The sequence below is a fragment of the Phacochoerus africanus genome, chromosome 9, assembly GCF_016906955.1.
Source record: "Phacochoerus africanus isolate WHEZ1 chromosome 9, ROS_Pafr_v1, whole genome shotgun sequence".
In the NCBI taxonomy this organism is placed as follows: Eukaryota; Metazoa; Chordata; class Mammalia; order Artiodactyla; family Suidae; genus Phacochoerus; species Phacochoerus africanus.
This window is the reverse complement of record NC_062552.1, coordinates 36,934,610-37,005,394: the sequence shown is the minus strand read 5'-3', so window position 1 is coordinate 37,005,394 and position 70,785 is coordinate 36,934,610. Positions and strand designations below refer to the sequence as shown.

The following is a 70,785-nucleotide window of genomic DNA, read 5'->3' as shown; positions in this document are numbered from 1 at the left end:
CCACAGCCTAACCCAGGAATCAGAGCAGCCAGGTTGGAGGAAGATTCAGTTATTACTCCGGGATCCCAGCTTTAGCTGCCTAATTCCTGGAACCTAAAACAGAATTTCTTAAACTAATGGCTAAGGTCCCCTGGGGGTGCTGAATTCTATGAATATGTTCATTTTAGCTTTTGATTTTAGTGGCAGTCTAAGAGAATACCCAATTGCCACGTCAAGACAGTCCCCAAAAGAATTAGAGTGGGTGACACAGGTTTGGGTTTTCACTCTGCACCCTGCTGAAGTGTTTTACATGGAGACACCCATGCGTGATCATCTGGTTTTACAGAGGAGCACAGCGAGGCAGTGGGAAGTCAAGCCACTGGCCCCAAACCACATGGCTAGTGAGTGGTAGAGGCAGGGTTCAAGCGCTGGGTAACCCTTCGCCCATGAGGTGGCTGGACTCCAGAATCCACCTATCTCCAAGTCAAGCTTCTTAGCACAGTGCTTCTCAAACTGGGGCCTTCAGAAGGGTCTTCCTTTGAAAGGTTTCTGTAATTACCCTACTATGTTAGCTCCTCCTCAGTCTACCACAGCACCTTGAATCTTTGTTCTTCCAGAATGTTCTTGGTAAGATAACCAGCCTTAGATGCTGAAATCCTACCACCCATCCTTCAAGACCACAGTTCACGACCCCTCCTCCAAGAAGTAGTCCATAACTCTAGTTAGGAGAGATGTCTTCTGAAGGATTCCTGTAGAATTCTGTCACTTTCTTTTCTCTCTATTGCGACGACATGGTCATCCGTGGTGGGGAAGATCACACTTGGGCTGGGATTCCCACTTTGCCGTTTTGTCTTCAGTCATTGAGCAAGTTACATAAGCTTCCCGAGCCTCAGTTTTTCCACCTGTAAAATGGGCAGATAGCATTGCCTTAGCAAACAGTGTAAATGAGGTGACATTTGCAAAATGCCAGATGCTCTGTAGACACCCGCTCCTCTGCTGGCTCACAGTTATCCAAGTATAAGAGAGAAGAGAGGAGATGTGCCATCCAGCTCTGTCCACCCTCATGCCCACATCCTGCTGCCACATGGAGCAGGTGCTCCACAGAAGCCTGACTGAATGATTGAGCCCTTGCTGCAGAGCCAGGTGCATCCCCGTATCTGTGGAGGAAAGAGGGAGGGTTGTAGGGGGGAGGGATTGAGCGCACTGTTCCAGATCTCGACTCCAGACAGAGTCTCCAGAGCAGAGACCAGAGGAGAAAGGGAGGAGAGGGTGAATCGGCCAGACAGAGGCAGAGAGAACTGGGGAGGATGGAAGATGATGAGGGAGAGGAGAGAGGAAGAAAAGGCAGGAGATGCAGGGGAAGGAAAGATGAGTCTGCAAACAGGGAAAAAAAGCAAAAAAGCAAAAGGAGAAACTATGCAGTTTTCACACTTGGGGACAGAGATAGAGGCAGCTGAGGTCTCCCATTTCCCGCACCAGAGAGCCTGGGATCAGAGTGGGCTGGGTGCTAGGCTGGTCTGAATCCTCATTGCTCCCCACCCACATCTTTCCAGACTGGGCTGGAAATGGATTTGAATAGATGAAGCGCTCTCTCTCTCTCTCTCTCTCTCTCTCTCTCTCTCTCTCTCTCTCACACACACACACACACACACACACACACACAACACTCACTCACTCATCTGGCCAAATTGCCCGGATGAGGAAACTGAGGCCCACAGAGGAGGAGTGGCTTGCTGAGGGCTGAAGACCTCCTCTACCAGGCTCTGCTGTGTTCGTCTGTCCCCGGGAGCCAGGGTGCTCCCATTCCGACATGAGGAAAGACAACATTAGGAATGCAGAGAGCAAATCTGGGGGTAATGGAGCCTAGTGTTTGCAATAAAAATTTAAATGTGCCGTCCTGGTGGCAATAGCGACTTTTATCTGATCAGCCTGTCAGCGCTTAGGAAGGCTGGGCTGTGTAAATGGCAAAAGCAAATTGAATTCATATTTACTGCCCTTAAGTCTGTGGGTTTATTGTTTCCAATGAATTCCTCTCTCTCTTCTCTTTCTCCTCTTCCTACTTTTTCCTCCCCCGCCCCCTCCTTTTCCTCCCTGTTCTTCCTACACTTCCAAGTGGTTTTACTGCCCAGCAACTCATTGGGAAAGTTGACAAGAGAGAAGGCTGTTTCCTGTGTGTGTGGAGTATTTTCCACCTGCTCCTCCCAAGTCAACTTTTCACCTCTCTCCACCCTGCCCAGGGCCCTGCCCTGGGCCCTGCATGGACAGCTTTGTGCAGCCTCCTTTGTCCTCTGGCTTCCAGGGTTTAGCCTCTGAGAGGCCCAGTGGGAGGTGAGAGGGAGGTGGGGAGAGAGGGAGCTTCCCTGGCCAGCTCCCTCCCAGTCTGTAGTTGGTCTATGGGTTGTAACCAGCCCTATTCTGCTCCCAGGACTGTAACCCAGGCCTCAGGGTGGTAGGGTTTGAAAGGCTCCCTCTGTTGCCCGCCCCTGGGGGTCACACCACCCTTCCTGGGTTCCCCTAACACTGCGCATGCCTCTATCAATAGTCTCATCACTAAACTTCCGGTCAGGTACCCCTTCAGTTCTTTTTTTTTTTTTTTTTCGGTCTTTTTGCTTTTTCTAGGACCGCATCCGCGGTATATGGAAGTTCCCAGGCTAGGGATTGAATCAGAGGTGTAGCCACTGGCCTACGCCAGAGCCACAGGATCCGAGCCGCGTCTGCGACCTACACCACAGCTCACAGCAATGCTGGATCCTTGACCCACTGAGCGAGGTCAGGGATCAAACCCTCAACTTCATGGTTCCTAGTTGGATTCATTAACCACTGAGCCACGACGGGAACTCCATTTTCTTTGCTTTTCTTTTTTTTTTCTTTTGTCTTTTGCCCCTTCAGTTCTGTGGTCTGTTTCTCCCTGACTGATTATGGCTCTCTGTCCCTCTCTCCAGAATTGGGAGGACACAGGAGGACAATTTTTACAAAGTGGGAGGAAGGCTCAGAGGCTGGAGCTAGACCTGGTCTGTGAGGAGGAGTTTCCAGTGTGCTTGGGATAGAGAGGGCACGCAGGCCTGGCAGCCCATGGCCACAGCCCCAAAGGGCTGGGCAGCCCTGCCTCACCACACCTCCTGCCCCTTTAATGCAGCTTGGCTGGGGCATGTGACATGGGACAGCCTGTCAGAGGACCCCACACCTAGACCTTTTCCCTAGTGTGACTTTTTTCCATGACTTATGTCTGCTGAGGGGATTTGGGGTGGGGGGGCTATAAAACAGCCAAGGGAGCCCCAACTGAAAACTCCTCTTGCTTTTGTGTGTCCCCTTGTGAGTCCATGCCAGCCAACAGGTGACAAGGATTCTATCTCAAGGCCAAGGAAAGACCTGACCTTGGAGGTACAGCGCAGGAGTCTTTATCTGTAACTGTGTTGCATTAGGCCACTCCTTGCCACCGACAAACAGGCAAATAAACTCCCATCCAGCCAATTTGATTGTCTAAATTCTTTTTGTTTTAATAATCAGAGGTGTTATTAGGAGTCCAGGATTAAATATGCTATGCTTGATGTTGTACCAAATGCATAATAACAGGGAAGGGTAATAACCACAGGCCTGTGCAGTGAGACATCATCCTTCTCAGAATGGCCTTGAGCTTTAATAATGTTAGACGGAGGCAGCCCCTGCTGCGGCCCCGCTGTGGGTGTACAGTGAAGCGCTCCTTAAGGAGGGTCTGGGCCTCACCTGGGCTTCCCAGGGTGGAGTGGGGAGAGGGGGCTGTGAGGAGCAGGAGGAGGATTCCCAGAGGCAGACTTGTGGGGAGATGCTAGATAGAGCCTTTCTTCAGGGAGCCCCAGTCTGAGGGGAGACACAGTCCTGCCTCAGGAATCCCCAGGTTTTTTTGGGTGTTTTTTTTGGTCTTTTTAGGGCCTCGCCCACGGCATATGGAAGTTCCCAGGCTAGGGGTATAATCAGAGCTATAGCTGCCAGCCTACGCCACAGCCACAGCAATGCCAGATCTGAACCGTGTCTGAGACCTACACCGCAGCTCATGGCAACACCAGATCCTTAACCCACTGAGCTAGTCCAGGGGTTGAACCCGCAACCTCATGGTACCTAGTCGGATTGGTTTCCGCTGCGCCACGATGGGAACTCCATGGGAGCCCCAGTTTGAGGGGAGACACAGCTCTGCCCTCAGGGAGCCTCACTTTGCTGAGGGAGCTCCAACCCTTTCTCTACAGACCTTCTAGTCTGATGTCCTATCAGATCTTGACCCATAATTAAGTTCTCTAGCTGGAGTGAACTTCAGTGCTATCCAGCCATTGCCTCTGTAGCCTGGGTGGCTTGAGGAAGAAAAGCCAATTTTAATTTTAGCCTGAGCCAAACATAATGAGGAGAGTAAATCACGGAGTGAACATTCCCTAGCCAAATGGAAATGAGTTTTGGATTATCTGCTGCTTTGAATTATCCATCCCACTGCTCCCTTCATCGCCAGGGTCCTAGAGGAGGGGACCACACACTCTGCTCGCTCCCTTGACTGCGGGGACTACAGAGGGGCTGGGGTGCTTGGGGGTGGCCTTGGTGAATCAGTGAACTGAGGGTGTTCCATCGTTTAGAGAAGGGAAGGATTAAGAGGTTTAAGTGGCAAAGTCTGAGTCCTTGCAATCTGCTGGGGAAGACCTTGGGGGAGGAAGAAAGGACCAGAAAGGCCACCGCATTGACGAGAAATGCTTTCCTGTGTATCCACTTTCTCCACATTCCACTCAGAAGTACGAAGGAAGTGGGCCACCCCGTTTCCTGGAGCTGGAATCTTATTTGAGACTTCAGGTGGCGGAATCTAGAAGATGCTTGACATGGGGGCCGGGGATATTTCCGAGAAAGAGTCTTGAAAGTCACGACTGAATCAAAGCAGAAATCTCCATGTGAAACCCGCGTCTCCACAGCCTCACACCTGAGGGCTGGAGTGGAGGCTGACAGGCAGAAACGGGGAGGAAGGCCGAGGCCTAAACTGATGCTGAGAGCTGCCAGCCCCGTGGGCTGCCTGTGTCCCCTAAGCAGGGACAGATCACAGGCATCCAGAGCGATGAATGCATGTGTCATTGACAACATGGCAGCAAAACAGCATTTGTTCCCAACAAAGCTGAACAAACAAGCTTGCTCCCTCTCCCTTCTTCACACCCCCCCAATACTTGCAGGCCCTCCTTCACCCACACAGCCCTCCATTCATACACACACACACACACACACACACACACACACACACATACGTTGCCTCAGTCATCACCTCCATTCACACAACGCCCCCTCGCTCCCACACGTAGCTGTCTCTGGCACATTCAGTCAGACAGGCCCGCTTCCTCACACACACCTCTCCACATGCACGCCACACTCATCCGTACATGGGCCTCCCTCGTTGACACCCAACACTCACCCAGACCCTGGCTCACACATACGCCCCAAGGCAAAGGAGGGCTAGTGGTGCTCAGCCCCGGTCAGGAGGTCCAGGGTTGAGACATTTTCCATTCAGCTGTCAATTCCAGTCATGTGTGTGGGAACCAAGGTCTTCTTCCTTCAACACGCTGCCAGTTTGTGTGAGTCATTGAGAAGAATGTACATGGTTTGCATGGGGTTTTTTTGTGTTTTGTGTTTTAGAACTGTACCCGGGGCACATGGAAGTTCCCAGGCTTGGGGTCAACATGGAGCTACAGGTGCCGGCCTACACACCACAAAAACATGGGATCTGAGCCGCGTCTGCAATCTACACCACAGCTCACGGCAACACCAGATCTCCGACCCACACTGAACAAGGCCAGGGATCGAACCCACATCCTCCCGGATACTAGTCGGATTCATTTCCGCTGCGCCACAAGGGGAACTCCCTCATGTGGTTTTTTATTTTCATGTATCTGACATTTACCCAGTTGCCCAGGCTCTTAGGTCATGAGAGTTATAATAAGAAGTGTGGGGGAGTTCCCTGGTGGTCTACTGGTTAGGATTCAGCACTTTCACCACCGTGGCGTGGGTTCAGTCCCCGGTCTGCATCAAGCACTGTGTGCTGTAGGGAAGGGAAAAAAAAAAAGTGTGTCCTGGGCTGGATTCCCCAGAAATGGACAGGAAACAAAGATTCGAGTGTCAGTGGTTTATTTGGCTGGTGACCAGGAAGAGGAAGAGGAAGCGGAGGTGCGAGGAGAGGAGAAGGCAGCAGTACAGGTGTGTTCGGAACAGGTGACGGGGAAGGGCCTCTGGGGCTCCGTCGTCTCACTGGGGACCTTGGGGAGACGGTGCAGAACACACTTCAGCGTTGTCCCACCCAGCCCGGGAGGGAGCTGAAGTCTTTTCCTCCATCCACCTCACTAGCCTTGGCCCCTGGGGGCTGCTCTCCAGGGCGTGAATTCTCCAGCCCGCCTGGTCTGCCCCAGACAGGAGCACGTGCCCTTGTGCAGTAAGTCAGCACGTACAGAGCGTCGAAGGTGCCAAGGCGTATGGCTGTTCATCCTTAGGCACTCATTCATTCATTCATTCATTCATTCTCTCATCAAACATGTCCCCAGCACCTACTCTGTGCTACGTACTAGGCCTGCTGCTGGGGATTCAGAGTTGAACAAAAGACAGGCCCTGCCAAGAAGGGGTTCCCAGGAGATTGGGATAGAAGACAGGGAAACGGAATTACGCTGCAGCATGATAAAAGCGATCGTGGATGCATTAACATGGGGACAGTGCTGTCCCTGAGAGCGGAGGCAGCGGTTCCCAGCTTAATAACTTAGTTATGATCACAAGGACTTACCTGGCACAATAGAAGTTTAAACGGAGCCTAAATTGGCTTATTCTGCCCTTTGGATGGTTTAGACTTTGTTTCCCTTTTTCTTGCTTGTTACCTCTGCTATCTAAGACCACTCTTTTTCGCTAGTTCAGGAAAAAGTCCCAAGATTTGCTTGGAGACAGCACAGGGCATGTGTTTGTCCATCCTGCAGCCACAGAACTAGGACCTTCCACTGGCAGGGGGCTGCCTTGGGGATGTGGCTTTCTCTGTCTCTGTCTCTCTGTCTCACCTTCTCTCCTTTCAGATTAGAAGCTGGGACTCCAGCATCAAAATAGAGGCTGTCTGAGGTCAAAGGCTATGCCTCTCCTCTTGCAGGTCAGGAGCTATCCCCCTCTCCAGCACTCATTCATTGAACTTGCAGGGTGGCGGGGGAACATGGGTTCTCTGAAGCAAACTCATTTTTCTCAGAAGAAGCCCCAGACTGTTACTTCCTGAGGTCCGGGGGGGTTGGAGATGCTGGCAGTGGGACAAAGACAAGAATGGAAGCTTCACATGGGGAACCACACAGCAAACTGGGGGCAGGGTCGCCACCTGACAACTCCTGGACCAGAGAAGCAGCCCCTTCTGGAAGCCCATGTCTGGAAGTCAGGTTTGCTTTTCAGGTCCACTGGCCCCAGAGCCTGTCCCTTCAGGGCTCGCCTTGAGTGGCGTGATTGAGGGGAGCAGCAAGTACTGAGAGGGCAAGTCTGGGAAGAAGATGCGGGCTGCCTCTCTTGGCAGAGCCAAACCCCTCCCGCACTTACTAATTCACACTTTCCTGGACGGCCCACCCGGAGCACCCTGGAGGGGCCATTTCTTTTTACCTAAAGCAGAGACAGGCATCTTACTTGATTTACAGGCTCCAGGGGCGGGTGGCTCCTAGGCTGGTTGCTAAGGTATCTTTTAAATGGAAATCAGGGTGGAGAGATATCACATATATCGTGCCAGCCATCTGCTAAATGTTGCCTCTTCTGTCTGGAACAGCTCGAGGTGGTTCTGACAGGGAGGCCGAGCCCAGGGGCTGAAAGGAGGCGGGAGGAATGTCTGTGGTCTCCGTATCCAGTGGAGGAAGAGGACCTTGCCTTTCGTGCCGCCACCTCCCTCAGTCTTCCCCTTTCTGTCTTCGTCTTTTTTCCTTTTGTTTTAAATATAAAATCCTATCTGGAGATTCTGATTACAAACTACCAGCCTGTTTCCACAACTCTGTATTCATTGCCAGCCTATTTCATTGTGTGCGTACGCACGTGTGTATGTGTGTGACTCACTACCCACAGGGCCTGACAGGTGGGGCTTTCTAAGCCAATGAGGCCTCAGCTTCTGAGAACACCAGCGTTCCTTCCAGGCCCATCCCCAAGCAGGAAACACAAGTGCCCAAATTTAGTTGAACAGCTGGGCCGTCACAGGTTACTAAGCAATCTCATAGTGGAGGCAGCCGGTTTCTATGTACACCAGGCGCGAGGAAGCTTCTGTAGGGGCCTGGAGCCAGTTCCAATCTATCCTCAGTTCCAATCATGGTTCTTCTAGGGGGGAGCTGAGAGAGTTGGGCTGGCTCAAACCTCTTGGTGGTTGAAACAAGGATAGCAATACTCGGGCTGAGAGGTATGGTAGCCCAGGTTACTCACTGCACAAGGCTGTTCTGCTAAGGGGTCCTCCAAAGGCCCATGGGAACACAGCTTTCTAATTACACAAGAGCACCTTCTGGATGAGCTGCAGCCCTCACCTTGCAGAGTTGTGAAGACTGCATGTAGAAACCTGGGGGGCGGGGAGGGAGGAGACACGGTTCCTACCCTGGGTAAATGTGCTGATTCTCTGGACGTGCTGATTCTCTGGGCCTTGCAGGTCCAGGTTCCAGGGGGAGACTGCTTCTCTTCCTCTCCGGCTCATCCGCCTTTGTCTCTCTGGCAACTTCCCCCACTCGCCCCTCCCCTCCGCCCAGTCCTGGCTCATAGACATTCCAAGCAGACAAGCTTTTGCTCCTTTGCAGATGGAATCCTCCCATGAAGGCTGATTCTGACATTTGATACCAGCATCCATTTCACAGCCTCGCTTCTGATCCCCCCCGCACCCCTCTCAGCTTTGCCCACAAATAATCCTGAGGCCCCTCCCGCCTGCTTTCATCTGCTTCTTTGTTCCTGATACCAGACCTCTACTCCTAATCGCCACCTCTCCACGCTCCCCTCCACCACCGCCACCGTTGGAAGATGCTCAGAGGAACCCAGGTTGCTCCTTCTAGCATTTATTCAAATCCCTTGCTCAAAAGAGAGATCCCCGCCCCCCTCGGTGTACAGGAATTGCCTGTTATCCACCCAGCTCCCCTCACCTCCCTCCCAACTTGGGGTTTAAGCTGCTTTTTGTTTGGCTATGAGAGTAATATACTAAGTGACAGTTCTCAGAATACAATTTTAATTAAGATTCAATAGTCACTTCTCTGTCAGTAATCTTCCATGCTGATTACTTAAAATATATTTACCCAGCTCTCTTATGTCACAGATTTGAATTCATTAGGCGTTTGTTAATCTTCAACAAACTTTTTTTTTTAAATGCGGTTTGTTTAGCATAATTTACAAGGACAAAACTGTTTGAAAACATGGGCCCCATGCAGGGTGTGCACCCCAAACTGTCTAGGTCTTTGCTGCTTGCTGTGGCTGCCATCACTTAATACCAGAGGGCGGGTGACAAAGCCAAAGATGGAAAGGATGCTGCAGGATGGGAGAGTCTGTCCACATTGCACTGATGTGGCCCATACCAGGCAGCCTTCCAGGACACAAGGAGGGATCGGAAGGGGTGGCAAGGGGATCTGGAGGGACGACAGAAGATGTCATTCACAGGCCACCAGCAGCCTTGGCCCTGGACTCAGATGCACCTGACAAATCCTGGGTGTGCCTTGATGGGAAGATGTTGGGAAGTGCTACTTAGAAACTGCAGTGCTTACTGGCAAGAGTTCACGAGGAGGGCGCCTTTCTCAAGGGGCCAGAGGTTTCAGAACGCTACCCCCCTAAACACACACCCACACATGCATGCATGCACACAGCCACCTCCAGAGTAACTAGCAAGGGACATCCTTGAGTGTGACTGTCCCTGTGTTCAGCTCTCCTTGGACAGAGGCAGTGGCCAGAGACAGATGACCTCCTGGCCTTTGTGACCACAGTGAGCCATGCTAGAAAGCACGGCTGCTGCTCACCAGGAGAGGCGTCTGAAGCTTCTGTGTGACCAGGCCCTCCATGAAGATGGTTTCCTTAGCTGATCTGTTAGTGACCCCTGGGCAGGGCTGATACAGAACTCAGAACCTCAGGTGACAATGTCAGAAACTCACTTGACTTGGCACCATATTCCATTCATGCATTCATTTTGATTGGGCGATTACTATGAGTCAGGTGTGGGACTGGGTGCTGGGATACAGTGACGGCTGGAGAAGATGGATAAGTTCCCTGCCTTGTGGAGTTTGCAGTCTAGGAGGCAGACATGTAAGTGATTAAGGAATTATGATTAAAAGTATGAGGGAGTTCCCATTTTTACTCAGTAGATTATGAACCCGACTACTATACATGAAGACTTGGGGCCAATCCCCGGCCTTGCTCAGTGCATTAAGGATCCGGTGTTGCCATGAGCTGTGGTGTAGGTCGCAGATGAGGCTCGGATCCCGAGTTGTTGTGGTTGTGGTGCAGGCTGACAGTTGTAGCTCCGATTAGACCCCTAACCTGGGAACCTCCCTATGCCACAGGTGCAGCCCTAAAAAGACAAAAAAAAGTGTGGGGAGTGATGCATAGGACAAGTCTAGGGTGCTCAGGGGCGAATAGCAGGTTTAGGTTTTGAAGGGGCTTCCTGGTGCAGGTGGTGTTTGAGCGGAGCCCCGAGGTGGACGGGAAGGCCAGAGCACACTTATGAGTGGAGAAGGTTGCATGTGAACACCTCTGGGTGATGTGCCTGCTGGGACCTGGTCAGGGCGGGCTGGTACCCCTGAGGGAGAAGGTCAGTTAGAGCAGGGACTGGCAGGGTGGGCAGTTGCTCACCGGAGCCCAGAGCAGAGCTGGTGGAATTAGGCACGTTGACAAAGGCTTTTAATGAGGGTATCCTTCACGAAGAAGATGGAAAGAAAAAAAAAGTCCACTGGAACAAAGGTAAGCTATTTTTTCCTATAAAAGGCAAGACAGCAAATACTTTAGGCTTTGCTGCCCACATTCTATCTGCTGCAACTATTTTCTTCCGCCACTGGGGCATGAAAAAAAGCCATAGACAATAGGTATACACGAGCATGGCTGTGTTCTAATAAAACTTTATTTACAAATACAGGTGGCAGGCTGGATTTGGCCCTGGGGCTCTAGGGGGGTAACATCTGTCCTAAGGGTGCTGTCCACCATGGTAGCCCATAGCCACGTAAGCACTTGAAATGTGCTTTCAGCGTTAAGCACACTTAGATTTTGAAGACCTAGTACAAAATAAAAGTGTTAAACATCTTATTTGTCATTCTTTGCACTGATTACACATTGAAATAATATTTTGGGAGTTCCTCTTGTGGCTCAGTGGGTTAAGAATCCAACAGAGTCTCCGTGAGGATGTGGGTTCGATTCCTGGCCTTGCTCAGTGGGTTAAGCTGCTGCAAACTGAGGCATAGGTTGCAAATGCGATTTGGATCCTGCATTGCTGTGGCTGTGGCACAGGCCTCAGCCATAGCTCCGATTTGACCTCCTAGCCTGGGAAATTCCATATGCCACAGGTGTGGCCCTAAAAAAGAAAGAATATTTTGGATATAGTGGGTTAAAATATAGTATCAAAATTGATTTCACTTGTTTTTTTTTCACCTTTTTTTTTGATATGGCCATGTCACTTAAATGTAATTTAATATGCAGTTAAAATTACATTTATGGCTAGTATTATATTTTTATTGGACAGTGCTATTCGGGAATAACATTCACTACAGGTGAAATGTAGAGTAAGTTTCTGGCTCTGAAGGGTCTCAGGTGAGAGATTTATCCTTAAAGAGACACAGTAATGGAATTCAGATGTTCACAGTAAAGACATGTGTGATTGGAATCGATTTTTAAATTTACTATATATCTTTTTTTTATCAGCTAATTGTTTTGTCTGCATCTCTGTTCCTCATACTGGGAGCTAGGGAGCTCTACTTCTTCAAGGTATTAATAGTTATGCAAAAAAAAAAAAAAAAAACCAGGAGTATATTTAGCTTGAAAAAAAAGGAGCAATGCAGAATGAAACATTAATCCAAGTGTCTTTATTACCGGAGAATTTCTCAACCCTTGTGAACTTGCTAATGTGTAGAGAGCTTTTGCAAGAGTGAGCAGGAGTGGGCAGGAGTGGGCTGTGCTTCCCCAACTCATTGGCCTTAGGACCCTTCCTTGCCGAACCCTAATTAGCACTCCTAGAAAGCAAATTGAGAGCTGTTGGTCTGTGTGATGCTGCACAACCAGTGTGCATGGTTTTCCCAATGTCCAACTCAGCTGATGTTGTTAGCACTACATAAATAGAGCCAAGCTGAGTACAACATGGACTCGTGAGAAAACTGTAAGATTTGGAGGTTCAAAGACCTGAACCAAAGCCCCATTCCTTCCTTCCCTCAACAGTTGTTCTTGCAAAAGCACCTATTATTTGCCAGGCAGTACGTGAGGCCTTTTAGTCAGTGGTGAAATAGAGCAACAAGCCTCAGCTTTTGGGGGGTCGGTTGCTAGTACAGAAGCCAAATAATCACAAGTAGGTAAAACATACAGTGTGTTTAGTGATCAGTTCCAAGGAGAAATTGCAGACCAAGAAAGAAGGGTATGCACAGGGGCCTTGGTGAGTAAGGACCTGAAGAAGGCTCTTAGGCGGTGGACAAGTGCTGGTCTATATACATAGATAAGCTCTTCCCTGTGAAGGGTGTTCCTGAAGCCCAGATGAGGTGATGCATACGAAGGTCTGGGCAGAGGACCCAGCACATACTAAGTGCCCAGAAGTCTATGCCTTGGCTTCCCATCCCACTCGCTTCTTCACTTTGCTCAATCCCAGAGATCATCCACTATGGATTCTCCATGGTGAAGAATTTATCCAAAGTCAGTTCCCTACAAACCCTGGTATCTCCCAGGGCCAGGGCTCTCCTTGTCCATTTTTTTTTAATAAACATATTTTATCTATTTATTTGGTCATGCCTACGGCACGTGAAAGTTCCCGAGCAAGGGATCTTCCCCTGCTACAACCCAAGCCACAGCAGTGACAGGACCAGGTCCTTAACCTGTTGAGCCACCAGGGATCTCCTCCTTGTACATGTTCTTGTTCTTAAAGAATACAGGTCCAATTTGATTTTATGCTGAGCCTCAACCAGTTAAGAATGCAAAATTGCTTCAAAATAGAGCCCTAATGCTGTTTTCAAATCCAGTGATTATTTGATGAACCCCTGGTATGGCATTATCCATCCATTCAACAAATATTTATTGAGCATCTGTTGTATTCCAGACATTGTGCTAGATGCACGGGATACAGTAATTACTAAAAAGACAAAAAACCAGCCATCGTGGAACTGACGTTCTAGTGGGAGAGGCAGAAAAGATTCCATAAATATAATTAATAAGTAAATTAAATAGTCTGTTCCAGGGTGATAAGGAGAAAGTAAAAATTAAACTGTATCGGAGGGACTGGTGGACGAGATCACACCTGCACCAGCAGAGGCCACTCCCTGCTGCTCCCCGAGGCAGCGGGTGTGTGTGAGGGAGGAAGCTCTGGGCGAGGGCCTTAGGACGTCACCTCCTGACCTTGGCCTTGTGTCTCCCCCTTACAGGCGCCACGGCCTGAGTGACCAGACCATGGAGACCCTGCTTGGTGGCCTGCTGGCGTTTGGCATGGCGTTTGCCGTGGTCGACGCCTGCCCCAAGTACTGTGTCTGCCAGAACCTGTCTGAGTCACTGGGGACCCTGTGCCCCTCCAAGGGGCTGCTCTTCGTGCCCCCTGACATCGACCGGCGGACGGTGGAGCTGCGTCTGGGCGGCAACTTCATCATCCACATCGGCCGCCAGGACTTCGCCAACATGACGGGGCTGGTGGACCTGACCCTGTCCAGGAACACCATCAGCCACATCCAGCCCTTCTCCTTCCTGGACCTCGAGAGCCTGCGCTCCCTGCACCTCGACAGCAACCGGCTGCCCAGCCTCGGGGAGGACACCCTGCGGGGCCTGGTCAACCTGCAGCACCTCATCGTCAATAACAACCAGCTGGGTGGCATCGCCGACGAGGCCTTCGAGGACTTCCTGCTGACGCTAGAGGACCTGGACCTCTCCTACAACAACCTGCACGGCCTGCCCTGGGGCTCCGTGCGACGGATGGTCAACCTGCACCAGCTGAGCCTGGACCACAACCTGCTGGACCACATCGCCGAGGGCACCTTCGCCGACCTGCAGAAACTGGCCCGCCTGGACCTCACCTCCAACCGGCTGCAGAAGCTGCCCCCAGACCCCATCTTCGCCCGCTCCCAGGCCTCCGCTCTCACGGCCACGCCCTTCGCCCCACCCTTGTCCTTTAGTTTTGGGGGGAACCCCCTGCACTGTAACTGTGAGCTTCTCTGGCTGCGGAGACTCGAGCGGGACGATGACCTGGAGACCTGCGGCTCCCCAGGGGGCCTAAAGGGCCGCTACTTCTGGCACGTCCGCGAGGAGGAGTTTGTGTGTGAACCGCCTCTCATCACCCAGCACACGCACAAGCTGCTGGTCCTGGAGGGCCAGGCGGCCACGCTCAAGTGCAAGGCCATCGGGGATCCCAGCCCTCTCATCCACTGGGTGGCCCCCGATGACCGCCTTGTAGGGAACTCCTCCAGGACCGCCGTGTATGACAACGGCACCCTGGACATCCTCATCACCACGTCTCAGGACAGCGGCGCCTTCACCTGCATCGCCGCCAATGCCGCGGGGGAGGCCACGGCCATGGTGGAGGTCTCCATCGTCCAGCTGCCACACCTCAGCAATAGCACCAGCCGCACGGCGCCCCCCAAGTCCCGCCTCTCGGACATCACCGGCTCCAGCAAGACCAGCCGGGGAGGTGGAGGCAGTGGAGGTGGGGAGCCTCCCAAAAGCCCCCCAGAACGGGCTGTGCTGGTGTCCGACGTGACCACCACCTCGGCCCTGGTCAAGTGGTCAGTCAGCAAGTCTGCCCCCCGGGTGAAGATGTACCAGCTGCAGTACAACTGCTCCGACGATGAGGTACTGATTTACAGGTGAGCCGGGGGCTGCGGCCACGCAGGAAGTGTCTGGCTGGGCAAGGAGGAAATGGGGGGGAGGGTTGCGAGCTGTGCCCACCTAGGCCCCACCTTGCCAGAATCTGGGGGATTCCGGGCACAAGCTCTGTCATTTGTGCAGGTAAGAGGAAATAGAAGGAACGTTACCTACAAGTTTAAGAAGAGGGGCCACCTGAAGAGAGGTGTAAGTAGAAGGATCGTGCCTCCCAGGGGTGACTACTAGGTGGTCTTGTGGCTGTGAGCTTCTGAACTTTCTGTTTTGAGCCTCAGACAGAGGACACGCAATAGCAATGAGCAGAGCTCTTGGCCAAAGCATCCTCTTCCCAGGAGGAATGAATCTGGCCTTAACTTGAACACATAGGCTGTCATGGTAGAATTCAGAGCATCACTCTGCCACTTGCTGGCCCACCTCAGTTTTCCTCATCTGTCAAATGGGGGTAAATTCACACCTGACTTAGTCTTCTGTTAATTGAACCCAACTCAGACTGCCTGGAAAAAAAAGGGGAGAGGTAATGTGTTGGCTTATGTAATTGAAAACTCCGGGACCTGCTTCAGGTTCAGCTAGCTCAAGGGCCCCACAGACATCCTACGTTCTTGGTTTCTTACCTTCCCTAAGTTTTCTTTTTTTTGGGTTTGACTCCACCCCCAGACAGCCCCTTTCCTCTGGGTAGCCCTGGAGGAAGAAGAGTGTCCTTGTCCCAGCTGGTCCCACAGAAATCCTGGATGAGCTCTGATTATCCAGATCAGGTCATGTGAGCCTACTGCTGAGTAGAGCCAAGGTCATCATGCCTGCCTGTCCTGACCTCTCTGGGTGTCTGTCAGTCTCCTCAGCTGGAAATTGGAGACAATGATGTTGCCCTTGCTGTGAGGCTAACAGCCCATTTCCCAGGCTGGTAGAAAGGGGTTAAGACAGAAACGCTGCTGTAAAATTGCCTGAGTCATTAGAGGGAGGGAGACGCTCACAGAGGATGGGTCCAGGCCAGAGGTTCAGGGGCCGACCGCAGGTGTGCTCTCCTCTCAGCCAGCCTCCGCTTCTGTTCAACTGGAGGGGCCATGGCCTAGAATTTTATGGCTCAAGGAATGCATGATTTCTTTTGAAATCCTGTGTGTTTTATTTCATGCATTAAAAATGGTTATTCTCAGAAAAGATGCCATAGGCTTCGCCAGACAGCTGAAAAGACCATGGTCCATCAACACCTCGATCCACTGATACAGTTTCTCCCAGCTCTGACTTTCTGAATTGATGAGTCAGGTTCTAGACGGGAAGGTGTAGGGAAAGGAGAGCATTCATTCAGCAAAGAGAGTCCACGAGACAGAGGTGGAGGGTGGGTGTGCCATGAAAGCTGGTGGAGCCGAGTAACTTTCCTTACCTGGCATCATGTGTGTGTCTTGTCCGGAGAGCAGTTTCATTCTCGGGGTATAGAGCAAACAGCATTAGAACGTAACTGAAATAGATGTGTGTGTGTGAAAGTAAACTTAAATCTGCATATATTATGTTCTAATTATCAACGTAATAGTCCTTAGAGTTCCTGTCGTGGCTCAGCCGTTAGCGAACCCAACTAGCATCCAGGAGGACGCAGGTTCGATCCCCAGCCTTGCTCAGTGGGTTAAGGATCCGGCATTGCCATGAGCTGTGGTGTAGGCCGCAGACACGGCTTGGATCCCCCCCCTTGCTGTGCCTGTAGTGTAGGCTGTCAGCTTCAGCTCCAATTAGACCCTTAGCCTGGGAACCTCCATATGCCATGGGTGTGGCCTTAAAAAAAAAAAAAAGGAATAGTCCTTGTAGAAAATTTGGAAAGTTAGAGAAAATGATCAAGAGAAATAAAAATTACCTGTAATCCCACCACTCCGAGTTTACCAGAAGCATTTGGCCGCTAAGTTTTATTTCAGATCAAAATGATACTTAGGATCAACTCAGGTGTATTTTTGGTTCTTAATTCTTTCTATTCAGCGCTGTAGCTTGCTTAGCTCCCATGGTATTAAAGTATTTTTCATTTGGCTGTACCATAATTTATTTCATCACTCTTTTACTGTTGGACATTTAGATTGTTTCCATTTTTAATATTAAAAGTAACACGGGAAAAAAAAGTCATGCAATCATGGATATATATTTGTACATAAATATATTTCTGCAAGCTCAGTGATTTCCTTAGCATATTTTCCTAGAGGTTGAACCACTGGTTTCACGGGTAAAGTATAATTTTATACATTGCATATAAACATTTATTTATCCTCTCACCAGTGGAAGGTGACAGTGCCTATTCTGACCACACCCTAAACAATTATTGAATATATAATTACTTTAATCTTTGCCACTATCATAGGGAAAAAATGGAACTTGTTTTAATTTGCATTTCTTTGAAACCTGGTGAGGTTGACCTTTTGAAAATAAGTAGATTTCTTCACTTGTGAATTTATTATATGGTTTTGACTTTGATATAAAGTGTGAAGGTAAAAAGCTACCAGCTCTGAGGCTGACATGGTCACAGGATGAAGGGAAATGCAACTTGTGAGTGGGGAGAGGTGCTGGCATCAAGGTGGCAGCAAGCCAAGGTTGCCAAGGTGGTGCCCCTCCTTGGGGATCTCAGGAACCCCGAGAGAGGGCCCCAGGAGGGGGTTGGAGCTCGGCTTCTGAAGTCACTCAATGCTAAATTCAAACCGTTTTTATTTAATATTTGAGATCCTGGAGACACTAGGTTTACATAAATAGAAGTAGAAGTCCACCTCAGAGATATTTTGGGTTGAATTCTAGACCATGGAAATAAAATGAATATTGCTGTAGAGTTAGCCACATGAATTTTGGGGTTTCCCAGTGTGTATGAAAGTTATGCTTGGAACTCCCTTTGTGGCTCGGTATATGTTAAGGACCAACGTTGTCTGTGAGGACGTGGATTTGATCCCTGACCTCGCTCAGTGGGTTAAGGATCTGGCGTTGCTGCAAGCTGTGGTGTAGCTAACAGATGAAACTCAGATCTGGTGTTGTCGTGGCTGTGGTATAGGCCGTCACCTGCCCCTCTAATTCAATTCCTAGCCCAGGAATTTCCATATGCCGCAGGTACGGCATAAAAAAAATGTTATGCTCCCACTATCCTGTAATCTATTAAGTGTGCAATAGCATTATGTCTAAAAAATATACACACCTTAATTAAAAACACCACATTTTTATATTATTTCCGTAATTTGGGATCGTGTTAGCAGAAGTAACACAATCTGAACACATGTTCAGACCATGGGAGATTACAATGTTAATCACTGAATCACTGCTGGTCAGAGCAGAGTTGCAATACGTTTCATTCAGGATGACAATCTGAAGAGGTATCTTTAGCAACGGCAATATATGCAGAGATCCCGTGATGAAAATGGGATTCTAGAATCTTGTGTGAGATGGGCAGAGGTTACCTTGGCTGTGACAGAATTTGGAAAAGAAATCGTATGTCCCTTAATTTTTTCAAAGAACTGATGAGGAGAAGAGAGGAAGGCATGCACGCACCACACACACACACACACTCACTCACACACTCACACACATGTGCAAAAGTAGTGGCCCATGACAATAAAACATTCCAATAGCCACCGCTGTGCACACCTCTCTGATTACTCTCCATCTGGCTGCAGAATGGTTTAGTTTTATGTCTTCCTTCCTCTCCAGCACATGCTATTCTTGCGTACTCTGCTCTGTACCCCCAGCTCCTGGAAAGTCTGGGCCCACAAGGGCCAGTGCATCAACATCTGGTAAACTGAACAGAATGGGAATTTACCAGAACTACCGAACCAGTTCAGTAGACTGAACTAAACAGAGTTGCCGGGAGGTAATGAGCTCCCTGTACCAGAAGAATTTAAGCAGAGCCCATACCAGGGATGCCATGGGCAGCCTGACTGCAATATTTGTCTTAAATGATCCTACCCTGACAGTCTATGACTCTGTTGAAGACTTACTATCCCATAATCAAGACAACATGGTTACTACACTTGCTAAATCCTCCTGCCTTTGCTACTTGGGGCCACATGGCCTCTTGCCTCCCAGCGTCAGGGTCCCTGTGTCCTCAGGGTCTGAGCTCCTGGGGCCTGAGGTCACAGACAGGGACTTTGGTTGAGGCTCAGATTGTCCAGCCAGACTGGACCCATCATTGACAGGTCACCTTACCCCATGGGTCTTACCCCATGGGCTGCAAGCTGTGTCTGAAACTTCAGATTCTTGGAGTTCCCATTGTGGCTCAGTAGTAACGAACCCGACTGGTATTCATGAAGATGTGGGTTTGATCCCTGGCCTTGCTCAGTGGGTTAAGGACCCAGCGTTGCCGTGAGCTGTGGTGTAGGTTGCAGACATGGCTCAGATCCCATGTTGCTGTGGCTGTGGTGTAGGCCAACAGCTGCAGCTCTGGCCTAAACCTGGGAATGTTTTATTGTAATGGCTCAATGCCTACTTTTGTGTGTGTGTGTGTGTGTGTGTGCGTGTGTGTGTGTGCGCGCGTGTGCACAAGCGTAGGTTCTGTTCTATGAACCAGGAAGGAGCAGAGGTCTGGTAATCCCAAACCATGGATAACTCAGGATTTGAATTTGACTATGAAATAGTGCCTTGCTTTTTTTTTTTTTAAATCAGATAATTAGCTTCCTAATTATCTAATGGTTCTTGCTGACTTCCTAAAGCATTTGCTTTCCCTAAATACACACTGAGCCCTGAAGTCAGTCCTAGGACCCGCTGGACACGGACAGGCCACAGGTGGGGCCTGGCCTGTTGCCCATGTGATTGGGGACGGCGGGTTCCCCCATCTGTTGGTCGTGGTCCTGCCCTTCCAGGCAGTGACTAGCATTTAATGGGGGCAGTGTGTGCATTTGGGGGTTGGGAGTCAGTGAGGGGAAGAGGAAGGGCGGTGAGAGGGGAGTTAGAAAGAAGGTGGCCTCCCCTCCCCCACCCGAAAGCAGCAGCCCATCCCAGCTCTGCCTCATCCTGATGTGACATGGAGAGTTAAGTGCCCTGCATGTCATTATCAGCCCAAGTGACATTCACAAACACTTGTCTCCAAGAGTCATCAAGAACATCTGTCACCAGGCGTGATGTTGGAATGGTCCCCGAGAGGGCCAGGGGAACAGCGAGCAGACTTCTAAAGCACAGTGTGGGATGAGCCAGGATGCAGCCTGGTCTTGGCGTGGCTTCTTTGCTGTCATCATCTCCCTGTAGGGAAAGTGAGGGATTATGAGGCGAGAGACCCTGAAGGTGGCAAAAGAGAGTGGCCATTCCATGCGCCCCTTTATCTGCAGGCCCCCCCTTTCCCCAACATATGCTTCCATGATTGTCAGACATACCCCCCCACCTTGGGGGAGGCTGGACAACCTCACTGAGCTTTGCAGGGCTACGGTGGGGCATTTTTTCCTGTTGCTCTGTTTTCCATCTGGGGAAAGAGTAAGAGGGCAGATGCGACCAGTTTCTATCCCATCAGGATCTTACAAGTCAACACCTCCATGGAGATCCACCCCCTCCCCCCATGAAAATGCAGCCATCTCCACCATGGGGTGGAGGGAAATTCCTAATCAACCTGGGATTGTGTGGATACAGGGAGAAACTGCAAGGGACAGGTACTCCCTAAAGGGAGGGAGCGGGCCAGGTATAAGACCTGGCACCTATGCAGGGGGAAGATTCTCTGACTCAGCTGCTTCCCCAGACATTTCAGCTTCTACTGAAGGGGTGGGTCGGGCCCCCATAGCCAGAGGGAAACAGAGGTAAAGGAAGATATTGGGGTGGGTGGGGGAGGAAGATCCCTGGCAACTCCCTGGTCAGAGCCAAAATCAGCCTGACTTTGACTATTGAAATCTGACATCCACAAGTGGAGATGGACAGAACAAATATTATACCCATTTTATAGATAGTGAAACTAAGCTTTAATGAATTGAATAGATTTCCCAAAGTTCCACAAAGCAAAGACTAGAAGCTTGGCATCCTTTATCCAATGCCAGGTACATGCTGTGGGTCACAGCTCACTAAGAGCCCACGGAGTTTTCCTTAAGGCTAGAGAATTGGGCTGAGAGGCACCAACTGTAACTTCTCTTTCTGGGAAGGATGGAGTAACCCACTGGGAATCTGCTGAGCTTTGCTCTTTCAGCTTTAGTTGCTTCCCCCGCCCCTCAACAACCCCCGACCCAAATTCTAAAGTCTAGCAGTGGCAGTTAGGATGTACAGAAAACTCAATCTAACAAGACTTAAATTCATAAGGGTTTATGTCTCTCATGTAAAGAAGTCCAGTGGAAGAGGGTTTCGTCTGAGTTTCTGGGCAGCATGGCCATCAGGGACCCAGCTCCCATCTTTTTTCTTTGCCATCTCAGCACACAGTTTCTGTCCTTAAGGTGCTCTCGTGAAAAATGGCTGCTGGCACTCCACCTATCACATCTCCTTTCCACACAGCAAGATAGATGAAATGCAGAAGGGCAAGAGGTCAAAAGAGAGGAGATTCTCAGAAGCTCTACCTGATAACTTCTGCTTATATTTCTTTGGCCACACCTGTCTGAATGGAGGAGGCTGGGAAATGTAGTGTTTTTTGTTTGGTTTTGGTGTTTTTTTTCTTTTTGTTCGTATTATGGCTGGACTCATGGCATATGGACATTCCTAGGCCAGGGATTGAATCCGAGCTGCAGCTGCAATCTACACTACAGCAAAGCTAAGTCCTTTAACCCACTATGTTGAGCTGGGGATGGAACCCATGCCTCACCAGTGAGCCAAGCCACTGCAGTTGGTTTCTTAACCCTCTGTGCCCCTGTGGGAACTCTGAAATGTAGTTTTTTTTTCAAACGAGGCATAATGCACTGTCAGTAATATAGAGAAGACAAGGCGGCAGCTAGCCCTTCTAGAACCTGAGTTTGTACCCTAAATCTACCATTTACTAGTCCTGGGACCATGAGCAAAACACAGTACCATTCTTGGTCTCTGTGTTCTTGTTTGTAAAATGGGAACAGAGATTCTGCATATTTTACGTAGTGGTGTGAACTGAATAAGGTCACGTATCTGAAAGTGCATCTTTCATATTCAGCTATGAAGTACCAGATGCATGTCAGTACCACTTTCCCTTTTTGCTCCCCTGCTTCTCGGCCCTGTTCTCCAGGCTTCTTCTTGTGGCTCCATCCTTCAAAACCATCCTCCAAGAGAGCTGTAAGCTGGGAAAATGATCTTGATAGAGTTTTAAGAGATCAAGGTATAAAGTATAACCCCTTGCAGAAATCTTTGTAGTTCAATTAGAAACTCTGAAAGACCCAGAGTGACTCTCTAATGGTGGAATTTCAAAACTCACAGCAGGTTTGTGCATAGGAGAGACATTTTTCAGGAGTGCCTTCCAAGAGCATCTCAAATCATATCATTACTTTCTCATCCTGCCTCTCTTGCTCTGCACAAGAAGATGACACCACTCAGATTCAGAAAAACCTTCAGGGCATCTGTTCAGAGGTGGCTAAATTCTCTACTTGCCATTCCCTCTTTATTCTCAAAAAGTTCTGTCTGAAGACATTGCCAAAGATAGAAGTAATTAGCAGGAGTAAAGGGATTATAGTGTGCATGCAGTCTGCCCATCTTTGGAAAGATGGCTTCTTCCCCCTCTAGTAAGTGAAAACCAGAGAACCAATCCCTTATTGATTTTATATTTGGTTGGTTTGGGGGTAGGGTGGGGAAATCACCAACGAAGGTTTTCAGAGGGAGAGGTTAGGCGGGGGGAGTGTCTGGGACTTGGGGATCATGCTGGAGGTGGCAGCCATCAGAATCTGACAACCTGACTCTCCCCAAACACCGTTTACAGCAGCAGCTCCTTTCAGCCTCTGAACATCTCCGGGAGAACCTGGGGTGAGGGCGATGTGAGACCCAGGCATTTGGACTCCAAACCCGAGGTTTCCCACCACCCCCGTGTTCCCTAAGCCCGGCTGCACATTGGAATCCATGGGGAGCTGTATCCTCTCTCCAGGAGATTCTGAGTCAGCTTGGGATGAGGCCCAAGCATGAGTGTTTTTAAAGCTCCCCCAGTGACTCTGGCGTACATTTGTGCATTCAGCATCAGGCCGTTTTGCCCAGGAATGGGCAGTGCTGGTGGGTAGAGCTGCTACAAATCCCACAGCTGGGGGGTTGATCTGAACTTCTGGTGAGGGAAGAACACAGGGAGACCTGGTTCCAATCCAAGCTCTGCCATGCCCTAGTCACCTCACCTGCCTGAGACTGCTTCATCTGTAACGTCGAAATATAAACCCCTTCTGGAGTTCCCGTCGTGGCTCAGTGGTTAACAAACCCAACTAGCATCCATGAGGACTCAGGTTCCATCCCTGGCCTCACTCAGTGGGTTAAGGATCCAGTGTTGCCAAGAGCTGTGGTGTAGGTCACAGACCCGGCTCGGATCCCGCGTTGCTGTGGCTGTGATGTAGGCCGGCCACTACAGCTCCAATTGGACCCCTAGCCTGGGAACCTCCGTATGCCATGGGTACGGCCCTAAAAAGACATATATATATATATATGCATTTACCCCAACGAAATTAAGCATGTGTAGTATTCTGGAAACCAAAACACCTTGTGTTTGTTGGTTGCTGAGACATTTTTCTTACCCCTCAGCCGAGTCTGAGTGATTAATACCAGGAAGATAGAATCAGGGGCTCTAGACCTGGATTCTCACCTCCCCTCCATTTCCTTCCCTGAGCCTCAGGCTTCTCATCTGCAGAATGGGGATAATAATAGCTGCCCTGGTAATAACTCAAAAGTTGTGAGATGGGAAAAGAGGTCAGGCGTGAAAGCAGAGCCTCTTGAGAAAGGGCCAAGGGCTTCTGGTAGCAGAGATCTGACACGGTGGTGGTCTGACCAGACTTGGGGGTTGTTTCTGTCATGGAAACGGAATTGCAGAGGGATGTGGTTCAGGGCTGGGGGCAGGGGAGTTCCATGGACTCCAGGGACCGAGGCTCCTTCTTGGGTCAGCTGCACGGTCTTTCACCTGCTGCTTGCTGCCCTGTGCCCTCTGACCCTTCCCCAGGGGGCTTCCTCCAGCACGCCCAGCCTACAAGATGGGGGCTCAAGTGCAGGAGGGCTGATGTCCTCAGGAGAAGCCCCAGCCTATGACAGAGGGACTTGGAGGAATTATACCCCAGCTTCCTCCCCCAGGGAGGAGAAGGAGGACAGCTGAGGCATGTCAGAGGCTGGCTCCCCAAGGGTCCCAGGAGGACTGAGCTGGGATTACTCACGGTGATACCTTGCTCAGCCAAACACCCTGTAAGGACTTTTCCCCTATTTCAGAGAGTCCGGGGCCCACCTCCCAAATAAACTACTGGCCTCCAATCTCTATCTTAGAGTCCGCTCCCGGGGGAGCCAGATTAAGACAGGCACCAACCTTCTGGATGAGTCAACACCTTTAAAGCATGCCCCCAAAAGTCCCACCCAGGGGCTCCTGCTTCCATATCATGGTATTTCCTCAGTCTGCCTCGCGGGCGGGGAACGCTGATTGTTTGTTCAGGCATGTTAGTTTCCCGAATAAAACCAGGGGAGTTAGGAGAGGAGGATGGATGTTGGGCACGTACGCCAGCGCCACAGAGCTGCATGGGCGAAAGCGTCCCATGTCGTTCCATCTCCGGGTGCCTGCCCACAATCCCAGGAGCCAGTGGCCAGTGTGTAGCTGAGGCCGGCCTGGGAAGGAAGATGATCTGGGCTGCTTTTCTGCCTCAGTGCGAGTGCTCCTTTCTCATTTCTAGATTTGCTGAGACGGAGACTCCGAGAGGGATGTCTGAGTTCTTGCCAGTTAGGCCCATGGCCTGGCATGTACGTGTGTGACGAGAGTGGGCACCCTGTAGGTGACAGAAGTGTTCCAGACATGAAGTCAAATTAATGCCCGTCATCTTCAGAGCCTCAGAGGGAGTGGGGGATGGTGAGCAGCCGAGTCACACAAAACCATCGACTGTGATGTGCCAGCCCAGGGTGAAAGCAGGGCCACGGAGACAAGGATGAACAAGCTCATTAACTATTTACAAAGGAGAGCTGTTTCTAGCTGGGGTGGGCTCCAGAGATGAGCTCCCACTAGTGCTGTGGCCGCGGGACTGATGCTGTGGGTGGGTGTCCTGGTCCAGACGTGGGAACAAACTTCTCTCGTGTTGTAAAGAAGATACCTATCTGGAAATTAAACATTGACGGCACTGTTAAATGCTTAACCTTCTAACCAGGTAATTATTTAGTGCTGGTACTAAGTTAAAGGGTTTTTCAGTTTAGTCATTAGCCACCTAAAAGGTGAAAATGTAAACAAATTCCTCCTGAACTTGATCCACTAGAGCTTTTTCATGATCTAGCTGAAGCGCATGCACATGCCTGGGTCAGGAGGGGTGCATGCTGTGGCTGGTGGGGTGGCTTCTGGGAGCAGGTAGCGTGGGGTATGAATTGTGTCCTGGGGAGTAGTTGAGATTTGAGAGGACGAGGGGAAGGGTGAGCTACTTTAGATGGAAGCACTGAAGAAGGAGGCCAAGGCAGGGGCAGTCAAGCCCAGGCAAGGACCCTTGAGGACCCCAGTGTATTAGTCAGTACCATCACACTAATGCTGCATGACAAACAAGTTCAAAATCTAAGAGGCTGACCACCACTTATATTTCTTTTTCTTACTTGTGGGTCTGCAGATTGGTTAGAGCTCAGCTGGGCTGCCCTGGGCTCCAGGCTCCAGGTCTGGTTTATATCTTCTCTGGTTATCTCATTCCGGAGCCCAGGAAGGGGCCAGTGGCCATTAGAATATGTTCTTCTCGCAGTGACGGCAGAAATGCAAGACTTGGGCAGGTGAAGAAGGAAATGTCAAGCCTCTGCCAGCATCACATCAGCTCAGTCTCATGGACCAAAGCAAGTTACAGGGCCAAGTCTGGCGTGAAAAGGGGCAGAGTGTACCCTTCAACCACCAGGCCCTGGCAAGGATGTGGAGGTTTCGTTTTATTACAGGGACGTGTAGAAACAGGTCCAACAGGTCAGTCTACCACACCTGGCTTACCTGGTGGAAAGTCTGTCTCTAGGGCAATGCTTTCCAACTTGAACACGCATCAGAATCATCAGGCAGTCTTGCCATCAGTATGGAATCCTCTCCCTCTGAGCTTCTGACTCAGTTGTTTTGGAGTGAGGACTTGGCCTTGTAACTTGCTTTGGCACCTGAGCCTGAGCAGATGTGATGCCAGCAGAGGCTGATCATTTCCTCCTTCACCTGCAGTGCTAACACCTTTTCCCAGTGATGCTGGTGCTGTCCCTCTGGGGGCCACACTTTGAGACCCTCTGGCCCAGGGAAATAATGAGAGGCTCCCTCAGAGAGAATGGAAGAGAGCAGACAATAGGTGGCTTTGGGTGTCACACCGAAGCCATGTTCACTGAGCTCTTACTACATCACGCGTATGGTTTTCAGGATGTGTTATGCATTCTGTTCTTCTATTTGGTACATTAATCCTGCGAGGTCTGGTATTGTTATTTGACAGATGAGGATTCTGAGCCATAGAGAGGTGACGGACCGACAAGGTCCCCCAGCTTGGAGGTGGTAGAGCTGGAGTTTGCAGCCAGTGCTCTGTCCTGACTTCAGGCTTTCTCCTCTTGACAGTGGGGAGCCAGGGTCACGTTCCAAGGGGAGAAATGATCTGTAATGGAGAAAACTGGATTCGGAACTAGAGTCTAGACACAAACTGTGCTTTGACTTTTGGTATCTAGATTTTTATTTATTCAATCAATAAATACTTACTGGGTGTCTGCTTTGGGGTAGAATGTAGCCAGGACCATAGGGCTAGAACGAGATAGACAAAGTCCTTGTCTATGAGGGGCTTACATTCTTAGGGAGGGAGAAGGGTGAGAAAATGTTTAATGTGCACTAGGAAGAGAAATAAGTAGTGTAAGGAGTTAAGAGACCAGGGTGCTGCTGTTTACATGGGTGGTCAGAGATGGCTTCTCTAAAGATCGACATTGAAAGAGAGACCTGGAATTCCCACTGTGGCTCTGCAGGTTAAGAACCTGACATAGTATCTATGAGGATGTGGGTTCAATCTCTGGCTTCTCTCAATGGGTTGAGGACCCCCCCGCCAGCGTTGCCGCAAGCTACGGCATAGGTTATGGATGCAGCTCAGATCTGCTGTTGCTGTGGCTATGACGTAGGCTGGCAGCTGCAGCCCCCATTCGACCCTAGCCCAGAACTTCCAATGCCACAGGTGCGGCCGTAAAAAGAAAAAAGAGAGAGAGAGACGTGAATGGAGTGAGAGAAAGAGCCAGGCAGAGGAAAGGGCATATGCAAAGGCCCCGGGGCAGAATGCCTTTGTGCTGTTGGAGACACAGCAAGACTGCAGTGCATCTGGAGGAGAATGACTGAGAATGAGGTCAGGTGGCTGGATGGGGCTGTATCGTGTAGGGCCTCATAGGCCATGGTGAAGCCTTGGGCTTTATCTGGAATGAGATGGGTGCCCTTGGGGGGTTGGACACAGGAGAGTGGCATGATGTGAATGAGAAAGAAGGTTCTGGCTGCTGGGTGGGGAGTCGACTATAGGGGGCAGGGGTGGAAGCAGGGAGACCAGATACAGGTTGGTTTCAGGGATCTTAGCTATGTCTTAAGACCCTCTTGCTCTTTAGTGTCCACATCCATAAAATGTGGGAAGGACCCCTTCCACCTTTCCCCCTGTGGCTTGTTAGGATCGTGGTGAGGTGTGGTGGGGGGGGGGTGCGGGGGGTGAACATGAGAGTGAGCAGGAAATACTCAGGAAGAGAGCAAAGCTGCGCCTGTGATGATGTTCCTGGCAGATTCCCTGGGGCTGTATCTGCCTGGCCCGGGGACGTCCCTGAGGCCCAGCCCCCAGCCCCAGGGGAGAGGAGTTTGCCATCTTCCCCTCCGAGAACAGAACAGCCCACCCGTCACCATCCCAGCTCCTCGTTAGCACCCTTAGCCTCCCCCAGTCCTCTTACCCTGATAGGGAGTAATTATTTATGTTCTTGTTTAATTAGCTCATTAGGCATGTGCTGCAGTATTTCTGAGGCTACGTCTCCCTCTCTAATGGCCCCTAAGAGCATTTTTGCTGGTGCCCGGCTGCCATGATTGGGGCGGCATTTATGGGCGTGAGGGTGGCCAGCGGTCAGGGGCTGGGGGACCTGTGTTCTGTCTCCTGGGGTGTATGTGGATGGGTTGGAGAGGCTGCTGAGGCCTTGGGCATGGAGACAGGATCCTGGAAGCTGAGATGGTGGTGGCAGCTGGCACTGAACACCAGAGAGATATTTTTACCACCCGTCAGAATGCCACCGTGTGGGAGCCAGTGCCAAGGGCTGCTTCCCAAGGCTGCTTTCTCCCAAGCTTTGATTGTCGATCAAAAGAAGGTCTGAGTAGAACAGGGAAGCTTTGAAAATTCCCAGGTCGGCGAGGCTGGTGCCCAGAAGCCCCTTCCCTTAGGCAGAGGGACTGGAACAAAGCTTCTGTCCTGCAGTAAAAGTGAGTAGAGGTTTTATTCCTGAGGTTGGATCCAAACTCCACTCTCCCTCGTCCTGCTTAGGGTGGGCCTAGGAACAGGATCCTATCCAAAAATACTGCCTTGGGGAGTTCCACTTGTGGTTCAGCAGTTAAAGAACCTGACTAGTATCCATGAGGTGGGTTCCATCCCTGGTCTTGTTCAGTGGGTTAAGGATCCGGCATTGCTGTGAGCTGTGCTATAGGTTGAGGATGTGGATCAGATCTGGTGTTGTTGTGGCTATGGCGTAGGCCAGCAGCTGCAGCTCCCATTCGGGTCCCATTCGATCCCTAGCCTGGAACTTCCATTTGCTGCAGGTGAGGCCCTAAAAAGAAAACAAACAAAAATACTGCCTTCACACAAGATCAGAAGATCTGACATTCCACCATTAGAGATGTATTTCTTTGCATGTGTCATGGAAGATAGTCAAGTGGTTTTCTCCAGGACTGACCAACAAAGGACACAGACATGATGGAGGGCACCATGGAGGTTCTAGTAGCAGGAAGGAGAGGGGTCAGAAAGGGGTCATCGGGCCACCTCCAAGCACAGTTCCCTTGTATGGACATATTCCCAAGGGCTTGAGAGAGCTCAGGGAGCAGGGGGAAAACCAAGGTCTTGGGACCAATTCAGCCTTTCATTGGTTAAAACTCTCATGCCTCTGATCCTCTGTCTTTAAAATGGGCTTAGTTCTTCCTACTCTCATAGATTGAAAAAAGTCCACAGTGAAAAAGGGGACAGTTCAGTCATCCAAGCCAACCCTCCTCTTCCTTCTTGAGCCCTTGTGATGTCCAGCACCCTTCTAACCCATCACCACTACTCCTGCCACCTCCTTGGGATGGTGACTGGCCCCACGTGGGAATAATTTCCAAATGCAAGAACCTGCCCTCCCTTTTTTTCAAGAGCCCATACCACTGCTGGGTGCCTTTAAGCCAAGAAGCGTTTTCTTACAGGCCCCCAAATCCATCTCCCTCTACCTCCTAGCCCTAGATTCTGTCTTCATCCTCATCAAGAATAAACATTCCTCTTCCATAATATGTTTATTTCATTTTTGCAGATAATTCTCACGGTTCATCTAATGCTGTTTTTTCAGATCATTCTCCCTCCCTGCCATCTTCCATTCTTGCCTTTCATGTTTAGTCCTTCAAGAGGTATATGTTTTCTGCCTATGATGCCAGGTCTGGCACACTTATGGGGAAAACAGCTAAGAACGGAACAACCCTGCCCTCCTGCAGCTTGCTTTTCCAAGAGAGACAGGCATTGAAGGACTATGTACTTGGGCAGTAACTTATTCAGAAACTACAGCTGTGATAAGCTGCTTGAGCCTATGTGAGAACAGATCCTGGAGAGGTCAGGGAAGGCTTCCTGGAGGAGGTGACCCAGAACATTAAGTAGGAGCTCAATAAGTGAAGAGACATGGGAGGCATTGCAGGTAAAGGGCTGCCATGTTTGTCCCGGGAGCAGGACGGGACGTGGGGTGTGTCCTGGGACACGTCTCCTGGTCCCTTGCGTCAGATGTGTACCAGGTTGTGCCGCCCCACTGCAGGTGTGAGGTCCAGCAGGGGGCAGTATGCTGGGTTTGGCCTGACAAAGTGGACTGGAGCTGGAAGTTTCCTGCACCTGAAGGCAGCCTCAGGCCCCCTGGCTTCCCCTGGTCCAAGTCCCACACAGACAGGGTGGCCCTAACAAAGCATCTCCCCTCACATGTTCTGAGGCTATCATGCCCCCTCCGCCCTAGGCTTTTGTCCAGATGAAGTGCCCCAGGGCTGGGTGGCAACCTGGGGGGCATGTGGGGGTCATAGCTGAGGTCAGGGTTTGGATGTCACAATAAACATCCTGGGGCCCAGGGCCTCTGGTTCAAGACTTACTGATTTTTGATCCTCCATAAAACATAAAATTTTTACTCCTCCCGTACTGTGTCTTTATGTTGCAGGTCACTTCATATCTTTGGTTGGGAGCCAGTGTGTGATAAATCATAAAACCAGTTGATGGGGATCAGGCCAAAAGTGCCAAGTGATTGCAGATGGTTTTTCTAGTAATGATGCTGATAATAAGGGCCAACCATGGAGTTCCCATTGTGGCTCAGTGCATTAAGAACTCAATATAGTATCCATGAGGATGTGGGTTTGATACCTGGCCTCGCTCAGTGGGTTAAGGATCTGGAGTTGCCACAAGCTGCAGCATAGGTCGCAGATGCAGCTCAGATCCTGTGTTGCCGTGGCTGTGGCGTAGGCCAGCAGCTACAGCCCTGGTTTGACCCTAGCCTGGAAACTTCCATTTGTTGCAGGTGTGGCTATTAAAAAAAAAAAAAAAAAAAGCCAACCTTTCTGAGAAATTATGTGCCAGCTAGTCTTCTAAGTGGTTTCCATTTATTAGATTATTTAATTCTTGCAACATTCTGATGAAGAAGGCGCTGTTATTATCCTGATGAGAAAACTGAGGCTGAGAGAGGTTAAGAAGCTTGCCTCAGGTGTTGTACCTGGGATTGGAACATAGAAGGGCTGGCCCGGAGTCTGCACCTTGAAGCCTTGATAATACCGCAGTTAGCCTTTGAGTGCGGGCGGTGTGCGTCCCATGGCACTGAGCATGCGCACACCTCCTGGGCGGTGGCTGTTAACTTTTGTGCGCGCGTTCCTGGGCACTGAGCATGCGCGCAACCCCTGGGACGCAGCTCTTACTGGTTTACGCTCGCTTTCCAGGGTAGGACTCCTTGGGATCAGAGGGTGAGTAAGCTGCCCGAGGTCTCCCAGCTTGGAAGTGGCAGAACCAGAATGCAAACCCAGACTGGCTGTGCTCCCGAGAGCTCCTGACCCCTCCTTCTTCCTCCCAGGGTACCAGCTAGGATGAGGAGCAAGATGGGTATTTTAGGGTCACAAGTGATGTGTTCCAAATGGAGGCCAGTGACCCCATTTCCTTTCTAGACTGTCTGGCTGCCCTTTTCCAGCAGCCTAATCTGTTAGCAAACCCAGACCATCAGTTGGTTTTCATTCACCCAGAACCACTTTGAGGAAACATGGTAAATGTGAGCCAGAGCCAGACCAACCCATCCTCCACACACCACACATAAGGAGGAAACTGAGGGCAGAGGCGGGGGCTGCAGGGAGGACTCTCAGACAAGTGGAAGAACTTCCAGGCAGTGCCGGTGGTCTGCCCAGCAAAGCCCCACTCCTTTGAATGCAGGAGGCCTCAGCTGCCTGAAGGGCCTGGAGGGGTGCACCCCAGGCAGGCAGATGCAGGCTTTTCATTCCTTCTCCAAGCTGAGGAAACTGATGGCCATGCCCTGGGTGTCCTAATTTATAACTTGCCCTTTGAACCATGGCTGCGAGGCCATCCCATGGCTACCTCCTCCTAGGACTTAATTGAAGCCCAGGTCACAGGTTCAGCCCTTGTGATGGGGTGCACCTGGGGGAGAGGGGGAGATTTATGGCTTGGGCTCTGCCCTCAGTGAGCCGTCACCTCCCAGAGCCACTGGAGCTGTGGCTTCTCTGGCCAAGCAAGGCCCAGACCCAGTGCCCAGGGGCCGGCCAGTGGCGTGTGGGGCTGGGAGGAGGCACCATGAATCTCTGACAGCCCTGGGGCTCCCTGGCTCACAGACCGCCAGTGGAGGGAGCAGCTGATAGATCACAGCTGGGCTATTGACCTTGAGTCTTAAGCAAAGTGAAGAATAAAAGGTCGTATTTATTCCTCCAGAGCCAGGGGAGCCATGACGTATTGGAGTGTGAATAAAGACAGTGGTAAATCACTTACCACTGCTGGGGACTTGGCTGATCTGTCTTCCAGCCCCATTGCCCTCTGGGCAAGCTGGGGATCAGTGTGCTCAGGGATGGAGAGAGGAGAAGAGGCGGAGGCCCCGGAGGACCCCAGACCGTGCTGTCTCTAGTGCCCAGAATCCCTGAGAGTCACAGGTTCCTGGAATGTAAGATGTCCCTCACCTCAAAGGCCACCTCTGAAGACAGCCCCTGGTGGAGCTGAGTCTGCCCTCCCTACCCCAACCCTTTCCCGTCTCCTAACCCACCACACTCTCCTTTTCCCATAGCCCACTCCACTTTCTAACGTACTACACCGTTTACCATCGTGTGAATCGTTCACCCTCTGCCCTCTCCCCACCTGGAGTGCCACCTCCACAGGACAGGGACATGTGTCTCTTGCTCACTGCTGTATCCCCAGAGGCTGCAGTAGCACCGCCACATAAGGGTGCTCCATGAAAATCTCTTGGATGAACAGATGGGTCTGGAAAGACCTTAGGAATGGTTTAGTGCCAACCCCTCACCAGGGAAGAGAAGAGACCCACTGGGGATTGGGTGTACCCCAGATCATCCAGCATTTTGGGGGTTGCAGAGCTGGGGAAGAATCTGGGCACCTGACACCTGGGTGCAGGTGCTGCAAAATCCACACTGCTCTCAGACCTGTCAGAGGATGCGCTTACTGGTCACACGCTATTGACCACCTCCAGGAGCCACTGTGTGGCTAGGGTGGAGCAGGCTGGGCTCTTGCTTACTTCTTCCTTTGATAAAAAAAACATACAAACGAGTTCCCACTGTGGCTAAAGGGCTTGAGAACCTGATTACTATCCATGAGAATGTGGCCTCACTCAGTGGGTTAAGGACCCGGCGTTGACACAATTTGCGGGGTAGGTCACGGATGTGGCTCCGATCCCAACATTGCTATAGCTATGGCATAGACTCTCGGCTGCAACTCTCATTCGACCCCTAGCCTAGGAACCTCCATGTGTCATGGGTGTGGCCCTCAAAGACAAAAAAACAATACAGCAGGCAATGTAGCAGAAATTGGCACAGCGTTGTAAATCAACTATAATTTTAAAAAACATACAAACACCAACAAAAACCAAATAGGTAATAAATTTACTGATAACTAACTTCCTAACCCAAGGGGGCTCTAAAGGTATGCGTTCTGTGCTGGAAGAGGCCAGGATATTTTCCTCCATGGGAATTTTTAGGGGGTGGGGTAGGAGTGAGGCAAGAAGTGTTTATTAAGCACCTTCACCCCTGTGTGACTGCCAGCACGCTGGATCCCTCATGTGGATCACTCAATTCCATCTCCCCAGCCGTGATGGAGTGTAATAATAATAGCTAACGTTTGTTGAACTGTGTGCCGAATACCGTTCTCAGTGCTTTTAGGTATTCATTCATTTAATCTGCCCAACAAGTGGATAGCTTCCGTTATAGTCCCCCTGTTACAGAAGAGAAACTATGGCAACTATGCCATAAAAGAAATGCTACACTGTTCTGGGGGCTTGGGATGTGCACAGAACACTTGCAGATCCTCGTCCTTGGGATGTGGGGTGGGTGTGGGGGCAACAAGCACCAAGCACGAGCAATGAGCAAATGATAGAGGTGGGTGGGGGGAGGCAGGCAGTGCTGCACAAAAAGGCACCCACGGAGCAGAGCGAGGGGCAAGGGGTGGTGGGCAAATCTCAGTGTTAAATAGGGTGGGCGGGTGCGTAGGCCTCACTGAGAAGGTGAAGTGTGGCAAAGACTTGAAGGAGGCAAGCCAAGCAGAGGTCTGCGGGAAGGGCATTCAGGCAGAGGGAACAGCCAGGTCGAGGCCTCAGGACTGGAACAAGTCTGAGATGCAACGGGTGCCAGGTTGAATGCAGTAGAGGGGGAGAGCAAGGGGCAGGGTCCAGGAGGTGGAGCAGGGAGGTATCCGGGTGGACGCTGTGGAGCCTTGCAAGTCCCTGGAGGATGTGTTCTCTAGGCTCTGACTCATTCACGTGCTCACTTCCTTTAAAGGCTCACAGCCTCAAGCCAACACCCTCCTCTCATCTCCTCACACACTAAGGATGCCTCTACACTGGTCAGTAGACATGCACCACACATACACACCAGTCAATGGATCCCCACACTGGCCAGTGGATCCCCACACACCCACACCAGGCCATGGACACACCCAACAATGGCCACACACTAGCACAGCTTCCCCTGGGCTTCACCCTCCATCCTGCATATGGGAGAAGGAAGAAGGGGAGGCTGCTTGCCAGCCTTTCTCCCTCCTCCGTAGCTCAGCATCGCCTCTCCCCAGCCAAACCAGGAGAGGGAGGAAAGCCCGCATTTTCTGGCCTGGGGCCTCGGACCCACGCATCCCAATAGAGTGCTGGAGAGACTCCCAGAAAGTTACAGACCTAAGTCTATGATTTCCTTACATGATTACCTCCATACTGAGATCCCAGACCCACAGAGCCATCCTCCTTGGACACTGAAGCACATTTGGAGGCTCACTGTCCTCACAGCTGCTGGCCCCAGGCTTGGGAGGGAGGGGGAGAAGAATAGCACTGCTTTGAGTTGTGCCCGGTTAAAACCAGGACGCTGCACCTGGAGGCCAAGCCAGCCTCACCTGAAAACCCCCAGCTAATGGAGAAATCCCAGAGTGAGGTTTATCTTCCCACTCAGCCCTGGGGTGGCAACCCCAAGTCAACCTACCAGCGCCTCCCGATGGTTCACCTTTGCTCCTGCAGGAGGTCCTGCTGGGTGATGGGTGGGTTGGATGGTGATGACAGTCTTCTCTCCAAAAGCTATGATGCGTTCCCGCCATGATACAGTGGGTTTAGAATCTGATTGCAGCAGCGCAGGTGGCTGCGGAGGCATGGGTTCAATCCGCAGCCCAGCGCAGTGGGTTAAAGGATTGGGCATTGCTGCAGCTGTGGCATTCAGTCTCTGGTCTGGGAACTTCCATATGTGCTGCATGTGGCCATAAAATAAAATGCATAAAACTTAAAAGCTATTATATATATATATATATATATATATATATATAGAGAGAGAGAGAGAGAGAGAGAGAGAGAGAGAGAGGGAGGGAGGGAGAATTAGGTAGGTAAGCCTTCACTAGACACGTCCATGATCTATTGTATTTACATCACATGCCAGGACTTTCCTTACTTTAGTTCTAATCCTCATGTGACTCTGCAGATTAGGTTTGCACTTACCGCTTTTACAAGCAAGATGATTGAAGCTCTAGGGAGTTAAATACTGGGGTAAAAATTATGCAGCAAGTTGTGAGATGGGATTTGAGCCCAGAGCCTGGGTCACCCTGGTGCCAAATCCTGTGTGTGCTCAGAATTGGGGACCCAGTGCCCACCCCACCCCCCCAGCCCTTTGAGGGCTATGCCTTACCTTCCCTCCTCCTTCCTCTCCCTTGCTTCTGTCACCCTGTCTTGGAATTCTAGAATGTCAGAATTGGAAATTGAAGCACAGAGAAGGAAAGTGACTTCCCCAAGGTCACACAGCAAGTCCAGGAGAGAACCAGGGTTAGAGCCCTGTCCATCCACCTGGAATTGAGAATGTTTTGTGGGTGGGGGGAACCCTGCTCCCTAATCCACTTGACTGGACAGAGTTGCCTCCCCGCTGCCCACCGAGGTCTTATTTCAGAGGTGTTTTCCTCCCCACCCGGGTTCATCTCTTCCCGGCCAGCCTGCTTGTTAGCAGCAGGCATGTCGGGCAGGATCAGCAGAAATACAGGCTGGAGAAGTGCTGAGTGGGCTTGTCTGGACTGCGGGCCAGAAGGGGCATCTCTCCCCAGGATGAGGCAGCAGGTGCAATGGTGCTGGAGCTGAGTGAGCCGAAAGTCATGCAGGCCCCTCAGTCATGGGTCCAGCCTCCGGGCACACAGCTTGGTGCAGCCCTCGGGGAGGTACCAGTCAGTTTCTCAGTCAGTCATCCATGCAGGGGTGATGAGTGTGCCCATTATATAAAATGACATCTCGCCTTTGCGAGAGCTTTACCAAGCACGTCCAAGGAGTTTTGTAGGTTTTCCCCACAGTCCTATTGGGGGAGGGCAGGTAGCAGTATTGACAGATTCAGAGGAGTGCTGTCTCCTGGTGCAAGTTCACTCAGCTAGCAGCTGGTGGGACCAGGATTTGAACTTGATCTTCAGACTCCAAATCCAAGCATCACCATGGCGGCCTTTGATTGCACAAACGTATCCTAAGCACTGTACTCAGTACTGAACAAATATCATTGTATTTAATCTTCACAAAGACACTATGGGTTAGAGTGATACTATTAACCCATTTTTCAGGCAGGAAAACTGTGAGGCTCCGACATGTGGAGTGACTTACCTACATTTGCATAGTCAGGAGGCTTTTTTTTTTCACCACTGTATAAATTTACAATGAGGGTTGATACGGTTTCCTTCTTCAAGGAATTTCTGATCTGACAGAGAGAAGGGATTAGAATGGGGGGCGAGGCAGAACCCCAAACCCATCCATGAAATGACTGAGGACTTCATGTCATCTTGATTTTTTTCTATCAAGGGTTGTGACTGACTTTACCATTGTCATTCAAGCAAAAGTGTTGGAAAGTTCCCTGCTTGTTTGCCAGGAGTCATGCCAAATGTTTGTCACATTTTACCTCATTTATCCTAACAATACTCCTGCAAACTAGATACAAGCATTTGATTTAACCAAGATGGAGAGGGTTAGATAGCCTGCCTCAGGTCACACCACTAGTCAGTGGCAGAGTGGATTTGAACCCAGATGCAGTGCTGGGAACCGCCATGCTTTATCTTCGGCAAGCTCTTTGCACATATTTGATGTGCCAAGCTCTTCTATGGAGCTGCCCTGTCCTTCAACCAACAGGACAGATGTAAAATTGCAAGCAGGTGGCCAGGGGGCTGCTCTCCCTTCACCCTACGCCCTCCCCCATTCTGCCTATGGCCCCAGCCCTGACCAGGCCAACCAAGCCCAGTAACAACAGAACCACAAGGTCCCAGCTGGTGGTGACAGCACCCAAGTGTGCATGGGTTGCACACAACATTTCCAACAACCTCCTCTCTTCCTGCCCACCTGGCAAACTCTGCTTTGTGATCGCATCCTTTTGGCCATCTTTGATATTGTATTAAAATTATATAACATAAAATGTACCATGGTAGCCATGTTTACGTGTACAGTGCAGGGGTCTTAAGTACATTCCCACTGTGGTGCAGCCTTCCCCCCATCATCCATCTTCACGATCTTTTTCATCATCCCAAACTGAAACTCTGTACCCATCCAATAGCGACTCCCGTTTCCTCCTCCCTCAGCCTCTGGCAAACACCACTCTACCTGGACCACTCTAAGTACCTCGGAGAAGTGGAAACACACAGCTTTTCTCCTTTCATGTCTGGCTTATTTCACGTAGCATAATGTCGTCAAGATTCATCCAAGCTCTAACGTGTCAAAATTTCACAAAAATAGGGGGTGCTTTGTGAATTTGCATGTCATCCTTGTGCAAGGACCATTCTCACCTTCTCGACATTGTTCCAATTTCAGTCTATGTGCAGCTAAAGCCAGCACGGCGATGGGGTTTTTAAGAAAGTCAGCGCCCCTGCCTGGTTCCCTCCCCAGGGAGCTTGTGGATCTGCTCAGGGGGGAGAGCTGTCAGATCAGGTACATCGTTGTGTGGTACTGATTTGGGTTTTTCTAGTGCATTTGGACGCTTCTGGTGGGAAATCTTCATTTTGCTCACTCCTCTCTTTACAACGAGGTATAATTGGTCTGACACCTTCTGTGTTTTGTTTTGTTTTTTTTTTTGTATGTGATGAGTTGTTATTGAGCAAGCTTTTCTCAGCTCCTTGAGGAGATAAATGGCAACTATCATCACCATTGTCATCGTCATTGGGGTACCAAGCTGCCCCAGGAAGGGAGTAGAGGGGGCAGTCATGTATATCCCCAGCACACTCAATTTCTCACACTCACAAGCACAGGCGGTTGGTACCACTACGCCCATTTCACACATGAGTAAATTGAAGTTGGGAGAGAGGAAAAAATCACACAGTTGGTTGGGGGCAGAACCAGCCTTCAAAGAGAGATTTCTGCCAGATTGCAAAGCCCACTTTTTTTTTTTTGTCTTTTTAGGGCCACACCTACCACATATGGAAGTTCCCAGGCTAAGGGTCAAATTGGAGCTGCAGCTGCCAGCCTACACCACAGCCACAACAACGCCAAATCCAAGCTGTGTCTGTGAGCTACACCACAGCTGATGGCAACACTGGATCCCTGACCCATTGAATGAGGCCAAAGATCGAACCCACATCCTCATGGACACTATAGTGGGTTCTTAACCCGCTGAGCCACTATAGGAACTCCCCACATTTTTTTTCTGAGATGTGCTGACCCTAGTCCTTGGAGGTTGAGAGCTAAGGACAGTTAAATGCAGAGAGAAGTTCCACATTCATAGAAGCCTGGATGAGGAGAGTCAGAGAGACAAAGACATATAGAGAGACAGAGAGAGGCCTGATGGGGGCTGGGGACCTGGGCTGGCTCAGCCTATGATGGTAGAAGCATTGCTTTGGGGGAACAGAATGGGAGCAGTGTGGCCTGATAGAAGGCCTGCGGGGAGCACAGGGCATTTCCATTAACCACCTGCTCTGTGTGAGCCAACAATGGGATGCAGCTTCCAGAAAGCCCCACGTTGTCTTGGGCGGAGGGGGTGGGCGCTTCAGGAGAAGTAGGATGTCTGGTTGGAGGAATGTGACTCTGTTCTCCATGTTTGGACTCCCTTCCTCCATAAGCACAGAGGCGGGCCAAAGACAAATTGGTGTGAGCGCAGAAGGGAGCCGCTGGGAGGCAGGCTGGAAGCTGTGTCCCGAGGAAATGGAGGGAAGGCATGGAAATCCTCCTCCCAGAGAAGTGGAAGCTCAGGGTGGCCTGAGAGCGCGGCTGCACAATTTGCGAAGAGCCGACATGTGTTCAAGAAAGAAACACCTTGTCTTGGGTGTGTCCCCAGGGGGCTGAGCTTCGGCCGGTGGGAGGAAGCGACAGCTGTCAGACCACAGCCCAGTGTGAGCAGGGATTCTGAGCCACTCCTCCGGGTCCCAGGAAGCTGGGGTGGGTTGCCTGGCAGGTCCCTGGAGGTGTGCGTGGAGTGCTGACAGCCACAGGAGCCTGTTTTAGAGGGATCCCTGGGCCCCCTCACCAGCCTTCCTGTGGGCTGTGCATGGAGATGCCAGAGGGATGACATGAAAGAGCTGGGAGCATCCTGGGGTCAGTTGGGAGAGTGCCGGGTGGAGGGCAGGCTGGAGCTGGCGGCCTGTGCAGTGACAGACCGATGATGTCAGGCAGCCGGCCCTGAGCTGGGCTGTGCACCTGTGCGCCTGCCTCACTAGCGGGCATTCAGTCTCACCTCATGCTGCTGGATTCGTCCCTGACGGTCCTTGTTGGGACCAGTTGACTTGCTCAGTCATGATCACTAACATTCAGTAAGCTCATGATGGACCAGGCAGGGGTGAAATTACAGGCAGTGACAGTACCCATAGCAACCTTGTGAGGGAGGCCCTATCACCTGTGCCCTTTTACAGAGAGGTCAAGAGGCTTGCCCAAGGTCACACAGCCGTAAGTGATGGCGCTGGACCTGGAACCCCGGTGGTCCTGTCCTGTGCTCACACTCTGACCTCCTGGCTTTACCCTCTCCATGAAGGGGCACCACGGACCAGGGCAGAACTCCCTCCCTGACTCAGCCCAACAGGGGGCTGGCGATTCCCCAAACCCTTGCCAGGCAGCTGGATCTGCCATGCTTCCCAACTCAGGGAGCAAAGGCAGGGCCTCCCTAGGTCAGATCCTCACCTGTCACCAGATAAGCATCACCAGGTATGCTGGGGAGATGAGTGAAGAGGCAGCCTGCTGGGGCTTGGTTGACTTTGGCTTGATTTCCCATCATCTCTGCAGTCACACAGCCAGCGCTGAACCAACACTGTCACCATGTGTCTTCTGCTGAAAAAGACTTTTGGAGTCACATGTAGGGGGAAACACATCCTGCTGAAGCCAGGATGTCCCCCATCAACCAGCCAGGATGCAGGCACTGTCCACATCCCCTAGTTTCTAGCTTGCATGAGACTTGCCAGTCCCAAATCCCGGAGGCCTGGATTTCCACCCCCAGAGATAAGTTACTTTCAGCATCACCTGGTCCTTTTTATAACAAACCCTTAAGTGGAGCTGACTGTGTACCAGACACTGGCCTAGGTTCCTTATGAATCATGACTCATTCAAACTTCATAACAACCCTATAAAACAGAGATTATAAATGCCCCATTTTACAGAAATAGGATATTTCTAGGAAACTAAGGCACAGACAGGTAAAGGAAAGGCCCGTGGTAAGTTATGACAGCTAGGAAGAGGCAAAACCGGTGTGCGAACCCAGCAAGCAGCTCCAGTCTGTGCTCATCACTGCCCTCTGTTGCTTCTTCTTCTTTTTTTTTTTTTCCCCCCTTTTTCTTTTACAGCTGCATAGGCATATGGAAGTTCCCAGGCTAGGGGTTGAATCGGAGCTGCAGCCGAGGCCTATGCCACAGCCACAGCCATGCCAGATCTGAGCAGAATCTGCAAATTACGTTGCAGCTGGTGGCAACGCTGGATCCTTAACCCACTGAGCGAGGCCAGGGATTGAACCCACATCCTCATGGACACTATGTTGGGTTCTTAACCCACTGAGCCACAACAGGAACTCCCCTGCCTTTCTTTCTAATGGTCAGTATTCCTGAGAGAGGTGACATTCATGGTGGTGATTAGACTTATCAGGATTTTTCTTCGTGGAGACTTCATAGACATGGGAAGCAGAAAAGCAGGAACAAGGGGATGGCAACAGAGGACCAGAAGAGACAGAAGCCTCAGGCTGGATAAAGGGCTCATAGATAAAGGGAGGCAGCACTGCCTTGGGAATGGAGTCTGGGGAAGGGGCTGGACCACAGGCTGAGTGGGAGGCGGAAGTCAAAGCAGGCGGGGTGTGCAGGCGAACTTGAGTCAGGCCTGGGGAAACTCTAGAGAGTCCCCACAGAACCTGGAGGTCCCAGGAGCCCAGGGAAGCTAGAAGAACCAAAAGGAAGGGGTGAAGTTCTCCAGAGTCACAGAGAGAAGGCCTGGGGAGATGGAGAGCGCAGAGGCCCGGATTGAAGCCTTAGAGACTAGTCCTTCATGCAGGAGCTGTCCCTGAGCTGGACGGCACTCCCCACCCAGGCCGTTCTGCCTGCTCTCCAAGAGTGCCGGCTAGGCCAAGACAGGTCTGCGATGTCCAGCTGCCCTGCAGCTCTGCTGTCCAGGGTGGCAGCTGCTCGCTGCACGTGATTATTGAGCCCTTGAAATGTGCCTAGCATGACCACAGAACTGAATTTTTAATTTCATTTCCATTGAATGAATATGAAGTTAAATGTCAAAGCCCATGCGGAGCTACTGTCCTGGGCGGTGCCAATACAGAACATTCGTGCTGTTCACCTGTCCTACAAATGGTTCTGAGGACCTACTCTATGCCAAGCGTTGTTCTAGAGGCTGGAGAAATACCAGTGAACAAAACAGATGAAAATCCCTGATCTTAGGGCGCTGAGATGCTTGTGGAAGTAGAGAGATAATTAACAGGAAGCTTAGTAAGCAAGCAAATGATAGCGTCTGTGGGTCATAAAAGTGCAGTGGAAAAGATGGAATCTAGTAAGGGGCTTGGAAGGGGGCAAGGTAGAGATGGGGGAAGCTCAAAATGTTAAATGGGGGGATCAGAGGAGCAGACTTGGAGGAGGTGAGGCAGTGAGCATGTGGAAGTGAGGAGGAAGAGCATCCAGGTGAGGGCAACGGACATGGCAAAGGCCTGGAGGCAGGAGCACCCTTGGCCAGTCTGAGGAGTAGCAGGAAGGCCTGGTAACTGGTGGAGAGGCAGCAGGGGGAGTAGGAGGAAAGGGAATCTGCGGGGGGCGGGGGGGAGAGCTGAGAGGCAGATCCCAAGGGGCCTGTGGGCCTCTTGAGGACTTTGGCTGTGTGAGACAGGCCTCACTGGGGAAGCTGAGCAGAGGAAGTACTTGGCCTGGCCCCGGTTTTAACAGGCTCCCTCTGGCTGCTTGTGAAGGAGAGGTGGGGGGAGGGGAGCAGGAGGGTTCATCCAGAGGCCAATTCAACGGGGAGTTTTGTCCCCACCCCTGCCTGCTGTCCTGGGGGCTGTGGGAATGGACACTGGGATTCTGTGCCTCAGAATCTCTGTCGTGTTGAATGGGGCTCTTTACTTGCTATCAAGGTGAAGTAACTGCCGATAAGACAGGGTGCCCCAGGGAACTCGGGGAGCCCCGTGTTCTCAGGAGGGGCGGGGGGGCGGCAGGACAGTGGCAGAACCTGGCCCCCAGCTGCTGGCCCCTGATCCTCCTCAGAAGTTGAGGACAGGCTCCTGATCCTTGGAGTCCTCACTGAGTCTCACCAGTTCCAATGATAAGCCCCTTCCAATGGGCAGCCGTGGGCCTTCCCTCTTATCACTCAGGGCCCTGCATTCAAGGAAGGCCAGTGTCCAGCACCAAACCCGGAGAGGGGACTGTACATTCCAGTCATGCTAACTGCTCTCTGATCCCGAGAGCAGAAACACCAGTTCTTCCAGACCCATAGCACCCTGTCCCACTGAGTTTAAACACAGCCTCAGAATCCTTCTCAACACTGGCACCCAGCAGACCCTCAGAGTTGGCACACGAGGCTGAATGGGCTTGCAACCCCCCCAGAACCCCGCTCCTGGCTACTACTTTGCTGACTTCACTTCCTACCCCTCTCCCTTTCCATCACGCTGTTCCAGATATACCAGCTTCCTCACTCTTCCTGCCTCAGGGCCTTTGCACTGGCAGTTCCCTCACTTCCTTGGGAAGTAGCATGAGACACCCATCACGCATGGGAATTCCATCCCCACCCCTAATTAGCTCTGTGACCTCAGGGCAGTTCAGTTAATCTCTGTTTCTAAAATGGGGAGCATAACCATGAAAGGTACCTCCTGGACTTATCAAGAGTGTTGATTGCGGTAATGTGAGAGTGCTGGGTTCAAAAAAAAAAAAAAAAAAAAGAAAGAAAAGAAAAAGAAAAATGGAGTTCCCGTCATGGCTCAGCGGAAATGAATCTGACTGGGAACCATGAGGTTGTGGATTCGATTCCTGGCCTTGCTCAGTGGGTTATGGATCCAGTGTTGCCGTGAGCTGTGGTGTAGGTCAAAAATGCGGCTTGGATCTGGCATGGCTGTGGCTGTGGTGTAGGCTGGCGGCTACAATTAGAATAGACCCCTGGCCTGGGAACCTCCATATGTCGTAGGTGCAGCCCTAAAAAGACAAAAGACAAAAAAAAAAAAAAAAAACAGAGAGTGCTGGGTTCAAATCTTAGCTGGGCACAAATGTCCTCTCTATGAGACCTTGGGCAAATCCCAACTTCTCTGAGTCTTGATTTCCTCTTCTGTAAAATGGGGATCATAATAGTACCTCCCTCATAGAGTTGCTACAAGGATTAAATTATTAGTTCAAACATGCAGAGTGCTCAAGCCAGCAGATGTATAGCAAGTGTTCAATAAATGCTAGTTGCCATTTTAGTAATATATGTTTTTTGTTTTTTAATTTCTGTCACACAGCCTGACTCTAAGACTTGTTTCCTGTCATGATCTGATTCTGCTCGATTCAGTTCAGAATAATACAGTACAGGGGAGGTCACGCTCGGTGGCCTGGCAGCCCTGGCTGACAACACTGGCTCAGCCACTTTCCAGCTGTGTGAACATGAGCAGGTGACCCATCTGCCTGAGCCTCAGTTTCTTCTTCCGTAGGGTGGGGAGAATTATTCCCACCTCCTAGGGTCAGTGTGCAGAATCAGAGACCCTGCCCAGCAGGTGCCTGGTCCGGGTAGGTGTGTACTCCAGAAACTGTGTGCCAGATAGAAGCGGCCGTGTCCCCTTTGCTCCTTTGCAGCTGTGGGGGAAGCAAACAGGCCCCCTTGGGGCCAGCAGGTAGAGGGAGAGGCCAGGGAGCCAGGCTACTGGCCTTGGTTTAATGAGGCCCTTTCATGTGCCCGGAGATCTCGGGGCCGGCCGGAGAGCTTGGCAGGCTGGTGATTCTGTGAAGAGCCAGTAATGAGGGTGCAGAGCCAGGGAGGTGGAAAGGGGGCAGCTTGACAAGGACGTGGCTTCTCTGAGTTAGTGCTGGGGCTCAGCAGGCCGGGGTGCGTCCCCGATGGGGGAGGGCAGGGGGGAAAAGCAGTGGTGCTGGGCACTGAGGGGGATGGAGGCTGGAGGGGAAAGAGGTGGTGTTTGCTGACAAGGCCAGGAAGGCCAGATGGCATTTTCACATAGATACCAGCACTGACTTCTTCCTCTTACACAAACACACACACCCCCCTTCAGTCACCCCTCCACACACTCACCCCCCTCTCTTGTTCTTTGTCACACACCTACATACAAGGAACTCCTCAGGTTCACCTCATCTTATCTGCAGGGGCCTGGGTCAATCAGGGGAGCTAACTACTGTGGCAAATGGATGCAAACACGCAAAGTCCCAAACGCAGTAGAATTTGATTTCTTGTCACCTGAGAGTCCAGGGCGGTTTAATCGGAGAGACGGGAGACCTTTCTCATGTGGAGACTCGGGCACCTGGTTTCCAACACCCCTCAGGCAGGCCTTGTGGTCATCTGTATGTGGCCAACGCTGGTCGCTGCACCTGGGATCCAGCCAGCAGAAGGGGAGGAGGGGGTGCCAGACAGTCCCACTGTTTTTTGTTTTGTTTTGTTTTGTTTTGTCTTTTTAGGACTGCACGCACAGCATATGGAAGCTCCCAGGCTAAGGGTTGAATCGGAGCTGCAGCTGCTGGCCTACACCACAGCCACAGCAATGCCAGATCCGAGCTGTACCTGTAACCTACGCCACAGTTCAGGGCAAAGCTGGATCCTTCACCCACTGAGCGAGGCCAGGGATTGAACCTGCGTCCTCATGGATACTAGTCGGGTTTGTTACCACTGAGCCACAACAGCAACCCAGACACTCCCGCTCTTTAAAAGCCTGGCCCAGAGCTGGCACATACTGCTGCCACCATGTTCTATCTGCTAGAACTGACCACCTGGACAGTGCTAAGTGCACGGGTGGCTGGGGAGTAGAGTCTGGAGTGAGCCCACGTGAAGGGCACAGTGGATGTTGGTGGTTAGTTCACAGGCTTCGCCCTGAGGCCCAGGTGGAAATGCTCAGAACCTCTCCCATCCCCATTCCTGATGCCCCAAAGAGTCACTGTAATGGTGGCAGTTAGGGAAGAGCAGGCTTGGCCTGCAGGTGTCTCAGGGAGAGGTCACATGGGGAGTCCCCTCAGAAGTGGTCTTAGAACCCTGCAGAGAGGATGCAGGTTCAATCCTTGGCCTCACTCAGTGGGTTAAGGATCTGCTGTTACCACAAGCTGTGTGGTAGGTCACAGATGCAGCTTGAATCCAGCATTGCTGTGGCTGTGGCTGTGGTGTAGGCGGGCAGCTGCAGCTCTGATTCGACGCCCAACCCAGGAACTTCCTTATGCCTCAAGTGTGGCCTTAAAAAGAAAAAAAAAAAAAAAAGATGTGCTAGGGACAGGCAGAAGCCTCTGGGGGGCAGGGGGATGGGTAGAAAAAGGGCAGAGAGTGGCCAACATTGTCTGGAACCAGAACTTTTGTGCACCGTATATGTGTGAACATCTACATGCACACACACACGCACACACACACAAGTACCCACAGAGTCACCTCTCCAATGACAGACATGCAGACACGCCCCTGACATCGTTTCCCACACATTCACCTGTACACCCGCACTGACGCAGCCCAACACATAATCTATGTGCGAATCCGTAAAGATCGTCAGGGATGCGCTTCAACGAAGCAGAAAAACACTTGGCCTGGTAGATTTCTTCAGGACTAGCCAGTGTCTGAGAGTCACTGTTAGCCAACCATCTTATTTAACTAAGAGTCCCTCGCATTTGTATAGGCCTTAACATTTAGCAAAGTACTCTTTCATTCACTGCTCAACCACAGCGTAAATATTTACTCAGCAGTGACTCAAGGCCAGATATTATGGGCGGTGGAGACGCGAAGATGAAGACACAGCCGCATCCTCCGGGGAGACACGCATGTCAACAGAGAAGGGTTCTAGCAGAGGAAGGCAGAGGGGACATGGGACAGAGAGCAGAGGCGGGTCGGAGGTGACGTTGACTCAGGCCCTGAAGCTGAGGCCACCGAATGGAGGAAGGTAGGTGTTTCTAGGAGGAGGAGCAGCTCTCTGCCAAAGGGTCAGGTGGTAGATGTGGAGCGTGATGGGTGATTCTGAGAAAGGGGAAAGGGTTCCTGCTGCCGAGCTTCTAGTAGATAAGGCCACCATGTGCTGCTGCTGACATGATGTAATGACAGTTTTTCCCTCAAGTACAACTTATTGTTGTGCAGTGTTGAATGTCCTTGTGTCCCCTACGATTCAGTCAGGGATTTAAAAAAGAAGGAGTTCCCGTCGTGGCGCAGTGGTTCTAGGAACCATGAGGTTGTGGGTTCCATCCCTGACCGTGCTCAGTGGGTTAAGGATCCGGTGTTGCCGTGAGCTGTGGTGTAGGTTGCAGACGCTGCTCGGATCCCGAGTTGCTGTGGCTCTGGCGTAGGCCCGCAGCTATAGCTCCGATTAGACTGCTAGCCTGGGAACCTCCATATGCCACAGGAGCGGCCCTAGGAAAGGCAAAAAAAAAAAAAAGAAGAAGAAGAAGAAGACTCTAAGAGGGAACACGCTAAGAGGGAATTCAGTACAGGGGTTGGGTTACCAGTGATGGAGTTGCTGAGGGGTCAACGAGGGGCCAGCCAGGCATGGAAGAGATTAGCTACAGCAGGAAGCCTTGCTGAAATTTGGCCTCTGTCCCCCAGTGCCGAACAGAAATGCGGAGACCGAGTTTCGGGTGAAGGAGAAAAAAATAGCTTTATTGCTTTGCCAGGCAAAGGTGGGGGTCACAGTCGCCCAATGCCCTAAAGACTGTGCCCCGCTTTGGGAGAGAATGGATAGTGGTTTTATAGTTTAAGAATGGAAAATAGGGCCACAGATAAGGATCAGGGTAGGCGAAAGCTTGCGTTGTTTTTTGAAGCTGGTGTTAAGTGATCCCAGGACTGGCTCTGATGGTCCTTCTTCCCGGAATAAAGAATGCTTCCCTAACATTTTCCATTTGTTGGGGGTTTTAGTCATGCAGAAGAACTCAAAGATGTTGTTATCTATATTGAGGAGGGACCAGGCCACTGCCCAGGGCTGCTCTGTTGTCTCTAGACGCTTCCTCCCTTGACTCTGCATCCCTTCCCTTCCCTGATTAGCAACCGTCTGAACTCAGGGAAGGTCAAGGAGGCTGAATGAAGCCTATTTCCTGAAAAGCAATGGGACACTTAGGCTTTCGTGCCCTGGAGTCCCACAGGGCCCTGCTCAGTTACAAAGCCACAGCCACCACCCACCCCTACCCAAGGATGGAGGTACATGGACGAGATGGTTTCATCAGAGCCTAAGACCCAGGTCTGTCTGGCATGAGCTAGAGCCCCTGGAGCTGGGATCACAGAGGAAGCTCCAGAGCTGACAGGGAGACATCACTCCAAGCAGAAAAAGAGGAAGAAACACCTGCCTTCTCCCCTCCTCCACCCGCCAGTCTTCCTGCAGTGCCTCCATCGGCCAATTCTACCTGGAAGCCTGAGGGCAGAGGAGCCTGGGAACAGGCAAGGGAGCCTGGGAAATGTAGCTCCTTGTTATCCAGGGGCCAGCAGGTGAAAGGGGAGACAGATCTCCAAGCCAGTAGCAGAATCACCAGCCTGTGTGATTTCTTCTTCAACCTCTGCTATCAGCTGTAGAAATCAGCTGTAGATTTGTTTGCTAGTATGAAACTGAATGAACAAATGCCAAAAGAATATTAATAGGGAAAAGAGAAAGAAGGAAAAACCACTCAGAAGCAGCCACTTAATGCTGGTTTCGTTTCTCCTGGGTAAGCACTTGGGGTTGCAGTTTCAAATTGTGCTTTAGAGCATATGAGCTTAATTAAATGTAACACTTTGGAGCAACTTAAAATAGCAGTCCATGTTTTCTGTTAAAAGAGATGTTGCTAGTTTATGGGATAGAAAGACATCTATCAGGATTTCAGGATGGGGCGTTCACAAAGAGGGCTGTGACCTGATAGTTCTGCTGAATACCATTTTTGGGTTTTTTGCCTCTCCAGATTTTGTGTGCCCTGGACAGCTGACCAGTGTGCACCCATAAACTCTAGCTTTTGGTTGGGTTCAGCCCTGGGGAGCAGTCGCAGAAGATTGGGAGGAGGGAAAAGAGTGGGACCGGGGTACTTATTTGTCTGGCCTTCAACCTGTATGGTTGACCCTGGCTGTCTGTGTCCCTCAACCAACTTTTCTAGACCTGGAGTTCCCATTGTGGCTCAGTGGTAACAAACCCGGCTAGTATCCAAGAGGATGCAGGTTCAATCCCTGGCCTAGCTCAGTGGATTAAGGGTCCATCGTTGCCATGAGCTGTGGTGTAGGTCGCAGCCAAGGCTCAGATCTGGTGTTGCTGTGGCTGTGGCATAGGCCGGCATCTACAGCTCCATTTCAACCCCTAGACAAGGAACTTCATATGCCGTGGATACAGCCCTAAAAAGACAAAAAAAAAAAAAAAATTTCTAGACCAGGGGGTGATTTTGCTCCTAGAGGACACTTGACAATGTCTGGAGACATCTTTGGTTGTCACAGCTGGAGGTGTTACTGGCATCCACTGGGTAGAGGCCAGAGATGCTGCTAAACATGTACATTGCACAAAACAGCCCCACAACCAAGGCTTATCCAGCCTGAGCGTCAGTGGTGCTGAGGCTGAGGAGCTCTGCTCTGTCTGCATCAGTGCTTTGCAAGGTATTGACGGTGAAGGACCAGATTTTTTTTTTTTTTTCCAAACCAATGCTTTTGTAAGAATATAATAGAAATAAATTATCAGAAAAAAAAATGGTCACACACTCAGATGTCACAACCAGTTGCCAAATGGCTATAAAAATTTCTTTCTCTTTTTTCCCCCCTTTTAAAAGCAGTATCCATGGCACATGGAATTTCCTGGGCCAGGGACTGAAAGGAGCCACAGCTGCAACCCAAGCTGTTGCAGTCAGGTTCTTAACTCACTATGCCACAGTAGGAACGCCTATTAAAACTTTCTTTTTACTTTTTTATTTTTAGAGCTTCACCCGTGGCATGTGGAAGTTCCTAGGCTAGGGATCAAATCGGAGCTGCAGTTGCCAGCCTACACCACAGCCACAGCAATGCCAGATCCTTTAACTCACTAAGTGAGGCCAGGGATCGAACCGACATCCTCATGGCTACCAGTCAGATTCGTTACTGCTGAGCCACACGGGATTCTTGTCAATTTCTGTGCTGTCCAATCATAGTCCAGGAACAAACAGTGCATAGACCAGCATCCATCTGCGGGCCACACTCTGAGTAGCACAACCTACATGATTCTCTGTCCTTCCTGGGTCTGGAAACAGCTTGGCTGCCGCCAGCCCTCGGCTATTGCACGGTCTCTTTGGTCCCCATTTCCTATCCTGCTCTTCATCATGAGTCCCTTTGTAAGTAAAGTGTTAGTCCTCCCTCTGTGAGTGTGCCTTCTGTCTCAAAGGGCCTGACTGACTCCAAGGTGTTTTAGCCAGTTGAGGGTGTGGGGGCACAAGGACAAGAATGTGATGAGAAGCCTGGCTTGAGAACCCAGCTGAGGAGCTTGGATGTCCCTTGTAGGTCATGGCTAGCCCTTGAAGAGTCTCTCGGTGGCCAAGGGACCCGGCCAGAGTTGGGCTTTAGCGGGAGTACCCTGGAGATGATGGTGCTGAGCACAACCAGAGGCAGGGAGGCTGGTTTGGAGGCTGCTGCATCCAGAGATGATGAGACCCAAGCAAAAGCATGACTGTGGAGATGGAGGGAGGGAGAAGTTTAGAAGGTGGAACTTACCAGCCAGCATGCCCATGGGATGTAGGTAGGAATGAACGTCTTACCATTACCAACCCGGGTCTTTGGTCTCTTTCATCAATAGAAGTTGATAGGAAGACCGATGAGAAACTCAGGCAAGGCTTTGCGGGGACTGCAAAGAGAGTGAAAACTGGAAATGGGTGCCCTTGCTGGCTCGAGTGGGTGTGAGCTGGTCCCTTAAGTGGGGTCAGGGTAGGGTTGGATCAGTGGGTTGGGCCAGAGGGGGAGTTTAGGTGGTCTGCCCACCCCTTCGGTGGTGCTGGGTATGGGGATCATGCTCTGTACCCTGCTTTTGCTCCTAACACCTCAGAAGTAGCAACTGGGGAGTTCCTGTCATGGCTCAGCCGACTAAGAACCCAACATAGCGAATTCATAGAGACAGAAAGAATGGCGGTTACCAGGGTCTCAGGGAGGAGGAAACGGGAAGTTACTCTTTAATGGGCGTGGGTTTCAGTTGAAGAAGGTGAAAAGTGTTCTTGATGTGTCTGGTGGTAATTGTTGTACGACCTTGTGAGTGTACTGAATGCCACACGACTGTACGTCTAAAAATGGTTAAAAGTAAATGTTATTATGTATATTTTACAACAATAAACAAAGCCAGAAAAAAATCATGGATCCACACAACAAAAATGTTAATTTTACGGTATGGTCATTACAAACAAACAAACAAAACCACTTTGATATACATAGTCTTTAAAAAATATAAAAATATTGAAAAAAAAAAAAAGAAGAACCCAACATAGTGTCCCTGAGGATGCATGTTCCATCCCTGGCCTTGCTCAGTGGGTTAAGGATCCGGCATTGCCGTGAGCTGTGGTGTAGGTCGCAAATGTGGCTCGATCCAGTGTTGTTCTGGCCGTGGCATAGGCCGGCAGCTGCAGCTCTGATTCAACCCCAACCTGGGAACTTCCATATGCTGCAGGTGTGGCTGTAAAAAAAAAAAGAAAAAAGTAGCAGCAGTTTGGGTTTTGGCTTTTTTGTGTCTTGCTGTTCATAATTTGCCCCCCTGTCATGCACTCAGTTTTAGCCCCTTATTGTTTGTTGTTTCTTTGTGTTCTGTTGCCCCAGAAGATGTCTGTCCAGGTGCACTGCAGCAAAGGGTCCCGCCTATCTCAAAGCGGGGTCCAGGCCCCCCGGATCTAGGGGACTCAGTGCTTGATTGTGTGGGGAAGCATGATGAGGTAGACAGAGCCGCCTGGGCAGGAGATGTTTGCTTCTGTCACCAGTCCTCCCTTTGCTTGACTTTCTCATGCAGGTGGTCCTTTTGGCTCCCTGGAGCAGGGAGTGGTCTTGCTTGTGATTGAGAATGTGGGCTCTGAAGCCCAGGGCATCAGATCTGATCTCAGCTCATCTCCCTGGGGAGGGGGAGAGGGAAAGCCGCTTAAGCTTCCTCCTCCCCTAAGTGGGAATGACACTAACAACTTCCTCCCGAGGCGGTCAGGACGCTAAATGACATACACGTGTACTCCTTGTGCTGGGTGAACACTGGTCATTGTTATCATTGGCAAAGGAAAACCTGAGTGCAGAGGCTGTTTGAGCCAGCTGGCTCTGGGTCCCCTATAAACACACACACACACACACACACACACACACACACACACACACACACACACACACACACACGAGGAACCAGGTGCTGCTTTCCTGTTCCTAATCTCAGGAAGCCCTTTTATCTGGCTTGCTTCTTTTCTTTCTTTCTTTTTCTTTCTTTCATCTTTCTTCTTTGCTTCCTTCCTCCCTCCCTCCCTTCTTTCTTTTCCTTTTTTGGCCACCTCATGGCATATGGAGTTTCCAGGCCAGGGATCAGATCTGAGCTGCAGATGTGACCTAGCCACAGCTTTGGTAACACCAGATCCTTAACCCGCTGTGCGTGGCCAGGGATTGAACCTGCATCCCACTGCTCCCAAGATGCCGCCAACCCCATTGCACCACAGCGGGAACTCCACATCTGGCCTTGTTTCTGATGGCCATTTAGGTGTGATTCTCAGCCTGATCCTGCCCCTTCATCCCCAGGGCCGGCAGCCTGTCAAGGATCAGCCTCGCGCTGTTACACTTCCCTTAGCAGCAGCCCAGCCACAGCTTCGAGGCACCGTGTCTTTCTCTGACTTGGGAAGCAAGGGGGAAGGGAAGAGACCAGATAGGGTCTACGGGGAGCGCAAGCAAATGGCAGTGGCTAGGAGGCAGCGTGGCACAGTGATCAGGAACAGAGGCTCTGGGGCCAGACTGCCTGGTTCGAATCCCAGCTCTGCCACTCACTAGGCTGGGCACCCCTCCGGCAGGCAGCTTAACCTTTCTGCGCCTCAGGTCCTTACATGCAAAATGGAAATGACAGTAATAGTAATGACCTCCCAACAATTGTTGGATTAAATGAGTTAATCCTCTTAAAGGTCCTGGCACAGAGTAAGCGCTCTGTGTTGGCTCCCCTTCTTCTTCTGGGTAGTAGCAGTAGCAGGATCTGCTTCCCTTCCTGGGATAAGATGGTTAAACACCAAGATGATTTCTGGGCTCGCAGTCTATCTCCTGCATCCTGAGATTGTGATGAGGTTTAAATGCCGTTTTGAATGTGGATACTCTTATCACTTGTCAGGAATTCAGTAAACCAGCTGGCTCATCCCTTCCTCAAATGGACATGCTCTTCCGTGGCTCACAGCCCAGAGAGGCGGTGGAGTGCAGCGAGTCAGAGTGGACAGGAGCCGACGGCCTGGGTTTGAATCCAGCTCCGCCGTGTTAGGTTTGCTTAATACCTCTGCACCATAAGGATCATAAGAGTGGCTGCTTCAGAGAGTTGCTGTAGGGCTGAGTTGATAGATAGGGTGCTTGAGAGAGTCTGGCACACAGTTGCCATGAAGAGCGTGAGCCTCAGGGGCTGAGTGTTACTTCAGGGAAGGGAGTGGCTGATCTGCCACAGACCCAGGCGGAAAAAACATTGGCATTTGTAGAAAGGAATTAGCCCGGACTGGATCTAGAAGCTAGTGTTAAAATCCCAACCGCCTCCTCCGGCACTCCTAGCTGTGTGACTTCGGACAAATCACTTAGCCTCTCTGAGCCTTGGCCATTCTTCCTCTGTGTCATGAGGGCACAGGATTGCCCTGATGCCCAGGTGAAACAGACTCAAGGAGCCGGCCTGCGGGGCCCTTGCTGGATCCAGGAGCCCACCTCCCCGACCCGCCCCTTCTGCTCTATGCACTGAAGCTATGGGGCGTGGGTGGGACCCGGGCAGGGGACTTGATTTCCTCCCCGTGGCTTCCAGAGCAGCCAAGCCAGCCGAGAGTGAGGAGGGAGGCAGCAGATGGGCTGCCGCTGACGGGATGTCAATACCCGCCTGTCAGCCCCGTCCTCCGTGCGGTTCCCAGGTGGAAGTTTTCAGGCTCCAGTATTTCATATTTGAGATCTCAATTAAGCTGGCTCTGGGTGTGAGGGGTTGACGGGCACGGCTGCTGCCCTGGAGCAGCAGGGGACAGGCTCTTGGGGAGAGGAGGGCAATGAGGAAGGCGGCAGAGAGAGATGTGGCCCCTCCAGGCCCGAGTGAGTATGTCTGCAGGAGTGTTGATGGGTGAGACAGGCACCATCTCTGGGAACACCCACCAGAAGGCAAGATGCCTGCATGGGGCCCTAGAAAGCAGGGCTTGCATCCCTGCTTCCTCCCTGGGGGTCCGAGCAGTAGAGGGGCCAGCCCCAGCCTGGGGAGCCTGCTGCCCCATCAGCCCCTCCCTTAAGCAGGGGGAACAGTCCTTGACTGGCCTGACCTGTGATACTCTTTCCCAGGTGTCTTTGTTTTGGTTTGGTTTGGTTTGGTTTTTTGGTTTTCTTTTTAGGGCTGCACCTGTGGCATGTAAAAGCTGCCAGGCTAGGGGTTAAATTGGAGCTCTCGCTGTCGGCCTACACCACAGCCACAGCAATGCCAGATCCGAGCTGAGTGGATACTAGTCAGGTACATTACCGCTGAGCCACAGCAGGAACTCCACCCAGGTGTCTTTGGGTGTGCCTGGCCTGTGATGGCAGTGACTAGGACTTGTCCCCTCCCTCTGGGAAGCAGAGTTGCCCTCCAGTCTTCAGCATTATACTGTCCCCTCCCCCTCCAAGCAACACCCCACCCCCCAGCTTCCCACTTCCAGGTTTCTTCTGCATAGACAGCCTCCCCCCCGCCCCCCTCCGCCACCACCGCCACCACCAATCTACAGCAGCAAGTGTCCTTCCTGCCCCGGCCTGAGAAAGATTGGAAGATGAGAATGGGCTGGCTCCTGAGGATAGGACCTGGTCTGTGACTCAGGACAGCCCTGGCCTCAGAACAGGGCTCAGTCAATGCTGAGGAATCTCCCAGGACAGACCAGGGGTGGCCCCAGCCTCAGGGTGAGGGGGTGCTGCTGGCTGCTGAGGGATCAGGACCAACCTGTCTCCCCCGCCGCACAGAGACCAGGGACTTTCTGCAGCAGACGAGTCAGAATTGAGGATGGGAAGCCCCCTTTGTTTAATTTCTGCTTCTTCACAGCTTTAACCTCTCTGCTCTCCTGTCCCTCTCCCTGGCCCTCCCGTGTCCCCTCTGTCCTCTGCTGAATCTCTCCCCGTCTTCTCTGAACCCCCCATCTCCAACCACTTTCCCCTGTCTCTGCTTTCATCTACCCCCTTTCTCATTCTCTTCTTTCTCATTCTCATTCTTGGTTTATTTCCACACCTTCTGGATTGTTTCCCAAACCTGATCGCCAATGTCTCTTTCTCTGGGTCCCTCTCCCTGATGCTTCTACCCTCTACCCCCGAATCTCTCTCTCTCATTTCCCTTTTCACCCCTACCTGTCTCTCTGTTCTCTTCCTGGGGTCCCTCTCCTCACATCTCTCTCTGACTCCTCCCTATTTCCTGTCACCTGCCTGTCCCCTCCTTGCTCCTCTCCCCACCCCCTCTCTCCCTTTTCCTGTCTCTCCGCCTGTCACCCCCTCTTCTGCTCTGCGTCATCCTCTCTGTGTCCCTGCGTCCGTCTCTCTCCCTCTCCATCTCTCCTCTCTCTGTCACCCCCCCTCCTCCTTCTGCCTCTGTCCCGCCGTCCCTCACCGTCCCTCCCCCTCTGCCCCTCTCCCCATCCCCAGGATGATCCCAGCCTCCAATAAGGCCTTCGTGGTCAACAACCTGGTGTCAGGGACTGGCTACGACCTGTGCGTGCTGGCCATGTGGGACGACACGGCCACGACGCTCACGGCCACCAACATCGTAGGCTGTGCCCAGTTCTTCACCAAGGCCGGCGACCCGCAGTGCCAGTCCATGCACAGCCAGATCCTGGGTGGCACGGTGATCCTGGTCATCGGCGGCACCATCGTGGCCACGCTGCTGGTCTTCATCGTCATCCTCATGGTGCGCTACAAGGTCTGCAACCAGGAGGCCCCGGGGAAGACGGCGGCCACCGTCAGCAACACTCACTCGCAGACCAACGGGGCCCAGCCGCCTGCTCTGAGCAGCACGCCCAGCGGGGCCCCCGTGCCAGGGCCGCCCAAGGCTGTGGTGCGCAATGAGCTCGTGGAGTTCAGTGCCAGCCTGGCCCGAGGCAGCGACTCCTCTTCCTCCAGCTCCCTGGGCTTCGGGGAGGCCCTGGGGCTGGGACGGGGCCCCTGGAGGCTCCCGCCCCCCGCCCCCCGCCCCAAGCCCAACCTTGACCGCCTGATGGGGGCCTTTGCCTCCTTGGACCTCAAAAGTCAGAGAAAGGAGGAGCTGCTGGACTCCAGGACTCCAGGCGGGAGAGGGTCTGGGACATCAGCCAGGGTCCACCCCTCGGACCGAGAGCCGCTGCTGGGGCCGTCCACGGCCCGGGCCAGGAGCCTGCTCCCCTTGCCTCTGGAGGGCAAGGCCAAACGCAGCCACTCCTTTGACATGGGGGATTTTGCAGCTGCAGCCTCCGCGGTGGGAGGGGTGGCCCCAGGTGGCTACAGCCCCCCTCGGAGGGTCTCGAACATTTGGACCAAGCGCAGCCTCTCTGTCAACGGCATGCTCTTGCCCTTTGAGGAGAGCGACCTGGTGGGGGCCCGGGGAACTTTCGGCAGCTCAGAGTGGGTAATGGAGAGCACGGTGTAGGCCTGGGGGTGCGGTGGCATCCGCCCGCCCGCCGGCCCGCCCGCCCGCCAGCGTGGGGGAAGCTGAAAGCATCTTTACCGGCAAGTCTTTGTGGAGTTTCCATGGTGATGTTTACATCCAGGGACAGTTTTGTCTCCCTGTCAATGGCCCCCCCACCCCCCACCCACCACACACACCACCTTCCCGGCCCATGGCCTCCACCCATCGGGGTGCGCTCAGGGAAAGCAGACTGGATCGCTCAAATGTCAGACTGAGCCCTGAGGGTTTGGAAAGGCAGGTCCCCTGCCTTTCTAATCACAAATGTAGCCTATAAGCAAGCGGCTTTGGATTGCTGATGGTTCTGGTGTTGTTTTTATTTCTTTGTTATTTCCTCCACCTTCCAGGCTCCTCCTCTTCGGTGACACAGATAGTGGAGAGTTTGCACAGGAAAGCAGGTTCCCACAGCCTTGGGACTGGGTGACTGTTGCCAGTTGAGAAGATCAGGGAACAATTTGGGTTGCACTTTTGTTTGGGGGAAAGACTGGCATCCCCGCCCAGACCCCTCACTGTTCCCAACAGTCCCCACACTTAGGATGGATGGGTACCTGTCCCTGACCCAGTTCCTTTGCTTCTCAAACAGGACGCCCCCCACCCATGACATCAGCTTCAGCCAGAAGGGTCGCCTCCAGGACGCCTACGCCAGAGAGGAAGAAGGGCTTTAGGAGACCTAAGGGCATAGCCATGTTAACTTTTGGAGTTGCTTTGGGATTTTTGCCTCTCTGGGGAAAGCTGGGGCAGGGAGTCCCCATGGACATGTAGGAGCCAAGAGGGCTTCTCTTAAGGAGAGAGAGTGGGGTGGCAGAACGAGCACTGGGCACAGAGTCCACAGCTCTGAGTTTGGGTTCCAGAGCCACCAGCAAAGAACCAGCTGCACCCAGTTTGGCAAGACCCTTTCTCTCTTTGGACCTCAGGCTCCTAACTCATAAATCCTGGGATCAGGTCTCCAACTGCCTTCCAGCTTGCAGGACGAAAGAACTCTTCATGACTAAATGAAGCTTGAAGAGGTGATTGCAATCATCTCATCCCTCACCCTCCCTCCTCTCCCCCCTCTGCCCCGAGTCCAAGGGACTTGTCCAAGGTCACACAGTGAGTGTCAGGGCAGGGACCAAGGCTGCTTACCTCCTGGGGGTGGTGTGTGAAATCCGATACCTTGTCTTCACCATGGCTAGGGCATTTCTGTGTCCAAAGTCTGTCCCTTGTTTGTTCCTGAAGTAGGTGGCTTGGGCTGGGATGTGGGGGTGTGGGGGATGCCTTCTATGGATGCCATTCATGAGGAGGCACCATCATGGAAATGACAGGATGGCAGTGGGAGGGGTACAGGGCTCCTTTCCATCTAGGGATTGACCCCCAGGCTCCCAGACAGTGTCAAGAGGAGGCAGAAGAGGTGTCTCTGGGGAGAGACAGCTTTGGAAGTATCTGACTTTCCCCTGCATCTCTGACTCCCCTGGTCCCTGCCTGTTCCAGTCTCTGCTCACAGCCAACACACTACCTCTCCCCCAGCTCCCCACCTCATTCTTTCCTCTCCTGAGCCTCCACCATAGATCTCTAGCCTCTGCCTCTTGTTCGTCTCCCTCCTGCCATTTGCCGACCACACAGCATCCAAAGCATGCAGGCGAGTCCATTTCCGGCTGAAACATTCTGATGGGCTCAGACCTGGAGCTGAGCTGGTGGCCCCCCATCCTGCCTGGAACCCCCAGGGTGAGGGTGGGGAGCTGTCTATGCAGGATTGCCTTCTGGCTCCACCCAGGAGCCTCTGAATCCCATGCCTTCATCCTTTGCCCACGCCTCCTCGCTCTCTCCTCCCCTTCCCTCCCCTCTCCTGTCTTCATTCTCTTTCTTCTGGTGCCTCTCTGCCTCCCTTTAAGGTCCTGACCAGGTCATTCACAGCCCAGGCCCTGAGACCACAAGCTAGCTTTCAGGCCAGCCCCAGTGCAGGCGCACACAGCACACAGCTCCTGTCGTCCTGGTGGCACCTCCAGCCTAGCGACTTGAAAGGAACTCTCGCCCCCCACTGCCCCCTTTTACCTCCTCTCCTTCCTCCCTCTCCCTGGGCACTTTCTCACTCCACCTTTCTCAATGTAGCCATCGAGAAAGTGACCCCCAATACCGCCTTTCTGCCTTCGGGTTCAGCAGCCCGGAGGGAAAGTGGTGGGGGCATCGGAAGGGGAGGACCCAACTGTCCGTCAGGGGATCCGAGCTCTGTTGTGACACGATTTGTACTTGCGCTTGTGTTTGTCAGGCTTCTGACCTGGAGTTTTGGAAAGCCACATTCCTGTGGGCAGAATACAAATGCCAGTCTTCTCCTTTGTTGAAGAAAAAAAAAAATGTACAGTAAAATGTACAGTTTTAAAAACAACCAACTACACTTCTTGGGAGAGAGAAAAAAAGAACATTCCTGTGTCTGTGAATGTCTGTTGTTTATTTCTCTGCAAACACTGTGGTTTTCTGAAGGTGGCTTTGGTGGCCTTTTCCCTTACACCTGTGTTGGGTGCTGCCTGGTGAGCCTGCTTCCTGCCAAATTCATGTATAAGATGGGAGCCTTCTGCAATGAGAGAGAATGGGACCGCCCTCCTGGAGGAAAGGTCAGGAGGGGGTCTGGAATGAAGCTCCAGGCTAAGAAGAAGAGTCCACCCCACGTCCCCTGGGAGATCCCTATCCTCTCCTGTTTCAGCCCTGTCTCCTTTTTCCTGGACTGTGGCCACCACCACACTTAGCCACTAGGGGCGCCCTAGTACCTTCCACCCACATGGAGCTTCCACACCCACATGGATAGCATTTTTTTCAAGAGGAGAAAAAAAGGTTTCTCTTTTGCTGGATTACCAGGATAACAAACCAAAGCCCAGACCCACGGTAGAGAAACAAATGAGTTTTTGGAGCACAGCTTCCCAACCCTATCTTCCTCTGATGGCTAGGTCAGCACTGTGTGAGGCACACTGTAATTTTAAATTTTCTAGTAGCCCATTAAATCAAGTATAAAGAAACAGGTGGGGGAAAAAAAAGAAAAGAAACAGATGAAATTAATTTAATATAATTTCTTTAACCCAATATATTGAAATACTTTCTCAATGCATAATCGCTATAAAATAATTAATAAGACATTGTACCTTTTTTTTTTTTTTTGTACGAAGTGTTGGCAATCTGTCGTGTGTTTCACAGGGCCCAGCTCAGTTCAGACTAGCCACCTTTAAAGTACTTGCTTTAAAGCACATGGGGCTAGTACAGTGTAGCTTTACAAGTACAACCACTGACCTGGAAGCTTTTGGAAGGGGAAGGAAGCTAACAGTTAACTGAGCACCTACAGTTCCAGGTCCTGTGCTGCTGCTTCACATGCGTTTCATGCTAAATCCTTGCTGCAGCCTCTCAAGGTAAATATTATTATGCCAGTTTTTCAAATGAGGGGGCTGAGGCTCAGATGGGTTAAATAACTTACCCAAGGTCACAGAGTAAATCTGGGTGCAAAGCCTTCCCATGACATCACACTGCCTCCCCTATCTTTTCTTCCTCCTTTCGACTCATGTGTTAACAGACTATTTTATACTGACTGAAGTACCCACATTTTCTAGTAGCCCATTAAATCAAGTATAAAGAAACAGGTGGGGGAAAAAAAAGAAAAGAAACAGATGAAATTAATTTAATATAATTTCTTTAACCCAATATATTGAAATACTTTCTCAATGCATAATCGCATTGATCTGGAAGATCCTGCTTTGGTCTCAAGGTTGCTAAAAATCCCAGAGTGTTGACTCCAGGCAAGGACCCCTGGAGTAGGGTTTCTGTGGTTTCTTCTGACCCCGTATTAGCCTTTTTGATCCTTTTTGGCTTGTAACATATTTCCACCCCCAGCCAGGAAAATCACCTCAAGCTTCAGATGGTCCTGCCCAGACCTGGCCTGGTGACTTCTAGAGGACTTTTATTTAATAGCTTTCCATCTCTACCCTCATCTGGTCCCCTCTGCCCTGAAAGCCTGTAACTTTGTCACCTTAAGACAGGAAACCTCACACCAGCTCGCTCCAATGACCAAACCCATCTTCCCCTCTCTTCCTAATTCGAAACCCTTGTTCCCATCAGGAGAGTGCTTGTCCACCTAGATCCTCTTTCTTGACAGGGAGAAGCTTTAGCTCTCTGATCTCTTGTAGAAGAGATATAGCTGATACACTCTGAGCCCTGGCTGAATTATTAAGCTTCCTGGCAAGAGTCTGACCCCTTATCTCCAAGTTCTTGGGAGTGACACATCCCTCAGATTCCCCTCAAAGGAGATTTTTTTCATTTTGCCATGATTACAGGGCTGAAATTCCAAAAGAGGCGGGATCAAGATGGTGGAGGAGCAAGACATGGCGCTCACCTTCTCCCACAGACCCATCAAGAAATTCCACAAGAACTTAGACTCATTTTTTTTTTCTTTAAGGAATATCATTCTTTAAGGTAAGAGGAAGGTCACTCTCTCAGATGTTCTCCTTCCCAAATGGAGAGTAACTTTTCTCCCAGAATCTATGGGTATCGAATTTTTCATAAGCACAGCCGGAGTTCTTCTGTGTCTTCTGTTCTCTGTTAGCGTGTCTGCAGTTAAGGTCTCAGGATTTCAGCAAACTGGGTGGGGGCTTCCTTTGTTTTGGCAGCCACGGGAGTTTCTGCAAACTGCAGCTTCTGGTAAAATAGACACTTATGCAAAAGAAAAAACTGTTGGCAGGCAGCAGTCAAAACCCGAACACATGGTTTTCTCTATCACACCTAGATTCGCAAACCCAGCAATGTTCCATGTGATGCAGCTGCAGCAGGCGAAGTCTGTTATGACAAGAAGGCTTCTCACAGGCAAACACCTGAGGTTTCTACCTTTGCATAATAGAATCAGACCATCCAGTTTCCTCGCCAGACATCTCAAAGGAACACTGCCCTCTTCTCAGTTTAAAAATATCTGTGTGTGTTTTCAGCCCTTAAACCAAAGACCTTAGTTTCTCAGCTTTCATAATCTTCTTTCAGGTTCCCCATCCCCCAGCCAGTGAATGTTGACAAGGCTCATGGGTTTCCCTTCCCTGCAGCCTCTAGCAGAGGTGAATTGATAGGGTTCCCAACAGACCAAAGAAGGGAGCTGACCTATGCCCCTCCAGCTGGCCTGTGGTCTCCATCATAGCCATCTAGCATCATCAGACAGGTGCAACAATCTTGCCCCATGGCCTCATGTAGGACAATTTTTGGCATTTTTCTTCTTTTCACTGACTCTGAGGAAACGGGCCCAGATTGCAGGTTCTTCTCTGGTTATTTTCCTGGTTTTGTTGGGATTAATGATCTGGTCCCTTTAGCCAACAGTCAAGTGTACTCCTAGTGAATCAGAGTCGGTATCTCTCCACAATTTTGTGCAGGGGTCTCTCTGGGGCCGCGTCAAGGAAGACCTCCTATCTAGTCCCTGAGATGTCAGCGTATCCCAGTTACCCACCTGGCTCCCTACTGATGAGGGGGTGAATCTGGACTTTCACCCATCTCCATGGGATCCCCAAACCTATCTGGTCCACAGCCAGTCAGCCTACTGACCAGCCTCCCACAGCCCTGGGCCTCTGCATCCAGGCTGCCCATCTGGTTCAGTGATGATGAGAACACCCCCTCTTCTTTTGCCACCTCCTCTGTAACATGTGTTCACTGGGGCTCCCTGGCACACCCAGCCTCAATGCTAGCATTTATATATTTTGCAAGGGCAAGTTTTCTTTCCTTTGAATCCCCGATGCTATATCCAAGACGTCTCCTCTTCCCCAGACTCTATTAGCTGAACTTCCCAAGCCTGTTCCCACATTCTCATGAGGAGAACCTCAGAGCCCCACATCTTCCACTGCCTTGGCATGTCCTGGTGATGAGTATCTTGCTCACCATCTGAGAAGGAATACTAACAAGAAGGAGAGAATGAAGCCCCCAGTCACTTGCATTAATCTTGAATGCTCCCCTCATGGATTCTCCATCATCCTCTTCCCACATAGTACTTTGGGGACCACTCAAGGATATGATTCTGCCTGTCTGCCAACAACAGGCTTGTTGCCTTACCTACCTGGACTAATAATGGAAAAATTCTTATCCCTTCACTAGACTGACTCAAGGTTGGCATTTTCCAAGTGGATGTTGAACTGCAAAATTAAACTGATAAGAGCCAATATCCATGGAGTTTCCTATGTGCCAGGCACAGTTCTAAGAGCTTACTAGAGATTGCTTCAATTTATCATCAAAACAATTCAGTGAAGTGGGTGTTATTATCATTCCCACTGGGGAAGCTAAGGCAGAGAGGGGTTAAATAACTTGCCCAAGGTCACACAGCTAATGAGTGGCAGAGCTGGGTAAACACTCGATAAATTGATTTACACTGACATTACCCACAGAACTGCAGAGGCCATTAAAAACACAGAGCTTGCTGGGTTTCAGGTCAAAGGCCCCATCCTTCAACGTGAACCCTGAATTTGAGAAAAGAGAGTCCAGCAAAAAAAAAAGGGGGAGAAATCGGAGCTGAGTGTATTCAGCATGCATTTGCAAGCCTACTGTGTGCCCCACACTGTGCTGGGTATTGAGAACAATCAGTATCAAAGTGAAGGACACTGGGCATGCTCTGGAGCCCCTTAAGTGCCTACCCAAGGGGCAGGTATATAGCTGGTTTCTAGATCTCTGGTTTTACATTGATGGTCTGTTTCTACCGTTTTAAGATGACATAGCTCTGGGGAACCCACTGTCCAGGAAGTGACAGATGGGTGGATGGATGGATTGGCCACAAGCCCAAGGTGGCACCCTTGGCTGGAAGAATTCACTAGATTCTACGTTCCAAAAGGAACAGCATGACAAAATGACTGGCTCCAAGTCAAACTGGGGCCCAGTCAGGTCTGGAATCCTGTACTGGACAAGCAGAGGCAGAGGAGGCAACTCTACTTCCCCAGCAGCTCCTGAGGTGGGTGGGAGGGGGCAAGAGACAACAGAGCAGGCCTGGAAGAGGGCAGGAGGCACAGGTGCAAAGAACTGGACGGTCCTGAGTCGCCCAAGGCAGTTGCAGTTGCTCCTGGCAAGGGGCTGTCCAGCGGGATGAGCTGGATTCAGAGTCTGTTTCTTGGCCTCAGTTTCCTTGCCTGTAAAATAGCAATGGCAAGTATCAGCTTTGGTAAGTATGCCTGAGGAGTACCATTTAGTTATATAGATCACGTATTGGATTGGGAAAGGCAGAGTGAAAACAGTCATTATTATTAATGATATGCATCATTGAAAACATTATTCTAAATTACAGCATATTAGTGATAATATTAGGAATCTCAGGCTCACAGAATCTCAGGACTCACAAAGCTCTTAGAGGTCGTCCACTCCCCGCTTCCTCCATGGGTATTAGAATCCCCTGTTCAATATCCATGAAAACTGGCATTAATCTTATTACAGGCAAGATTATGCATGATGAATTTTAGAATTCAGCCCAGGCCGGGAGTGGCTCCCCACACTCCCATCACACCGATGCCTGATGGCCATGGCTCCATACTCCTGGTGGGCCCCTGCAGAACCATCATTCCTGCCTGCACGCAAAATCCAGAGCCCAGACAGCATGCAGCTCTCAGAGAATGCTGTGGCCAAACAGCAGTAGGAAACAAGGTACAGAGCCAGGGCCCTGGCTGGGGGAATCTCAGGGGCTATTCCCTTGCTGAATCAGCCCTGATCTTCATGACCCTGAGAGAAGGAAGGAGGCAGGAAAGGGGCAGAAAGCGCATGGGAGCCTTTGCAGCCCCTGATGCTCCTTTATGCTCTGAGAGTCCCCTGTCCCAGTAGCAGCTAGAAGGACCTGGAAGATTTCAGACCTCTCCCCTGGGTTCTCTCACTCATCAGTTTCTCAGTCCCTGCTCACTCCCCCTTCACCCTTGTCCCAGGTCTGGCATCATGACCAAAATCTAACAACTGAGGATCTGGAATGACACAAATGCTGTCACTGAAGCCCTCCTATCAGCTTGTCTTTATTCCTTTGGGTTGATAGACATTTTCCCTTCTAGGATGGAAATATCATGAAGACTGCTCGGTGCCAGGTCAACCACTCAGGGAGAGGCTGGCTCTGTTCCAGGGTGTACAGTGGGCCAGAGGGTCCCCACTTGAGTCAGACAGTGAGCACTTCCCCAGGGCTGGAGGGATGGTCCCAGGTAGCCCACCAACCAGCCCTCGCTACTTCTCCTTAACATCCAGCACAAACAGCAGCCACCTGCTTGAGGTGGGAAGATGTAAATGGGCTCCCAGGAGTTCCTGTCATGGCTCAGCGGTTAACAAATCCAGCTAGCATCCATGAGCACGCGGGTTTGATCCCTGGCCTCACTCAGTGGGTTAAGGATCCAGTGTTGCTGTGAGCTGTGGTGTAGGCCGGCAGCTACAGCTTCAATTGGACCCCTAGCCTAGGAACCTCCATACGCCATGGGTGCGGCCCTAAAAAGGCAAAAAGACAGAAGAAAAAAAAAAAGAAGAAGAAGAAGACAATGGACTCCCAGCTTAGTCTTTACTTCTGAATCATCACATTTGTCCCAACTTGAAGAAATGTCAGGAGGTCAGGGGGGTTGGCTGGATAGTGCCTGGCTGGACAGGCCCTGTGGGAGCTTCAGGGAGAGCAGGAGGACATGGTGCTTGGGTGGGCGGCCTACACACACCAAGAGCTTGGCTTCCATGTTGAAAGTAAATGGAAACAACTGTGGGTCAGGCCAGAGGTCCGGGGGCAGGTGGGCAGGGCCTCCGGGCTGACCTCAACAGCCATCGGGGTCCAGCACTTCCTTGATCGTCACACTTTTAAGTTTTCTGATGAGATTCTGCCTTCTGAAGAATCCTGCCAACGGCTTTAGGTTAGTTCCAACCCTGACCTGTTAGAGAAGCAGAGGTTGGGACTGCTTGAGTTCTAGGGCCTTCCATCCTCTCTGAGGATTACGGAGAATGGTGGGGGCAGAGGGGCACGGTGTCTGTGCATGCCATGAAAAGACAAAATCCTCTTGCCTGAGCCCCCTCCATCTCTGGTCTGGAGTAGAAAATAAGGTGGAGGGGGCTCAGGCAAGAGGACTTGATTCCAGGGCTGGTCTGCCACAGTCCTTCCCGAACTCCAACTTTGTCTGCAGCATCGTGGGGGATGAAACGTAACCGGGGACTTCAAGATACACAGAGTCAGCAGCAGAATTAGACTGTACGGCATCTATTACAAGTTCATGCTTTCATATGGGTTATTATTCCTTCCATTCTTACCTAAAAACTCCAATTTACCCATTACTGCTTTCCCCATTTTATAGATGTTCCAAACTAAGGATGAAAGTTATCCCTTTTTTTTCCCCCACGTTCTATAGAGCTTCTGAAGCAGAAGTGGGTCTCTAAGTTTAAATCCTCTGACCCCACCACTTCACCTAGTGAAGCCAGGAGGCTAGATGGGCCCACCCAGGACTCCAGGGTTTGTTCTATATGCCTTGAGCCTCTAGTTCCACAAAGGAACGAGTCTGATAAAGACTCCTGATCCTGTGCAGGACGAAAAGCATGTTGGAAAATCATGGCTATGTCCACACATGCACTCCAAGGCCTACTGAAGGAAGGAAGGCCTGGTTTCTCCATGAAGACTGGAGGATTTGGGGCACAGCCCCATCATCAAATCCACTTGTCCCTGCTGGGTCTCCATGAGGGGATGGCTGGGGACGGGATGAGGCCCCAGGCCTTTCAGATTGTTCCAGGTGCACTGACCTGCCATGTTCAGCCTCTGCAGGAAGGGCTGTTGCACAGCAAGGTGGAAGTCTTTCACCCAGTTCTATGGAATCTGGGTTGGCCTTGAACCCACTAGGGAAGGGAAGACTTGAGACTCTCCGTTTGGTTGTGAGACACCCTAAATAGGAAAGTTCCTGACAGAAGAAAAAGGACTGCCCAGGCAGGAGAGAGGGAATTAGTGTTCCTTACCAAACGGTGTGGTAAGCATCTTATATAGTTGATGTTTACTTCCTTTTAATCCTCACCCATCCCGGTGCCCTAGGGGTGAGGCCATCCATTTTCTTTTTCTTTCTTTCTTTTTTTTTCTTTTTGTCTCTTTTTAGGGCCGCACCCGCAGCATATAGAGGTTCCCAGGCTAGGGGTCTTATCGGAGCTGTAGCTGCCGGCCTCTGCCACAGCCACGGCAACGCCAGACCTGAGCTGTGTCTGCGACCTACACCACAGCTTACAGCAACGCCAGATCCTCAACCCACTGAGCAAGGCCAGGGATCAAACCCACAACCCCATGGTTCCTAGTTGGACTCGTTTCCGCTGCGCCACAATGAGAACTCTGGGCCATCCATTTTCTGAGCAAACAGAGATGTCAGTCACTTGCTGCAGGTCATACAACTCGTTAGAGGGAGGGCTGGGTAATCAATAACAGGAGTTTCCCCCAAAGTAACCTATGGAACAGCAAAGGACATTGAAATTTCAGCGAATTTTCTGGAAGGGGAACAATGAGGGCTAAGAGTGAATGTAACATTAAAAAACAGAGGATGGAGTTCTCATTGTGGCTTAGCGGTAATGAAGCCAACTAGTATCCATAAGGCCACAGGTTCAATCCCTGGTTTCACTTGGTGGGTTAAGGATCTGGTGTTACAGTGAGCTATGGTGTAGGTCACAGATGCGGCTGGGATCCCAAGTTGCTGTGGCTGTGGTGTAGGCCGGCAGCTGCAGCTCCAGTTCGACCCTAGCCTAGAAACTTCCACATGCTTCAGGTGCAGCCCTAAAAAGACAAAACATAAAAAGAAGACATGGAAAAATGCACTGAGCAAAGATCTAGTGACTTCTCTGTGCCCCTCCCAGTGTTTCCTAAGAGTCTTTAAACCTTGTCCTGATGAGCTGAGCATTAAATAATCCCCAGATCCTTGTTTGCTTTTTTGATTTTGCTTTCTAAAGTGTGAGGATTGAGGAGTTCCCCCGTGGCTCAGCAGATTAAGGATCTGGTGTTTTCACTGCTATGGCATGGGTTCAATACCTGGCCCAGAAACTTCCATGGGTGAGGTCAAAAAAAGCGTGTAAGGATTAGAGTGAGGAGTAATTAGCAACAAGTGCACATTGCACATCCCCCTTCCCTGGAGCGAGTTGGGTCTTTTCCCGTTTCAGTGTCCTCACCTGTAAAATGGTCACAGTAGCTCTCTCCCTCCGTGAAATACTGTGTGTGCAAGTCACAGAGCTCTATGCAGCTACAAATAACACACAGGTTCTGAGAAGTTACCAATTTGTGATGATTAATGAGATGTATCAACAATAACACTGTTATTAATTACAAGACATTAATGATTATCATATGTGTATTAGGCTCGGCATCTCAGGGCTGGAAAGATCAGAGGTCTCCAAATATGCCCTCCTCCACTCATCAATACCCCTGCCAGGTGGTGTTATTCTGGTTACAAATCATTCCACACTTGTAATTCGTTAAGTTCTCCAAGGAAGAGCTCCTGAAGAACTCATGCTTCTGCTTCAGGGAGCTCCAGGTTACCACAGGCTCCACCATTCCTGTTCCTTAGAGGACCCCAGAGCCATTACAGAAGACAACCCCCTAGTATTCTGTGGTCAGCACTGGGGCACAAAAATACATAACCAGGGCCCCGGAACAGTCTTAGGGAAGCCCTCTGGCCAAATCAGCTCTGGTCTCTGTGACTCACAGGAAAAACAGGAATGGGAGTGGGGCAGGGGCACTGGGCAAGCTCTGAGGCCCCGTAAGCAGATGTTTTGTGTTCTAAAACTTTCACTCCCAATTGTGAGATCCAGGAAAGTTGCCCACACCTCCCAGGTGCACAGCACAGGCCAGTGGGGGGATACCAGTACCTTCCATTCGCACTCTAATGAGGACAACACCTCCTCCCACCAGTAATCTGTTCCTTTACAATTCTTCCTTTATCCTCCGCCAAGGACCAACAGAACAAAGTTATCCTCAAGGACTAAAAGAACAAAGTTATAAAAATAGTAACTAACAAAATTCCAGAACCTCAATATGAATCACTATTTACCTGCTCCTACATCCATCTTGTGACCTGACATTCTGGTGGATAAATTTATTTCTTTAGTTCCTGCCCTAGCACAATGCAAATGCTCAGAAAACCCTGCCAGATGTCTAGTAAGCCAGCTGGTGCCAGGTCCCTAGCTGAGACAGTGATGAGCTTTACTCAAAGGCGGAGGTGGGAGGGCCAGGGGCACCCTTATAACTACTTCATTGCAGCACAAACACCATCCACCAGGATTGGATGGGAAGGACAAAAAGAATCCCCCTGTGTCTTCCCTTGAGAATCAGCACACCAACCACAAGCTCCAGTGGTCAAGGACATGAAGCTTTTATTCAACTTCCACTCAGCCTGTGGCTTGAGAGGCTTTATGGGGACCTGGGTGACTAGCCAGGCCCCTTGATCCTCTCCCTCCTTCATGGAAGGGCCATTTTGAGGAGCAAGATAATGCACAAAAGAGGGAGAATATACCATGTGAAGAGCCAAGTTTCCATGTTGATGGTAAATGGAAAAGCCTTAGGGTCAGAGCAGCGCTCTGGAGCAAAAAGGGAAAAGAAGAGGGATGAAGGGAAGGGGTCCAGCCCAGCCTTCTCCATTGAGGATCAGGAGACCTTGGCCTTGGAGGGAATCAGAACCCGTGAGTGTTTGGTTTTGTCCGGCTGCTTGAAGTTCAAATCTCCTTCGTGAGGGTAGAGAACTGGATATTCAGAGGGGGAGGGGCACGGGTAGTGTCAGGAACAAGAGTCCCAGGTCCTAGGAGCAGTGCCTTTTCCAGACAGCTGGTGCCACCGCAGAGGCTGGAAAGGAAGGAGCCCGGGAAAGGTCCACTGGAGCGGGGGCTCCCAACAGGTGCATCCTAGTTCCTAGAAGATGGATCAAGGGACTGCCTCCGCGTGCTCTGCCAGGTTTGATGGACCCACCCTGTGGAAGTCAAAAGGAAAGCAGAAGAAACCCGGCACACAGGCTGCAGCTGGGTGATGGGGCGTGGGAAAGAACAAAGTTAAAATCGCAGTAAGTAATTCGCAGTACATCTGTTTTCAAGACACAATCACTCCTCTTCTCACCAAGATTCTGGAGTAGCATCTTACTCTGTCCCTTTCCAGGCGAGAGAACATATTCATGAAAGGGTTAATGTAGTTCCCATCATCACGCAGAGCATAGATGGAGGTCCTCGAGAATGAAATCTCTGACCCCAGGCCTCCAGTTCGCTCACCCCAACCCTTCAGCAATCACAACAGGAAGGGGGGTGAGAAATGGGACTAACAAGTCAAGGAGGCACGTACCTGTGAAACCCTGAAAGAGAGGCCAGGGAGAAGCCGGCAGGGGGCCCGGGGCGGGCTGGGAGGGCAGGTCGGCCAGGCACGCCCTTGGCCTCGGAGTCCAGTCTCCTTCTCAGCATTCAGGTGGCTCTCCTCCTTGGGATAAGAGAATGGAATCTTTCTTCCATGAGAGACCACACAGAGGTAAAGGGAGAAAAGAGCGATGAAATGCGTGGATGAGGCCAGAGGGAAGGGGCTCCTGGGAGGGGCTTCAGAGTCTTGCCAGCCACCGCCCCTCTCCTGGAGGTCAGGAGCGCTGGGTCCCCAGGACAGTAGCCTCAGGGGACCTTTCGGCCACGACTTCTGCAACCAACCTGAAGTGGGTAGAGGCTGCCTCACACTCCAGATCCTGGGCCTCAGGGGTTTTCCTGCAGTCTTATGGCAGTTCTGATCTTGCCCGACGCAGGACAACCTCATCCTAGAGTTCTCGGACGAAGTCGGCTTTCGGCGGTCTCAGTAACTGCGCCAGAAATTAATTGCTCCCAAAGGCTCCGCCTCCTGCCATTGGCCACGCCCATAACCCCACCCTCCTGCTGAGCCTCCTCCAATTAGAGACCCTCTTCCATCTGCCCACCCCAGTGCGGGAAGTGGGGAGAGGCTAGGGAGAGGAACTCAAGGCGTTCCAGGACATTCTACAGCCTCTGACTGGTCCTAAAGCAGCTTTCCCAAGGTAGGAGGAGGGGGAGACGCCGCCTGGACTCCGAGGAGTTGGGGCGAGGTAGGCGGGGCTTCTGGGGGAACGTGTGAATCTTGGACGCACCAAGCACTGTGGGAAGATGGTGGGGGTGTGGGAAGGGGGCAGGAGCCCCGGGCATTTCAGAATGTAGTGGGCCACAGCCTGGTCACGAGTGCTGTGGCTCTCTCTAGCCTTAGCAGACCTTCAAATCCCGTGGATAATATGCCTGTGATCCCAGCGTCCTCACTTCCGTTTTACCTCAGCAGAAAACCCATCTGAAAGGCACTTGGCCTGAAGCCTCATAAGAGTTGAGGGGAGAGCTGCAATTCACACCCTCCTTAGTGACAACTTCTGACCTTTTCCCACCAACCAAAGGCCTCTCACTATACAGGAAACTTTAAAGGTCTCAGCCACCTCGTTGGGACTCAAGCTTATAGGAGGGTTTACCCTTATCCGTTGCTTCTTTGTGGGCCTGCTGTGGGCCTGGGGAACCCATGTTCTCACGGCCTTGGCATCAAGGTTCCAGCCAATGGGAGAGGGTTGCTGAGCAGATCAGGATGCTCCTGACCAATGAGAAAAGGGAAATGTTTTAGAGGCAACCCATGCGTTACTACTTATTGGGCACTTGTTTTGTAAACAAGACTCAGT

General features: G+C 51.2%; 1 protein-coding gene and 1 non-coding gene across 2 annotated transcripts; one reads left to right on the top strand and one right to left on the bottom strand.

Moving 5' to 3' along the window:
* Positions 1 to 13,476: 13,476 nt before the first annotated feature.
* LRFN2 (leucine rich repeat and fibronectin type III domain containing 2) lies at positions 13,477 to 58,596 on the top strand. The gene is made up of 2 exons (XM_047796679.1): positions 13,477 to 14,948; positions 55,174 to 58,596. Exons 1-2 carry the CDS (start codon positions 13,549 to 13,551, stop codon positions 56,147 to 56,149), a joined length of 2,376 nt encoding a protein of 791 aa, XP_047652635.1. The 5' UTR covers positions 13,477 to 13,548; the 3' UTR covers positions 56,150 to 58,596.
* Positions 37,580 to 37,686, bottom strand: LOC125136938 (U6 spliceosomal RNA). The gene has a single exon (XR_007137266.1). It is a non-coding gene; the product is annotated as a U6 spliceosomal RNA (small nuclear RNA).
* Positions 58,597 to 70,785: the final 12,189 nt, after the last annotated feature.

Coding starts and splice junctions, on each gene's coding strand:
- LRFN2 (XM_047796679.1), top strand. CDS start 13,549: ATGGAGACCCTGCTTGGTGGCCTGCTGGCGTTTGGCATGGCGTTTGCC. Junction 14,949..55,173: donor GATGAGGTACTGATTTACAG/GTGAGCCGGGGG, acceptor CCCCATCCCCAG/GATGATCCCAGCCTCCAATA.